Consider the following 68694-nt stretch of genomic DNA (forward strand, 5'->3'; position numbering starts at 1 on the left):
AGGGTGGAGAACTCCCTCAATACAGAAAGGGCTTCGGATGCTGTGTGGCCAAGAGGAATGTCAGATGTCCACACAAGGGGTTATTAGGGGCCCTGGGGGCTGGGCTGTGTGTGACGTGGCTAGATCCTGTCTCTCCTTTGCTCACAACCCTCCAGGACTCCCATCAGAGCCCTAGGACCCTACAGATCTGCTCCTGGCCCCCCTCCACCTCACATTCTTCCTCCCACTCTCCTCTCCATCTGCTCCAGCCTCCTCCCTGTCTCTCTGACATGCCAAGCCACGCCCACCTCAGGGCCTTTGCACCTGCTGTCCCCCTTCCAGATACTCACATGGCTGGCTCCCTCTGGTCTCTGCATGGATGTCACCTCCCCAGAGAGGTCTGAGCTGATCTCCTCCTCTGTGTCCTGTCACTTGCATCTTTTACCCTCTGTCTCTTTCCTTCAAAGCCCCATTGTCCCCAACATTAAAATGTATAACAACTTGTTCACCCTCACTAAAATATTAACTCCATGAGGACAGGGGTTTGGGTTATCTTCTGCTGGGTGCCAGTAAGTGCTTAATAAATAATTGTTGACATGATACGTGCATAACGATTCTAGACCAGTTCCTTTTAGTTCTCTGGGCCTCAGTTTCCGTAACTATGAAGGAGTGCTTTGACACACTGACCTTGCTGGGACAGGACAGTGAGGGGAGCGATCAGGGACTAGGCCCCAGGAGAAAAGTTTTCTAAATAGCCCCCCTCCCACCAGAAACATCGGGAGAGGCAGAAAGGGCCCCCCTTTCCCTAGATCAGTGCTCCCTGCCTAGGAAGAAGCGGGGGGAGACCCAGGAGGAGGGGGGAACTCCGGAGGGAAAGGAACATTCTCTTCTTTGTTTCAATGCTGGGTGCTCCCTGGTTTCCTGCTCCCTGGACTTGCCCAATCCTTGTATCCTGCAGTCTTGGTGTCTTCTAGGCCGAGGACGCTGTTCCCTCTGTGACGTCCCATTTCTGCAGGATCTCCTCCTCAGCCCTTGCGGTCCCCGATCGAACCTGGATCTGAGCATGTCCCTGACCTGAGCCGCCGCCCAGCCCCCTTCTACCGTGGCTGGGGGTGGCCTCCCCGAGCTCTCAGCTGCCCTTGTAAGGAGGCGAGGCCAAGGGACACCCGAGACGCTGGGTTATAATTAACCCGGACACGTGGCGACCTCACCCCACCAACACCTGCCCCCGCGTCCCCCCAGCCCCAGCACCTCAGGTCTCCCAGAGGAGATCGCGAGCAATGAGCTCTAAAAATAAACTCCCTTCCCGGCAGGCTGTCCCTCTCTGTCCCCTCCACAGCAGAAATCTCCCTGGGTCACTGGGCTGGTGGACTGGAGTGGAAAGGGTGACCATCACCTTCAACCTGGCCTTGAGTGAGAACTGCCCTAGCTCGGCCCAGCCTCAGTTTCCCTCCTTTGCACTCCCGAGGAGGAAAGTGCATCCTAGCACAGGCTTCTGGGATCAGGCTGTCTCCTGTTCCCGCCTTGGCCTTGGTCACACACTGCCTGTAGCTGGGTGACAGCAGGCAAGTCACACAGCCTCTCTGGGCCCTTTCCTCTGCAGGAAAACCGAAGACCTGACCTCCAGGAGCCATTGCAAGGTTTCCCCAGGGACAGAGCTCAGGACCTGCTGTGTGCTGGGGTCAAGGCCACTGGGGGCTCACGGGAGGCCAGTGGCCTAGCGGAGGGCCAGGGGAGGGTGACTTCTACGTGCCTGGGACGTTTCCTGACACTATCCCGTGGCCCCGGCGGGGCTCCAGCTGTCCCCGCCAGCCCGACTCAGCACTTGGTCGGGGGACCGCCTTGGTGGCGGGGGGGATATGGGCCCAGACCCTGGCGTGGCCCATACAAGGCCATAGGCTGGGCGCGAGGCATGCCTGGGTTCGGGGTGGGCACGATGCCTGGGCAGTGAGGTGAAGAGCTCAGCTGCCCTCCAGCCCGCTCCCAAGGGGCAGCCCTTCCCAGCCAATCACACAGCCCAGGCCCCCCCTATATAAGGCCAGGGCTGCAGGCCCTTCCTTTGGGTCAGTGTCGCCTCCGGGATACAGACAGCCCCTTCCAGCACCGCCCAGCCAGGTATTGCCCGGGGTAGGGTCCAGAGTGGGGTGTCTTCCATAGGGGCCAGAGGTCGAGCTGTCTCTGGAAGGGACCTTGCATGTTGTCCCCCACATGCCCCCGCACACAGGCGGGTCAGTGTGTGGCAAGGTGGTCCTTGTGTCAGAGAGTCCCCTCCACCTGGGAGCCCCTGACTCCTGGCCATGCCTTGTGATCGCTGGGGCAAGCGTCCTGGGGGGAGACCCCAGGATGGAAAGGAGCCTTGACAGCCACCAGCTGTCGCCCCCCTGCAAGGGGCTGTGGGCTAGGCCTTGTTCATGATGGTCTGTCGCCAGAACTGGGCGCCGTGAGCCGTGGGAGGTGTCTGTGTATCACCTGTCAGGGGCTTTGTCTTGGTGACCTTGCCTTCTGCAAAGCGTGACCTTGTGTCTGTCTGACTTTCCGTGGCTCCTGCATGAGTCCCTGTATGCCGGTGTCCCTGAGCTGGGAGGTGTGCATGTGTGGGCCCGTTTACCCGTGCGACCTGGGGGTGCATACGGGGGTGTGCATGAGGGGCTCTGGGTTATGTCTGTTGCTGTCTCTTGGGCTCCCCCACCTTGATTCCCTGCCCTCTCCCGGCCTGCCCCCAGAAGGGATGGAGGTGGGGACATGCTCTGAAGGGGGCTTTCTCGGCTGAAAGCCCTTGAGCCCCAAAGCCTGAATGCATGTGCTCCCGGCCACCCTGGCCCACCTGTCTCTGGCCTGCTGACGTGGTGCAAGCCGAGCCTCTGGAATGTGGGGGTGGGGTGGCAGCTGGGGGTGGGGAGAGGAGCCTGCCAGATTCTAAAAATAAATCCCCACGCTGGACATGAACTCCAAAGGCTTTCGTGGGTTCCATCCCCCCTTGGCCTGATGCCTCGGCCTTCAGCTCACCCTCGTGCCCATCTCCTTCCCACCGTCCTGCCCACTTCCCATTCCTGGAGCTGGGAATGAGCATCTCGTCCCTACCACCACCGCCAAAGGGTCCTCCCTCCTCCTGGGTCTTGGGAATAAAAGTAAGAACAGCACAGCAGCCACCCCTCTAGGTGTGCGTGCTAGTTTCAGACTCTTTGTGGCGCTATGGACTGTTAGCCCACCAGGCTCTTCTGTCCAAGGGATTCTCCAGGCAAGAATACTGGAAGGGGTTGTCATTTCCTCCTCTAGGAGATCTTCCTGATCCAAGGATTGAGCTCTCATCTCTTACATCTCCTGCATTGGCAGGCAGGTTCTTTACAAGGCCCCAGCTCCATGCCAGGCCTGTGCTCCACTGGCTTCGTGCTGAAGCTCAAAGAATCCTCCTGGTAACCCCATGGGAAAAGTTCAGTTCACAGAAGACAGAGGCTCAGAAAGACTGAGCAGTTGACCTAGGGTCACACAGCCCAGAGATGGCACGGATGAGATTTGAACCCAGCTCTGTTGACCTCAGAGGCTGAGCTGTTCTTAACTGTTCCTTGCAGGACAGGTGTCAGCACACAGAGGTGGGGGCGGGCACTCAGCCCTCCCTCCCACCCTGCCCCTCCTCCCTCGACTGAGCACCCAGGAATCTTCATAGAGAGAATGTCCCTTCTCTGCTCACACACTCATTCCCAGCAACATCCTCCACCCTCACCAGCTCCTCATAATTCCAAACAATAATAACAATAGCAGTGTTCTTGCCTGGAGAATCCCAGGGACGGGGGAGCCTGGTGGGCTGCCGTCTATGGGGTCGCAGAGTTGGACACGACTGAAGCAACTTAGCAGCAGCAGCAGCAAATTAATGATGAGTGTGTGCCGGCCCTATTTTAAGTGCTTCACATAATGAACTCATCGCATCCTTCCAACACCTCCATGAGATAAATGCTCTTCTACCCGCATTTTACAGGTGATTACTTTGAGGCACAGAGAGGTTAAGTAACTTGCCCAAGGTCACACAGCAGAGCTGGGATTCAAAGCCAGGCTGCCTGATTCTAGAACCTACACTCTTATATATCAGTTATCATGTCTTATCACAGGCTTGAGGGGTTCTCCCCTCCATTTTTCTAGCTGGAGAAACTGAGTCTCTAGCAATGTTATTAGCCTGGGGTCACCAGCAGGAAAAGGCAGAGCTAAGATCCCAACACCGGACTGATGATACATCCTGTTGAGATGCAGGGGCTCAAAGAGGGGATCCCTCTGGCTCCAAGTCACACAGCCCAGGACTCAGGACTGGTCCTCAGGCCTGCCTGACCCCAGAGCCTGGCTCTGCTCTCTTGCTGGTCCCCGTGGATGTGACCTAACTTCCCCCTCCACGCCTCCCCACCAGGCCCCCCGCACCACCGCCACCATGCCGTTCGGTAACACCCACAACAAGCACAAGCTGAACTTCAAGGCTGAGGAGGAATACCCAGACCTCAGCAAGCACAACAACCACATGGCCAAGGCGCTGACCCTCGAGATTTACAAGAAGCTGCGGGACAAGGAGACGCCCTCTGGCTTCACTCTGGATGACGTCATCCAGACCGGTGTGGACAACCCAGGTAAGCCTCCTGGGGAGCGTCCCAGGGACTGTGGGGCTGGTGTGTGTTGGGGGGTGGCCTGGAGGCTGCCTGCCAGGCCACAGCCCCACCTCCCTGAGCCTCAGTTTTCCCATCTCTAAAGTGGGGACCATACTCATGGGGCTGCTGTGAGAAATAGATGAGTTGAATGTTTGAGGGCCTGGGACAGGGTCTGCCAGATGGCAAACCACTCGCTAAATGTGTGTGAGTATCATGTGAGACTCCCCTGAGGGAAGCTATTGCATCTTCCAGGCCTCAGTTTCCTCACCTGAAAAATGGGCACCCAGGTTGGGAAAACATAGGCACGTGGAGTGGCTCCTGGCACCGAGTGGGCGCTCTGACTCTGACAGGGGCTTCCTTCTCCAGGAACACCCCACCAGGGCGGGTGGAACTGGGCAGGAGACCAGCTTCCAACCTCAGCCTCCAACTCATGACTGAGGGAAAAGGCCCTTTCTCTTCAGGCCTCTGTTTCCCCACTTGAGAAATAAGAAGGTGTTTTGTTTTGTTTTGTTTTGTTTTTTGGCCACAAGGCATGCAGGATCTTAGTTCTCCAACCAGGGATTGAACCCTGGCCCTCTGCATTGGGAGTATTGAGTCTTAACCACTGGACCACCAGGGAAGCCCAAGAGGGTCTTTCAAGTCTCTTCTTATAAGTAGGGGTTGAGAGTCTCTAAGGTTCTGAACTTTTTTAAGGGACGATCCCTTGATTTGGGGATTCTCACGTGGTAATATTTTTAGCAACTCACCCCCCAGACTCTCCTTTCTCCTTTGCCCTGCACTCAACGTTCTTCTCACCACCCACCCCCAGATACTGCCTCGATCTCCCCCAGTCTTCTCTCCCAATTCCTACCCACCCTCAGCCTCCTCAGTTCTGACCCGCAGTGCTCAGTGAAATCCCTTGCATGTACGCACGCATGCACACACACACCCATGTGTGCACACAAAGTCTACACTGGACCCAGGAGCCCAGGTCTTCCCCGTGGGTGAAAGCACCTCTGACCTCCCTCTGACCCCCCAGGTCACCCCTTCATCATGACCGTGGGCTGTGTGGCTGGTGATGAGGAGTCCTATACAGTTTTCAAGGACCTCTTTGACCCCATCATCCAGGACCGGCACGGGGGCTTCAAACCCACCGACAAGCACAAGACTGACCTCAACCATGAGAACCTCAAGGTCAGCTGCCCCAGGGGAAGGGCGGGGCGGGGGGAGGGGGAGGAGGCGTGAGGAGACACCCAGAGAGACAGGGAGACAGAGATGGAGAGAAACACAGAGGGAGATGGGAAGAGAGATGGACAGGCAGACACAGAAAACAGTCAAGGTGGAGAGAGAGAGAGAAAGAGAGACAGAGTCAGGGAGGGAGGGGGAGAGAGGCCAGCGGGGAGGGAAGAACCAAAGGAAGCAGCTGAGAGCCCAAGAGAGCTGGGAGGGCCTGCGGGGGAGATTTGATTTTGGTGGGGAGGGGGCAGGACACACAGGATGGTCCGCCAAGCCCTGATCCCACCTGTTCCCTAGGGTGGAGACGATCTGGACCCCAACTACGTGCTCAGCAGCCGTGTCCGCACGGGCCGCAGCATCAAGGGCTATGCACTGCCCCCCCACTGCTCCCGCGGCGAGCGCCGGGCCGTGGAGAAACTCTCCGTGGAAGGTGAGAGCCCCCATCCCAGCTCTGGACCCCCTTGTGCCCCCATTTGCCAAAACACTGCAAGAACTTGATAATCACGGGTGCCTGGTGAGTGACAGCTGGCAGTATTACCCCTGGGGGAGGTCTAAGGGATGCTGTAAAGATTTGACACCCAACTGCGCCAGGGTCCTGACCTTCATCCATCTATTCATCCATCCATCTATCCACCAAGCAAACATTTACGGTTGTTCTGGCCCTGTGTGGGGAACTGGGGTTCCCATGATGAATAAGATGGACCAAGGTTACTGCTCTCACAGAGCTGTCAGCCTGGTGGGGAGATAAGAGGAATCACTGAAACCAACAGAAGAATAAGATCATCCCCAAATGCCCTGAAGCCAAGAAACAAGGGTTGTGGCACAGAATGACTGTGAGTAGCTATGTTGGAAAGGAGTTGAGACATGACTGACAAGAAGGAGCGGACCTGGGGAAGAAATCTAGGCAGGTGAACAGCAAGTGCAAAGGTCGTGGGGTGGGAAGGTGTGTTGGAGGAAGAGCAAGGAGACCAATGTTGCTGGAGCTGAGTGGGTGATGGGGAGAGGGGAGGAAGTGAGGTCAGCGGGTGTTGGGGTGGCCAGGTTGTACAGAGCTTTGTGGGCTGCTGGGAGGACTCTGGCTTTGACCCTGTGGGAAGAGGACGCCGTGGGAGAGTGGTGAGTAGAGAAGGGACAGGTTCAGACTTGCATGGATTCCCCTGGTGGGGAACAGTCGGTGTGCAGAGGAGGAGAGGCTGAGAAGGGCAGCTGCAGGGGTCCAGGCGGGGCCGGGGAGTGAGGGGAGCACTGGGATGGGGAGAAAGAATGGGTGTGTTTGGAGGTAGAAGCATTAGGGCTGGCAGGCAGTGTCATTCTGCTAAATGTTTAACAACTGGCTCTAAAAAAAAAAAAGCAGCAGCCTTGATTTGCTGCCAGCAACTGCCAATTGCTCTGGTGTAAATTCTCCTACAGAGGCCCATGTTGAGCCAACCACGTGACATCATACAGGGATGGGTAATGGGAAGAGATGTGCAGTAGCATGTCATTATGTGGAATTTCCAGCATACAGATACAACAGGTGACTTCAAGAACATAGAAAATAGTAAGTGTAGTAAAGTAATTAGCAAGTGATAGTTCTGAGTACTTACCACCTTCACTTTAAATACTGGGTTGGCCAAAAAGTTCATTCTGAAAGATGTTATAGGAAAACTCAAATTTTTTGGCCAATGCAATATAGTTTGTTTTTGTCATTTATTTTTAACAATATAACATAGTATGTAGTATATGATATAGAACATATTATATAGTATATTATACAAATATGTATAACATATTTTACAATATGTGTATTATAGAAATACATTATACACATAATACATATTTGTCATGTCTTATGAAGATATGAATATATACAAATGCATATACGTATTATATATTTATTACATACATAATATACATGTGTGTGTATGCTCAACTGCTCAGTCATGTCTGACTCTTTGCAAACTCATGGACTGTAGCCCGCCAGGCTCCTCTGTCCATGAGATTTTACCAGCAAGAATACTGGAATGGGTTGCCATTTCCTTCTCCAACACTTAATACATACTATGTATTATGAATACCTATGAATATACACAAATACTATATATACTACAATATAATATCGTTTACTGCTGGCTCCCAGATTGCTGAGACTGACTCTGTCCTACCAGCCAGCAGGAGTGAGCACCAGCACTCTACTGCCCGCAGGTAGACTGACTGGACGTGAGAATTGGTGGCAGGCAAGGGAGAATCCACGCTTTTGGTCTTGAGCACATGGTGTGGGTGTTCCCAGGCCTGGGAAGACAGTGGAGGAGCGTGTTTTTTGGCGGGGGTTGCTTAGACACCTTTAGAACCTCCTCAGGGTCAAGGCCTAGGCCCCTGAAGGACAGCAGTGTGGGGTCCCCAGGGCCTCTGCACCCCACTTGTAGGGCAGGCTGTTGACCCCTCCTTCCTGTGGCCCCTCACCAGCCCTCAACAGCCTGACGGGTGAGTTCAAGGGGAAATACTACCCTCTGAAGAGCATGACAGAGCAGGAGCAGCAGCAGCTCATCGATGACCACTTCCTGTTCGACAAGCCCGTGTCCCCGCTGCTGCTGGCTTCAGGCATGGCCCGAGACTGGCCCGATGCCCGTGGCATCTGGTGAGGCCCCTTGCCCAATGCCCTCCTTTTGCCCCGCCTCCTCTAGTCGTCCCATGACCCTCCACGAGTCAAGACCATAACAGCAATTCTCCAGGGTGATCTTGCCCTCCACTCCTGCCTTCCCTGTGGTCTGAATGTCATATTTTAAGAAGCTTGTAACTCAGATTTGAACCAGACTCCCTAGGTTCAAATCCCAGGGCTGCCATTTACTAGCTGTGTGATCTTGGGCACGTAATTTAATGTTTCTCTGCCCCAAATCTCCATCTATAAAATGGGATCATAATAATTCATAGCTCTTGGGTTTCTTATGAGGATTAATGAATTAATTTATGCAAAGTATTGGTAAAAGTGTCTGGTATATAGTAAGTATCCATACTGGCCATTGGCATGATATTATTGCTAATTATTGTTGTTAGCTGGGCTTTCTATTAACTTTTTAATCCCCGATTCTGATGAAAGTGAAAGTTGCTCAGTCGTGCCCAACTCTTTGTGACCCTATGGACTGGAATTCTCCAGGCCAGAATACTAGAGTGGGTAGCTTTTCCCTTCTCCAAGGGATCTTCCCAACCCAGGGACAGAACCCCAGGTCTCCCACATTGTAGGCGGATTCTTTACCAGCTGAGCCACAAGGGAAGCCCAGGAATACTGGAATGGGTAGCCTATCCCTTCTCCAGTGGATCCTCCCGACCCAGGAACCTAACCGGGGTCTCCTGCATTGCAGGTGTATTCTTTACCAACTGACCTATCAGGGAAACTGTCCCCACCTCAATTCTGATAGTCAAAGGTTTTAAAAGGTTTTGAGAACCTCGGTTTCAAACAATTTGGAGAGTATAGATTGTAAGATTTTCAGTGTTTTCAGGTTCCACTAATGTCAGATTTTGTGATTCAATGGTTTCAAACATTTCCAGATCCTAAAGTTTTCCAGTCTAAGACTCCTTCTGCGATGTCACAATGTCATGGAAGGTTTATCAATTTTGCTTCTCGGTTTCCGTTTTTCAGCGATTCTGAGATTCTAATATTCTATAATATTGTGCAAAGAATTAAGACCCTAAAAGCCACTGATCCCACGATTCGAGATTTCACGGGTCCTGTGACATTTAAAGGTGTAAGCTGAGACTGTGAGATGCTCAGGCCACGTGCCCTTTAGGCCCGCTGCCCCCTAGCGGTGGACGTGTGTTTGCAAGAGGGAGGGGAACAGGGGGTCCCGCGGAGCCGGTTCCCTGACCTTTTGCTGCTCCCGATGCTAGGCACAATGACAACAAGAGCTTCCTGGTGTGGGTGAACGAGGAGGATCACCTCCGAGTCATCTCCATGGAGAAGGGGGGCAACATGAAGGAGGTTTTCCGCCGCTTCTGCGTGGGGCTGCAGAAGGTAGGTGCCTACCCTCGCGTGACTCCAAGTGACCGCCCCCCAGCGGCTTTCCGGGGCCCCGCCCCTCGGAACCCGGCTCCTCCCAGCACCGAAGCCACTCCCCTCAGCGGTGCTCCCCGCTCGCTTTCCAAAGCCCCGCCCTCTGGAAAGCCGGCCCCACCCCTATCCTCAACCCCTCGGACGAGAACCGGCCTTCAAGGCGTCCTCAAGCCCAGCCCCCTCAGAATCCAGCCATCGCTTGTGCGGTTGGGCCCCTGCCCCAAGAATTTCGTGCCTCCAGGTTTTCCAGACCCGCCCTCTCGGACTCCTACCCCCACCGACATTCTCACCCCCTGTCCCTCGGATCCCTGCCCGGGTTGTGGGCGCATTTGGGGGCACCCGCAGCGCTGATCGCGGGTCCTCTCCCCCTACCTCAGATTGAGGAGATATTCAAGAAAGCCGGCCACCCGTTCATGTGGAACGAGCACCTGGGCTACGTGCTCACCTGCCCATCTAACCTGGGCACCGGGCTGCGTGGAGGCGTGCATGTCAAGTTGGCGCACTTGAGCAAGCATCCCAAGTTCGAGGAGATCCTCACTCGCCTGCGCCTGCAGAAGCGAGGCACAGGTACGGCCCAAGTTCCCTCCTGCGGCTTCCAGGGCTGGCCCTTAGCGGCGGCTGAAGGGGAGCGGCGGCATCCCCACGGCTTCTGGGGGTCGGCAAGGGCTGCTCCTCTGTGAGTTTCAGTTCTTCCTCTGACAATAGGCTTCAGCACGCCTTATCTCAGAGAAGTCCATATACCACCATGGTTATATGGTTGATATACACTGTGTATGTCCCTGGGCGCCTAGGGGCCTCACTTTCCCATCTGTAAAGGGGAGGATGGTCAGGATTCGATCCCAGGCAGCCCGGCTCCTGAGCTCAACTCCGTTACCCAGTGTTGGATGGTTGAGGGGTGAGGTACCTAAAGCCAGCCCGAGAATAGACAGACGCTCAGGAAACTACATGCATTTAACACAGTAGGCATTCACCCAGTACGTCCGCCTGCGCGGTTGGCACGGCGGCCCGCGTTCCAGGCTCCGCTCCAGCATTTCTGCTGGCTCCTTAGCCCCTGCCTCCTACTCCCGCAGGTGGTGTGGACACGGCTGCCGTGGGCTCAGTGTTCGACGTGTCCAACGCCGATCGGCTGGGCTCGTCGGAGGTAGAACAGGTGCAGCTGGTGGTGGATGGTGTGAAGCTCATGGTGGAGATGGAGAAGAAGCTGGAGAAGGGCCAGTCCATCGACGACATGATCCCCGCCCAGAAGTAGGCGCACAGCCAGCTCGCCGCCGACTGCCGGAGCCCCAGCCCAAGGGAGGACCCAGCCCACCGGAGGCCCGCCCCTTCATCCTTTGCCCCGCCCCTTCCTCCTGGAGCCCAGCCTATAAACGTTTGGTCCACCTGGGGCTCTCTCCATCCTTCTAGTTCCAGTTCCAACCAGAGTTCCAACCAATGGGCTCCAGACTCTGGGTTCTGGCCAATGAAAAACCTCCCTTACAGTCTCCTCTTCTTTTTCCCCAAGCTCCGCCCACCATCGGGAGCTCTGGCTAATGGAGCTCACCTGGAGCTGTTGCTTTTTCTCTACTCAAAGCAACAAATAAAAGCAATGGTGGCCTTAGCGTTGTGTTTGATGGTTATTAGTACTGAAGGGAGAGAAGCAGGAAAAAGCTCCGGCAGTTGGCCACTGTGTGACCTCAAGGTGGCTTGTCGTCTCTAGGCAAGTCCTAGGGCTACACGTTTTATCCCACCTCTAAAGTGAAAGGGTTAGTCGCTCAGCCGTGTCTGACTCTGTGCGACCCCATGAACTGTATAGCCCGCCAGGCTCCTCTGTCCGTGGAATTCTCCAGGCAAGAATATTGGAGTGGGTAGCCATTCCCTTCTCATCTTTTCCCATCTCTAAAATGAGGCAAGTTCAGGGTACAGCATCTATCTGCGATCCAGAGAGGTGTGGTCCAGTGTCACACACTGAGCTTGGGCCCTTCCCAGCCTCTGCTGCCAATCACTCATGCTCAGATCTCAAACACAGGATCCATTCTAGGGAGAAACGGAGGTCAAACGAAATATCTGAATTTGCCCTCCGGGCCTCTGGTTTGAAACCTTGCATGCATCTCATCATTATCTACTCCATGATGCTTTTTCCTGACCCTCTTTCTGTGCAATCTGACTTCAGATCTGAATGTATATATATATGCTGCTGCTGCTAAGTCGCGTCAGTCGTGTCCAACTCTGTGTGACCCCATAGACGGCAGCCCACCAGGCTCCCCCGTCCCTGGGATTCTCCAGGCAAGAACACTGGAGTGGGTTGCCATTTCCTTCTCCAAAGCATGAAAGTGAAAAGTGAAAGTGAAGTCGCTCAGTTGTGTCCAACTCTTAGCGACCCCATGGACTGCAGCCCACCAAGCTCCTCCGTCCATGGGATTCTCCAGGCAAGAGTACTGGAGTGGGGTGCCATTGCCTTCTCCGTATATATATATACATTCATATATATATATATACACAGCCCTCTATAGCTGCTACCAGTCTTTTCAATTTCCCTTGCTTTGCTCAAGCACCTGCCATGGTTTCCCACATCTCCTAGAATGCTCTATTACCTGTGCTTCTTCAAGGTCAAACAAATACACACCATCTGCCGAAGGCTCTTCTTCCTGGTTCTTTTCTCCTGATTCCTCTATACACTTTTCCATTCCTTACACTGTGCAATTCCCACCCTAATGTCTGCCCAAGCTGTTTCCTCCTCCAGGCTGGAGCTTGGGTCACAGCATCCCTGTGAAGTCTTTGAGGACGGGCCTTTTGGACAGCTTGGTTCTGTGAAAGAACAGGAAGTGGTCATGGGGTTGGGAATGGGAGAAGCGGGTAATGGAAGGTAAGAAACATCTGAACACGTATTGGGCGTCAGCCACGTCAACCACTTCTACTTGACCCAACAGGATGAGGCTTTCATTATCAAGTGGGTAGCAAGTGGGCTCCCAAAGAGACAAAGGTTTTAGAAGAAAATGTGAGGCAAAGTTAGGAAGACAGAGCCCGCCAGGGACCTGGAGGAGGCACTTTTTCCATCCTTAAGTCACACAGGTAAAGGGCCCTTAGAGATCAAGCAATCTCTCCATTTTCCAGAAGGGAAACTGAGGTCTAGGGATGGCCCCAAGAGTTCCCAGAGAGATTATGGAAACCGAAGAGACCCCAAAGGTCAGGGTATTCAAGGTCTGGTAGACACTGGGATATCCTTTAGAATACTGCCTCCAACTGAAGATCTCATCACTAATCCGAGCTCCACCCGCAGTGCCACATAGAGCACAGACCATGGTCCCAGCCAGCCAAGTCCGCCATCCAGGCACCTGTCAGCTACCATGTCTGTCCCTCCCATTTTGCCTCCTAAGCCTGAAGTCCACCCCTTTCCTCCCCACCTTCTGTCACCCTGCCCTTCTGACCTGATTCCCTTCCTCCTTTCACAGTACAAACCTACCTGCCCGACTCTCTCTTACTCAACAACCTTGCTGTAGCTCCCCAGTACCCTCAGTACAAAGCCCAGGTAACTCTCCATGACCTTCAAGGCCAACCAGCCCTCCAGCCTCATCCCTCACAGTGACTCCACACTCAGTCAAGTCATATGCCATTTGCTGAAGGACTTGTAGTGTTGCTTCTCTCTGCTTAGAACTCATGCCTGCCCCCAACCCAGGCCCCCCAATTCTGCCATGCCTGGTTAGCTGGTCACCATTCTCCCTGTCCCAGGGGAGCTGTGCCTCCTCCTCCAGGAAGTCCTCCCTGGCGAGGGCAGTTTCCCTTTCTGCACTCCCCCAACCCGCCTCACTGACTCCAGAATCATCACCAAGGACACGGCTGCCTCCTCCCCTGGACTGTGAACCCTAAGAGGGCAGAGGTGGGGTTGTCTTGGCCACCACTGTGTCCCCAGCCTAGGGCTGGGAACCAGGGAAGAACTCAGGAATTGAGGTTTTTGTGACAGGGTTGGTTCCCCTGCCTCACCTTTTTTTCTACCCTTCCAACTACAAGCACCTTTTGGCAGTCCTGTTACGGCCTAACTCATGATAGGATTATGATTCTGCCTCAGACCCTGAATTTTTCAACACTGACCACCTTTTTTTTTTTTTTTCTTGAGCCAGCCACTCTTAATTTTTAGCCCCCTTCAGTTCTCGTTTGACTTTCCTGTCCGATGAAGAATACAACAGTTGACCCTACCATGACAACTGCCTCACAGGCAAGTGAGACAGTTTAACTAAGCTTCTTTCCTGCAAGCAACCCTCCGTGGCTCCCAGTGCCCTTGGATAAAAGCCCAGACTGCACGCTTAGGCCCACAAGGCTCTGGTGAAGTGCCTGCCCTCCTGCGCTGGACAGCCCTTTTCTGCTTACATCTATCATGCTTCTACTTCCCTTATCGTGACACCTTTTCTTTGAGGAACCCCTCTAAGTCCAGCTCTAGGTACAGGCCACTCCAGAGTCACAGTGACTGGTTTGGGGTGATCACATGACTTATCCGGGCCAATGAGAGCCTGTCTTGGGACTTTTGCTTGAAGTTGGCAATGAGGAACTCTGCTATAGCCCCTAAACGGGAAGGATAAAAGCTTGGACTGCTGGTGTCACCGTTGACACCAGGCACCTATTGGATGAAACTACTAGAATGAAACTTACACTGAAAAAAGCAGAGATGAGCCAGCCTGTGGCCTGAATCCAGCTGTACCTAGTCAGGCACCCCTGGCCTATGAAATGAGCAAATACCTTTTTGCTTAAATGTAGATGGATTGTTAGTCCTAATACAGCATTCCTCTTGCTAATTTTCCACCCAGCCCCCAACACAGCAGCCATACTGAAATTACCCACAGTTCTCTGAGCTATACCATGCATTCCCACTTCCAGGCTTCTGCCCAGGGGATGCCCAATACCTGGCCAACTCCTACTCATCCTTCAGAGCCCAACTCCAGCAGCAGTTCTTCTGGAGTGCCTTCCCCAAACCCTCTCACTTTCTCTTCTAGCCCAACCCCCTCCAAAAGCAATGGTTTCTCTAGTGTCTATCAGAACCCATGTCCCCCCATAGACAGGGGCTCCCTGCATCTCCGTTTCCAGCACTGGGCCTGGATGGAGTAGGCACCGGTCAATGACTGTTTATTGAATAAATGTACTACTGGAGTAAGAAGTGGCTTAGAGTCCAGTATATCATGTGGGTGGGTATGTGAGTGGATGAACAGGGGTCCGATATAGGAACTGGGGCCTTGTGGATGAGGCCGAGTCCCTTCCTGCCCTCTTCCACAATCACCCTTGACCCCACACCCCCACTGCTCCCATTCTGCAGATGAGAAAATCGAGGCTCAGAAAGGAGAAACCACTGGCCCAAAGTCACACACCTCTTCATCTCACTTGCAGGTGAGGGCAGGGAAGGAAAACCCCAGGGTCAGCGTGGGGGAGGGGGGACTCTCCTAAGTTTATTGGGCATCAGGCTGCAGGTGAGGGGGCCGACAGGAGGAGGGTGGGGGGTGTAATAACTTAAAAACCAGAGGTGAGAGTGGCAGCTCCTCCAGAGATCTCTGCAGAAGGGAGGGTGTGAGGGTATTTACAAGGATTTGTACAAAGTGCCCCGCGCCAGCCTGGGGCAGGAAGGGGGGATTCGAGCAGGAGGGGTGAGGGAGGGGAAGGAATTTGCCTCTCTGACCCCCACTCCCGGCCCCCCCACACCCCAAATTCTTCAGTCTTTAGGCTCAGCAACTCTTCTTGTCCCTGCCCAAGGCCTAATTCTTGAGCTGTCGGGGAATGGAAGTTTCCTCAGTTTCCTTTTCTGCCCCGCTCTGCCCCCAAAGTCTCCTCAGGTGTCCCATGGCAGGGTGAGGGCGGACCGGGTGGGCTAGGGGCTCCAGGAAGGTGCCAGCTCCCCCCTGCGAAGCCCCTTCACTCTTCTCTCCTGCTCAGCGGCCCCGGAGAACACAGAGGGGACAACCTCTGCCCCCAAATCCATTTCAGGGAAACTGAGGTGATGACAAAGGGAGAATCCCCTCCTTGACCCCCTTTCTCTGTCGAAGTGAAGGGGGCGAGGAAAAGGAGAGGACTCGGGGCCGTGGCGGCTCAGAGCTCGAGGTCGTTGGAGATGCGGGTGACGAGGGTGCGGAAGGCCAGGGCAGTGCCCGCCACGCGGCGGAAGAGAACTCCCCGCAGGCCCGGCCGGGGCAGCTGGCAGACCTCCACTTCGAAGTGGGACAGGGGCTCGGGCCCGCCCGCACCCCCGTGCAGGCAGGCCAGCAGGAACGGCTGTGGCTGGCGGCAGCGGCAGCGGGCGGCCGCGGTGGCCTGGCGCAGAGCTGCCATCAGGGCCTCGGGCGGGCGCGAGCTGGTCAGTTTCACACTCCAGGGGAATCGGAGCAACCGGGGGGCGGTTTCCGTTTGATCCCAAGGTAGATGGCAACTGAGGTGGGAAGATATGACGGGTTAGAGATGGGAGAGAAGATGAAGGTAACCCGCAGTTCCCACATTGGGACAGGCTTTCCTATACGTCTTCTCAAAACCTCTTTTACTCCAGGGGACGGTCTTTCCGCTGTACAAACAGCTGTCTACCTGGAAACGATATTTCCCAGCTTCCCCTGCAGCCAGGTGTGGTCTTGTCTCCAAATGCCTGGACGTGCGTGGAAGTGACCGTCTAACTCCGTATCACCTCTTGCAAAGGAAACTGTGTGCCCTGGACTCTCTTGCCCCACCTCCTGTGAGGCTGCAGCACGAGCTAGCGTGGACTGTGAAGATGACAGGGCTCTAGGGGTGAGGATGTAGGGGCCCTGGGTACCCGAAGGACCTCACATAACAGAGTGACCCTGCCAGCCTGGCCTGGACACACGGTTTGTGTGAGGCAGAAACTTATTCCTGTTTGTATTTTGGGGTCTCTTCCCTATAGCAGCTCAATTTGTTTCCTAACATGTCCTTCTTCTGGTAATAATCATTTTTCCGTTGGAGAACCAATTCTCACTCTAGACTAGGGATTTCTCATACCTAGGAGCAGTACTGCCTTCCAACGGATATTAGTAAATTTCTGAGGGCTTTTTGATTGTCAAAACGTCTTGGGAAGGGAGCGCTGCCTCCATTTATCATGGTGGAGGGATGGTTCAAGAATGATACACATTCTGAAGTGTGTGAAAGGGCCCTGCCTAACAAAGAAATGTGTCTCCTAAAACACCAAGAGTGTTCTCCTTGAGAAGCATTGCAGATCTAGTCTTTCTGGTTTAGGTGGGGCAGACTCACCTCTCAGCTCCAAGGGTGAACACGTGACTCACTTCCAGGCAAAGAGAGCATTCTACATCTCTCCCCACACTCTGATTGGTTCAAAGATGAGCATGTGACTAAGTCTGACCAATCAGAGTACTCCACCCTTCTGGTCACAAGCATTGGTTTAGGGATGGACATGTGACCCAACTCCAGCCAATGAGATTAGGTCCTGGGACTGTTGGCCCTGCTGGGGAGGCTCCCTATTTTCACTGAGGTTTCTATACTGGCCCAGGGTTCTCGGCAACCATTGTGCCTCACTGGATGACAGGGGAAAGGTGGTGTGGTGTCAACAGGGGGAGGAGTGGGTTATAGATGGGAGAGGCTGAAGTTAAAGATGGTCAAGGGATGATGCTCAGGGATGGAGTTGGACATGAGAGGAAATCAATGCGGGGGTGCACAAGAGTAAGTGGCAGAGAAGAGGGGGTCATAGAAGCATTTCAGGAAACTGGCCTTGGAGGATGAGGCTCGGGCCCCGACCAGGGGTCTGGCAGGGGTGGTAAGGAGAGGTACTTACACAAGAGGGGTCTGAGGCAAAAGGGGGGGCACAGACACTCACCTTGTGACCTCAGGTCCCCCGATTCTCTCAGGTTCGTCTGTGACCCTACAGGAAGAGTGGGGGGATGAGTGTCTAATTTGGACATAAAGGGGCCCCCCCTCCCTCAATCCACTGCCTCCAGGACTCGGGTAGTCCTTGCCTCAGCCCTGGTTCCTCCCTGAGGGCTGGAGCTGGGCTGGGAGTCAGGATTTGATCTCCCTCTCCATACCCAGAAAGGGAGCCCATTCGGAAATGGTTAGTGCAGGTTGGAGGAAAGATACTGAAGAATTTGGAGGACAAAAGAGAGGCAGGGTGGGTAGAGACACACCTACATATAGGAGACAGACAGACACACAAACCCCTCCTTCAGCCTGTGCTCAAGTGACACCTCTGTAGCGAGGCCCGCTCCATTTAAACTGTGCCCTTCCTTCCCATATCCTGACAGGCACATCACCTCCACCCCCCTACCCCCATTCGTGGCTCTGTTTTTTTCCTTAGTACTTGCCACCACCTGATAGTCTATATACTTTATTTATTGTTTACTGTCTGGGTCCCCTAGTAGAATGCCCTGGGCAGGGATTTTATCCCTCTCGTTCACTTTACTCTGGGCTCACGATGGTGTGAAGCACACAGTAGACACTCAAAGAATAAAAATGATAGAAAACATGAAGTATTTTCCGGGGCAACATTCAAAGCCCAGTCCATGTATCACCTCACTTAGTCTGCACAACAACCCTGTGAGGAAGATACTGTTATTACTATCCCCATTTTAGGGGAAAGGAAAGTGCGGCCAAGAGAGGTTGAATCATTTGCTTAAAGTCTCTCAGAAGAGCTCAGGGTCTGAACCCTGAGTCTGGCTCCAGACTGAGGGTTTATTATTATCTGAGTAAATGAACGACCAGAGCCCACATACAGACCCCCTACCCAACTCACAGCGCCCCCTCCCGCCAGGCCCGCAAACGGGTCAGACATGCAGACAGGGAGGCAGAACCAGTGAGAGCAGAGGTGGAGGGGACTTACTGATTTTGGATCCCTGGGGCAGAGAGGCGCCTGAAACGCAGCGGTTAGAGTTCTGCCGTTTAGAGGGATCGAGGGTAACCCTGTAGTGTGAGGAGGGAGGTGAAGAGTGATGGAGGAAGAGGAGGAGAAGGAGACGGAGATATCGGGGTACAGGAGGCAGAGTAGAGCAGAAGACAGGTTAGGGCCCATCAGCCCCCCATCCCTCTCCCTGTCCCACATGTCCCGTGGGGCTCACCTTCGGGTCAGTTTGGAGGTCAGCTTGGTGAAGAGGTTGGTGGTGGGGCGGGGCCGCCCAGTGGGCAGGGGCGTGGCTTCGTGGGCTAGTGTGGGGGAGGCGGGGGGCCCATTCTGCACGCCCCCACCTCCCCCGCCCCCTGCCCGCCTGTCTCGGACCTGGCCACCGTGGAAGGTGCTGCGGATGGTGGAGCCGCGTGCCAGGCGGCTCCGCTCCCCTGATGGGGGAGCCAGGCTGTGACTGGAGGGAGAGGCGGGGGGCACCCGTGGGGTACCCGAGCTGTGAGCAGAGAGGTACAAGTTAGGGTGGAGCTTTGAGGCAGGCCAGAGTCCTCAGTCCCTCTGATTCCTCACTGGTCTGTCCTGAGATCAGAAACCTTTGCCAAGCTGGAACTCAGAGACAGGGCTGCGGTGCAGAGCTGTGTGGGTTGTGCCCTGTACACCCTTAGCATTATTTGACTGACTCTTCTCACCTCCTAAATCATTCTTCCTTCAAACCATCCTTTCTTCAAGGTCTGTCCCCTCCAAACCATCCCCTGTCCCAACTCTCCTCTCTCCAAACTTGGCAATTGAATAGATTCATATATACTTTTAAATGAATCCCCTGCTATTTGCCATCCAAACCTCAGGAACCCCATCAATTGTGCAAACACTTTGCTATCTGAACTTTCATTATTCAAACGTGGGAGAGGAATAGATGTGAACATCAAGGAAACTTACATTCATTATGAAAATTTTCAACAGGTAATAATAAAAAGGAAGGAACCCTCTCTCTAATTCTCAAGATTCTGTGTAGGCAGGGGTGGCTCTATTATCCTAGGACCTTCTTCAGGCCCTCTGACCCTCCCAGTCCTCACAGCAGAAGCCAGACCTCCAATTAATATCCTTCTAGGGACCCCAAATCTCAAAGAGGGAGTCCTAATTGGCAGATACCATTACCTCTCACCCAGAATCCATACACAACGTTTTACTCTTAGTAACCAAACCCCTAAGAGTATAAACATTGCACATGGCCACCCAGCCAAAGACTACATGTCCCAGCTTCCTTTGCAGCTAGGTATGGTCATATGACCATGTTCTGGCCAATAGGATGTAAGCAGAAGTGATTTGGCCCATTTCTGGGTCATGTCTTTGAATAGAAAAGCAGTTTGCACTCCACTGTCTTTCCACCCTTTTTGCTGGTTGGGAAATGGTGGCAACTGGTGCAGTGGCCTCAGATCTAGAGCTGCAGTCTCATGTTAAGAGTGGTCCTGAATCCTTGGAGGACCCTGCCTCCTACTTCTGGATCACAGAGGACTAAACCTCCACCTCATCTCCTGTGCCTTATGATCTCTTCACTCCTGAATCTATAACCTAACTATATGCTATCGCTTGGCCAGGACTTGGAGGCCATATATTATAGTGATTAACAGTACAGATTCTGGAGTCAGTCTGGAATCCTTGCTCCTTGACTTACCAGCTGTGTGGCTTTGGACAAGTTACTTAACCTATCTGTGCCTCATTCCCTCAGCTGTAAAATGGAGACACCAGGATGGATCTCATAGAATTGTTAGGGGCATTCAACCAGCTAACATGCACAGGCCCAGCCTACAGCTACTGCTTGATAAATGTTGGCTATTATTATTTTTATTTAATAACCCCCAAATAAGTTCTGACTCATCGAATGCCTACTATGACTCAGACCTTGTGTGAGGTAACAGGACACACCTGATCTCCACCAGATCCCTCTAATGGGATTGGAGGCAGAGAACATCAGCTCCATCTCAAACAGGAGGAAACGGAGGCTCAGACACCTGCTGATGGTCATCTTGCTCGTGGAGTGCAAAGGCGAGATTTGGAACTCAGAGCTGAATCACCGCTTCCAAACACTACCCCCTGCCCTCACCAGAGTGATACCTACATCCCTGTATTGGGTGTTTCCCAGAGTGCACCTGGGAGTCACGCCCTCTAATCCTGATGGGTGGGAGTGTCATGATCCTGAAGCCCACCCCACTCTGGGACTTGAACTGTGATGTGAACCAATTCATTCCTTTTGTATGCTCCAGCCAGCCTGCACTAGTTTACCTCACTTGCCAGCTGAAGGAGCCTGAACCAACTCAGGCAAGTAAGTTTGAAATCCCGCCAACTAGAGGATGTTGAAGCTGTGACATTCTAGGGCTTCTCTCCAACTCTAAAAATGGATCATTCAAAAAAAATGAACTCAGGTTCCCCAGGCTCGTGGGCAGAGAGTGGGGCAGACTGCTTTGCTGGTGCTGATGACTAATTAAGGGGGGAGGATTTTTCAGGGGGGTCTGGGACCGGGAGGACATGGGAAGATTCTGCCAAAGGAACGGCAGACATGCAGACTCCCCCGTCCCCACACCATCCCTCCCCACAACGTCTAACATCTTAGATCAGGGGGCACTGCTCACTACACCCCATCTCTCCTTCCCCGTTGCTGCCCTCCCTTCATACCTGTTTTCTTTGCCATTTGGCAACAAGGATGGGCGCTCAGCCCCCGGGCGTTCTGTGCAAACGTAGGTGTTTCTGCGGGTCATCATGCTGGGAGGGAGGTTGTTCTGTAGGAGACAAAGCCAGGAGGAGAGTGAGGGGGCAAAGGGACCCTCCTTAATCCCTTTTACCCTCTCTGGCCTACCTCATTAGGAACGAGGCAGGGGCCTGTGTGTGAACCAAGAGTGAGTAGGTGATGGTATACTTTGGCTAAAGACATGAAAGGTCAATGGGTCATGCCAGCAATGCAGGCTGAGAGTCATGGGGGGCCTTGGAGCTGGGAGGAGAGAAGGTCACGGAAAGTTCCCAGGGGGCAGCCTTGCCCACCTCCAGCCATGTCAAGCTTTTAAAAACATACTTATTCAGGCCACATTGAGAGGCATATGGCATCTCAGTTCCCGGACCAGGGATTGAACCCAGGCCCCCTGTGTGGGAAGGCGGAGTGATGACTGCTGGACTGCCAGGGAAGTCGCATCTCTCCTCCTAAAGGCCTTCGCACAGGCTGTTTCTTCTGCTTGGGTCTTCCTCCTACCTTTCCCTCTGACTCACTCCTAGGGATCTCTCAGGTGTCAGGTCAACATATCCCCACCCTGGGCCCTGGCTGAGTCAGCTACCTTCTTTGCGCTCCCAGCTACAGCCTTGTATTGTATTGGCCACATTGCTTTGTACTGACCACCTCTGTTCATACATACATCTCCACCCTGCACTGCACTGAGCTGAGGACAGGAATAGCGTATCAGGATTTTGTTGCCTCATAAAATGTGCTGGAAAGTGATCCCTTTTTCCTCTGGAAGTCTGCCTAAGATAGGTATTATTTCTTCTTTCGATGTTTGGAAGACTTCCACCAGTTTAGAGCCATCTGGGTCTGGAGTTTTCTTTATGGGAAAGTGTTGAGACTGCTCCGGTTTTCTATTTCTTCTCGGGTCAGTTTTGGTGTGTTTCTAAAAGACATTTGTCCATTTTGTCTAAACTGTCAAATTTACTGGCATAAAGTAGTTCCTAATATTATCTTTCTTTCTATGTCACAATGAAGCTCTCCTTTTCACTTCTGATACTGGTGACTTTTGCTTGCTATCTTCTTTCTTTTTAAAAATTGAAGTACAGTTGATTTACAATGTTGTGTTTTTTTCTTAATTAGTCTTGCTAGGGGTCCACTGACTTTATTATTCCAAAGAATCAGCTTTTGGCTTGTTGACTTTCTCTCGTGTACATCTGTTTTCTCCTGTATTGATTTCTTCCCTTTATTATTTCCTTTCTTCTATTTTTTGGGGGGAGGGGGTAATTTGCTGCCCTTTTTTAGTGTCTTAAAAGTGTGGATGTATTTCAACAATAACAAGAGCTTTCATTCATTGAGTGCTTCCTGAGCCAGGCACTGTGTGAGGATGGCACAAGATCCTCCTGACAACCCAAGCTCTTTGGTAAGCTCATTTCACAGGGTGGCACAGTGAAGCTCAGAGAGGGGAAGTCACCTGCTCGAGGGGACACAGCTCATCAATGTAATTCAAACGCTGGTCTGTGCAGCTTCTGCATCTGGACCACCTTCCTATAACTTGCTTCCACCTCTGTCTCCTGATGTTGAGGATGTTTTGGTTCCCTCAGCTTGTATTATAGCATTCTAGGGAGCTGCAGAAGCCAGAAAGCCAAATGCTGCGTTCCCCAGAAACTCTTCAGCAGCCCAGGTTCTGGGTATGAATGGGATCTGGCAACCTCTGCTCTTGTGGAGATCTGGAAGGTGGAAATGGGGTGGCAGCCACCTTCCTGCCCCCTCTGACATTTGCTCACACAGGCAAGACTGGAATGAGGGTCTCTGCTTCAGCAGGGCACCAGTGCCGCTTCTCCAGACCTCTGGGCAGCAAGAGGCTCTTCTGGTGGAGGATGACGTTTCTGAGACTTGCATCGTAGCCCTGACTGTATGTTCTTGAACTGAGCAGAGCTCGAGGGGGCCTCAAAGGCGGGAGCTCCCTTGGTGGGTCAGTTCTGCCGTGGTAATATGCCTTTCCTGTAGGTCTGGTCCAATGCCTGCTCCTCCAGCCCTTCCTACAATTGTGTAAGCACCACAGCTAATTCTCCATATTAAATCCTTCAAGTTGAAAGCACAGGGAATTTCTTTTTGACACTGAATCCTAACTTATACACTAGAATTGAGTACGAGCTCAGGCAGAGAGCGCACTCATGTGTGTTGAATGAATGACTAAATGGATACAACAGAACCCTGTGCGGTGGTCTGCGGAACAGGAGAGATGGGAAATGACGGAGTGTGGGAAATGTCACCCAGGTGACACTGACAGGCTGGGCCACAGGCGGGGCAGCCAGGGTGCCATCCCCCCCAGCACCCCCCAACTCACAGGGGTGCTCGTGCTGTCCTTCCGCCGCTCTGGGATCTCTGCCTTGTTGGGGTTGTGGGCGCTGCTGACCATGGGGCTGGAGGGGGGCAGCCCTCGGCTCCCGCTCCCCGCAGCGCTGCAGCTCGCCTTCCGGCCGGGCAGGCGCTCCTCCTTCAGCTCCGCCTCCCCCGTGCTGGTTGGGCTGCGCTTGGGGTGCAGGGGTGCGGGGGATGGGCCACCTAGGAGAGGGAGGGGACAGTTTTGTGCTGGCGTCAGCAGAAAAAGCAAAAATCTGCTCTGGGTGATCCTGAGAACCTCAGAATTCCTCGCACAGGCTACTCTGACATCTAAGTGACACGGGTTCACGGACTCAGACGCTCCACATAAATGACACAATGCTTGTGCAGGTTATTCACTGAATCCTACTCCTTGTTCTTTTTTTCAGGCCAAAAGATTGGGAACAGCCTCAACACCCCTGAATAACTGAATAAGTCAAGATATCGCCACCCAATGGAATACAGTGCAACTATAAACAATGTTCCCATACAGAAAGATCTTTAAGACAGACTGTGAGGTAGAAAGGGCAAGGCTAGGTATGAGGTCTACAGTGGGCTCCCATGTGTAAAAATGAGGAGGAAGTACGCACCTATCTATATCTATTTATCTGGACTTGTTTATAATGCATGTTGCCCAAAGACTATCACTTCTATTAAAAGGGAGAATATCTTTATGGTATATTAATATATTAATATTGCATTTATACATCTTTATGCATTTTCATATCTTTCTCATTCTTTTCATGTCTCTATCTTTATATATTTATATATGAATAAAACTTCTCCAAAAGAGCTCATATGAAACTGGTAACCGTGGCTGTTTCCAAATGGGACTGGGGGCTGGGAGAGACGTGTAGGACAAAGATGTTTTTACTGTCTACGCTTTCTGCACTATCGAGTTTTGAAGGATGTGACTATTAATTTCAAAAACAAAACAAATTTGGGTGCTCGCTTCAGCAGCACATATACTAAAATTGGAATGATACAGAGAAGATTAGCATGGCCCCTGCGCAAGGATGATACGCAAATTCGTGAAGCGTTCTATATTTAAAAAAAAAAAAAAAACAAATCTGGTCCCTTAGAACCTCTTCGAAATTTACGGTTTTAGAACCCAGGGGTTAAGGGTGTTCTAGAACTTCAGAGAGTCGGAACTTCTGTGTGTTAAAATTCAGAAAACTTAATGCTCGAAAGCCCCGGAAGCATCGCAAGCTCTACAGTGACACACACGGGCTCCCATCGACACCTTTCATCCCGTGAACCCCGGAACCCAGAAGCTCTCCATGTGGAGTATTTTTAAAGGTTAACATGTTCTAATCATAGATTGATGGAATCACAAGCTTCTCAGGGTCTTTCTGGGCCAATCTCACTATTGTACAGGTGGGGAAAAGGAAACCCAGGGAAGGGGAATGGCTTGACCATCCAGGATACTTCCTGCTCAAGACTAAGCTTCCCTGACTTCCCTCTTCCTGTACTAGTGCCTGTCCCAGGGTAAGGAACTTCACCCCCAGGAGAAGCAGGGATGCAAAAACTATAGAAAGTTGGAAATCACCTTGGCAGTTATTTAACTATTAAACACAGAGTTACCATATGACCCAGCGATTCCACCCTTAGGCACACACCCAAGAGAAATGAAAACAAAGACCCACACAGAGAATTACTCACAATAGCCAAAGGTGAACACTCAAATGACCCCCCACTGGTGATGCATAAACAAAATATGGTATATCCATGTGATGGAATATTATTTGGCAATAAAAAAGTGGAGTATTGGTACATGCTATGATATGGATGAATCTTGAAAACATGCTTAGTGAAAGAAGGCAGTCACAAAAGGCCATGGATTGTATGATTCTAATTATAAGAAAGGTCCAGAATAGGGCAATCTATAGAGACAGTAGATTAGTAGTTGTCAGGGTTGGGGGGCTGGGGTGGATGGGAGGTTCAAAGTAGATGGCTAAGGATTGTAGAGTCTCTTTTAGAACACTGACCATGTTCTAAAGCTGACTGTGGTGAAAGATGCACAAATCTGTGAACGTACTAATGCCACTTAATTGTGTATTTTAAATTGGTGAACTGCATAGTATGTGAATTATTTCTCAATAAAGCTGTTAAAAAATATTGTGAAGATGATTAAGATGAGGGTAGAGGTAGAGACCTCTTGCCAAGTTCCCATGTCTCATTTATGGTGGCAGTGGTCGTGGATCTATTTTCTGCAGGAAATGAGATATCTGTTAGTTGAAGAATGTAGGATGCAAGCAGGTGTCTCCCCAGCCCCTTCCCAGTAGTAAGTCTGGAAGAGAGGCAAGAGGGCAGGCTTTCAGCAGCCTTTTTGTACAATGTGTCCTCCTGTGTCCCAGTCAAGTGGATTAATCCTGACTGGACCCTGATTATCAAGTGGATCAAAGAGATTTCAGCTACTATTGAGCTGGCCTCTAAAACTGAGTTGTAAGAAGTTAAGAGACTGGGGAAAAGGTAAGGCAGGATATGAAAAAAAGAAAGGAAGAACCAGATGAACAAAGAAGAAGCAAGGCAGAGTGTCTGTTCTAGGGCTGGCTGCTTTTCCAGTTTCTAATCCCTTCCCGAGCCTGGCTGCCTCCACATTCCATACAATGTCCCTGCACCTTTATATGATGTTTCTCCCTTTGTTGCAGTTGGTTCGAGCCGGTTTCTGCTGCTTGCCAGCCAGAGAACCCTGACATAATGCAGGTCTGGGGCCCTGGGGCCAGGGATGGCATGTGCAAGTGTTGGGGCAATACTCACAGAAGTCGCTATGCCTGCGCTGGCGGTGGTAGGTGGAGGAGGAACTCCGTTGCCCTTTGCTGTGGCTGGTGCCTTTGCTGGAGCTTGTTCCGTTGGTGGTGTCGCTGGGCGCCCGCACCCGTGCCAGGGCCAGCCCCGGGGCACCCCGGTCCCCACCCTCCTGCAGGAAGATGACAGATGAGGAACCTCAGCCCCTTCCCCTCTGTCCCAGAGGTCTCCCTCCACCCCGGGTATCGCGCATCCCGAATGTCCCTGATGCCTTCTGACCTCAGTCTTCCTGCCCAGCAGGAGGTAGGTGGCGGTCACTTCGTTGTACTTCTGGCTGGTCAAGGCCTCTTTGATTTCTTCCCGCGTGTAGCCCATACCCACCATCACCTCTGGGAGAGGGGGATGGAGAGGAGATTCAGTCTCCCCAGATCCTTCCCTTCCACTCTTTTCTGCATCACACAGTAATGCCTGCACTTTGGCCTGTCCAGTAATCATTCCCCCTTCTGCCAGCAGCACCCTCATTTTCCTTGGAAGAATACTTCTTCTCTGCTCAGATGCCCCAGCTGACTCCTGCCTGCTCCAAAGCCCAGGGGCAGGCATATTACTCAGGTCTGACCAATCAGAGTGTTCCATCCCCAAGGCCACACTGACTGCTTCAGGGGTAGCCAATGGGTCCCACCCTACAGCTTCCATTGGAAATGAAGAAAGTGGCTTCTCTTCCTGCTGAGGTGTCCAGGCCATGGACACCTGGACCACATGCTGTGGTCACTTTGCTCCTGCAGGGAGAGCTGCCTGGGAAAGAAGTCACCACTGAGAAGATTCCTAACAACTGTCTCTGAGCACCTGGATCCAGCTGTGCCTGAAAGCTGACATATCATGGCCTTTCCAGTTATGTGAATGAAATAACATCACTATTAGGTTAAACTACATGAAATTGCTCATGTTAATTTCTGAGCTATGAAAATGGTGATTTCATATGGATCAACCAATTGTTATTTTCTGGCTGAAGCCAGAATGGCTTGGGTTTTCTGTTACTTGCAACTGTGAAGTCCTGATTAATACAGCCAGATCTGATGGTGGCTTCAGTTTCATCAGCTTCAGAGTGAGGGTTTACTAGATGGTTCCTAAGGGGCTCTTCCAGGGCTAATGCTTTAGGGCCAAATGTTCGAGGGCTCTGGGCTGAAGGGATTGGGACTGAAGGGGTAGTGAGTGAGGCATGTGCCAAGGTGGGAGTTTTTCTCAAGCATGCAGATTATTGATGGCTTTGTCCAAACTCTTCTGGAAGTCACCTGTGAGTTCTTGTGTGTTAATAGTCAAAGCTTAGACAACAGCACTTATCACATGTCTATTATGACACAAAAGCACTTGTTTCATGCCCAATGTAAATGCTTTATATAAACTCATTCATTTATAACAAACCTATAGGACAGGTTCTATGATTATCTCATTTTATAAACAAGGAAACAGAAGCACAGAGAGGGGAAGCCACTGGCCCAGGGTCACACAGCTACAAAGTAGCAGGGCAGGGACCAGAGCCCAGACTTCTCTGCTCTCCCCAGGTGCCTTGCAAACTTCTCTGACGCACTAACCAAAGAGGTAGGTGCTGGGAAGTTCCCACTCCCGGGTCTGTGGCCCACAGCCCTGCTTTCCCCGACCCTCACCTATTCGCTTGGTGTCCCCGAAGTCCTCCTCGGGCTCTGTGTATGGCTTCAACTCCTCACCCTCATAGCCGATGTTGATCCATTTGTCTTTCATGATTTGCTGCAGGAATTGGGAACAGGACATGGAAGGGGAAAGAGAGAGATGTCAGAAGACACTGGGATAAAGACATAGCTCCCAAATGGGGCTCCTGCTCTGCCTTGCCCCCCACCTCCAAGGCCCAACACCCCAGAATCAAGGCCATCCTGAGAGCTAGCACCTCCTCTCCCAACCCCCAGCCCCCATCTGGAGCCTGCCGAAGCCACCCTTCCTCCTCCGTATCATCTGGGCCCCCAGCACCCTGTAATCATCCTAGGAGCTCATTAGCTAATTACTGGCATGTCGGGGAGTAGGCGAGGCTGTTGGGGGGCAGGGGCGGTGGCGTCAGGATGAGTCTAGGATACTTTCCCTGGGCTGCCCATCTCCCCTCAACTTTCAGTGGTGGATTGGACAGGGAGAGGAACCGTGTCAGGCAAGAGGGCTTCAGTGGAAGGGGTGTGGGGCTGGGGACTGAGCTCACCTCGAGAGTACAGCGTTTAGCTGGGTTCAGCACCAAAAATCTCCGCAGGATGCTCTCACAGTCTGTTGACATGTAGAAAGGGACCCGGTACTTCCCTCTGAGGACTCGCTCCCGCAGCTCCTGGGGGGACGGGGGTTACTGGGGGAGAGGTCCACCCCACCTCCCCAACCATCTCTCTCTCACACACACACACACACTTTCTCTTCTTCTTTCTCAATCCCCCGACAGAAGTGACAGGGCCTCTAAGTCCTAGCCCTGACGTGATGGGAAAAACCCCACCACTTTCTCTCAACCTCGGTTCCCATCTGTAAAATGGGAACACTGTTACAGATGCAGAAGTTTTCAAACAGGTTTTTTTTTTTTTTTTTTTTTAAAGCAATATAACTTTTCACTTTGAGGAAATCTTAGAGTGTGTGAGTTCTGTGAGCCAGATAAGAGGGGAGGTGGGCCAGTGAGTTGGCCTCGGGGGCCTTAGTTTTCATATTTGTAAACAGGGACCATAGCACCCACTTTCCAGGGCAGGAGTGAGTTTAGAGAAGTGAATGCCTAGTACAAGTCAGGCCCAGAGCAGGTGCTTTTTAAATACTAGGTTTGGGGAACTTCTCCCGTTAAGAAGCTGCTTTCCAATGCAAGAGATACAGGTTTAATCCCTGGTCTGGGAAACTAAGATCCCACGTGTCACGGGCCAACTAATCCCACTTGTCGTGACTAGAAAGCCTGTGCGCTGGAACAACTGAGCCGCATTGTCCAGAGTCTGCTCTGCAATAAGAGAAGCCCGTGTGCCACAAGGAAGACCCGGCACGGGCAAAACTGAAAACAAAAGGAGAGACCAAGTTTACAAAAGGGGACGAGAGAGGGGCATCCTGCCCGCGCCCCCCACCTGTCTTTCCAAAAAGCTATGAGGCCCTGGCAGTCTCCAAGAATGAACACTGATTTACATGCTGATTTTTTTTTTAGGGCTTTTTAGGAAGGCCCTGCCAAGGCTACAAAAGAAAAAAATAAATTCCATGCTCCATGGCATGGCAGACCAGTGGAGGCCCCTACCATCCTGAACAAAGAACTGAGAGAGAGAGAAAATGGAGTGGGAGGTGAAGGGAGAAAGGGGTGTCTCTGGCTGGAGCCCTGTGCCAGGGCCTGGGCTGGGAGTTCCCTCCGGGTGCCTTCTCCTAACAGGGCGCGATGAGGCCTAGGCCTGGGGAGCCTCCTACACTGCACATTATCACAGCCCAGAGGGTTGTGAATATTTCATAGTGATAAGTGTTGCTTTCAGAGCCCTCATCATGAGCCAGCTGCGTTCTAAGCACTTCACACATATGACATCTATGCTCACAAGAATGCTGTGGAGCAGGGTCATGACGCCCATTTTCCAGATGAGGAAACTGAGGCCCAGAGAGGTTAAGTCACTTGCTCTGGGTTTGTGCAGCCAGAAAGTGGCAGGGCCAGGGTTCAAAGCCAGGCAATCAGGCCCTGGAACCTGTGCTGTGCAACCACTGCTCCACACTGCCTCTGTCGTGTGATGCTGCGAAGTAATCAAAGGGACATTGACCCCTCCACCAGGGCAGCTCCCAGGGGTGACACTCTGGCCTGATGCCAAGTCCTGGTGAAGGGCCTCACACACCCAGCCTGGCTGTAAGTGTCCCCACAAGGAGAGGTTCAGAAAGACTTGTTCAAGGTCACTCAGCAAGGAAATGACAGAGCAGAGATGGCTCCCAGCCACACAGCCAGCAAGGCCTGGGGTGCCTGGTGGGGAAAACAGGGCAGCATCAAGTGACAAGAACCTGGGACGGGTGAGACCCCGGCCTGGCCCTTTGGGAAGATCTCCTGATTTCACGCTTGGGGCTCAGGAAGATTGTTATCTGATCTCATCAAGTCCTCACATCGCTGCTATGAGGCTGGTACTTTAGGGTCCTCACTGAACAGAGGGGGAGACTGAGGCTCAAAGGGGCTGGCTGACTGGCTGACGCCATGGTGACAAGGGGCCCCTCCAACTTATCACTCAGGGCTTTGCTGTCCTGTCCTTGGCAATGACGTCCCCGATCCCCTGACTGCTCCTCTCGGCCACTTTGAGCAGGCCTGAGCACTCCTGCCAGAATTTTGGAATTCCCACCCGAAATGCACCACCTGGATCCAATCAGGAGGAAACATTGGGCAACCCAGGCCGAGGGAGGCTCTTTCTCCAAGATGACTGGCCTGAACTCATCACTGCCGGCCGCGGAAGACAAAGAACCGCCCAGGAGCTGTTCCAGATGAAAGGAGACTAAAGAGACAGGACAACCGAATGCAATGAGGGTGCCCGAGGGGACGCTGGGACAGGAGAAGAAAATAGCTGCCAAGGATATTCTTGGGATGACTGATGAAACCCAAGCACGGGCCGTGGGTTAGAGCTGGGGACTGCATCAGCGCTGGATTTCCTGAGCGTGATCGTGGACGGAAAATGCCCCACCTCAGGGGATCCCGGCTATACACAACCTTCAGAGGGGGAAGGGATGTGGTGTCTACAACTGACTCCCGTATGTTCCATCAGGAACCGCGATGGCAGTGAGAACACGGGCATATGCAGACACATACATGCAGCACACGTGGCCACGGGCTGGCAATCAGAGCATCTCCCGAAAAGGACTCTGTCCTCTGTTCTAGTCTGACAACTTCTCTGTTGATCAGCATGTTTCAGAATTAAAAATTCAAAGGGAGAAAAAAAAAGAAACAACCCAACACTACAACTCACCCCACGCTTCCCACCCCCTTCTATAGAACTGGCCAGCATCTAATGTGCTATATATTTTGCTTATTATTTTATTTTCTGCCTGGCTCTGTTGCAAGAATGTCAGCATGAGACAAGGATTTTTTTTTTTTTTAAGTGCACCATTCAATGGTTTTTTAGTATATTCACTGAGCTATTGCAGTTATCACTCAAATCCATTTTAGAACATTTTCATTACCCCCAGGAGAAACCCTGTCATCCAACTCCCCCCGCCTCCCTCGTCTTAGGCAACCACTGATCTGCTCTTGGTCTCTGTGATTGCCTGTTCTGGACACTTCATAGGCATGGAATCTACCACGGGGGGCCTTTAGTGACTGGCTTCTCCCACTTGGCCTGTTTTCAGGGATCACCCGGGGAGCAGCATGTCTCCTTTGTTTACCCCATGTCTGCAAAACTTAAAATAGAGCCCGACTCGTGGACAGTAAACAATAACTATATACGGAGTGGATGGGTGAGTGAGCGGGGTTTGAATCCAAGCTTGCCAGCTGCGAGCCCATGCCCGAACCCCGACGTTGTCCTGCCTGACCCCCATCTTGCCTTGAGAACTCAGCCCCGCCCCTCCGGGCCTCTGTAGGGGAGGGCTCTGGGGGATGGGGACTGTGAAGGCCAGAGACACCCTCCCCAGGGGAGTCAGAGCCCCCGTGCCAGCCTCGCCCAGCACCTTGAGGTTGTGCCCGTCGAAGGGCAGGGAGCCGCTGACGAGCGTGTACAGGATGACGCCGAGGCTCCAGATGTCCACTTCCGGCCCGTCGTACTTCTTGCCCTGGAACAGCTCCGGGGCGGCGTATGGGGGGCTCCCGCAGAATGTGTCCAGCTTCGAGCCCAGCGTGAACTCGTTGCTGAAGCCAAAGTCGGCAATCTTGATGTTGGCCTCGGCGTCCAGCAGGAGGTTCTCGGCCTGCCAGGCAAGGAGAGGGCAGAGGGCGGATGTGTGCGGCGCCAGAGCCAGCCAACCTGGGGCGGTCGCGGCCTCGTCCCTTCTTCCCGTGTGACCTCGGGCAGTGACTTTACTTCTCTGGGTCTAGTTTCCTCATCCATATGACAGCGATAATCAGGGTCCCCACCTCACAGGGACGTGTGAGAATTAAGTGAGTCAAACCGTGCAAAAGGCCTCAGACAATGTTACATGCCCGGTAAGTGCTATGTAATGTGCTTCTCTGGTGGGTCAGCAGTAAAGAACCCGCCTGCCAAGGCAGGAGACGTGGGTTCCATCTCTGGTCCGGGAAGATCCCCTGGAGAAGGAAATGGCACCTTGCTACAGCATTCTTGGCTGGGAAATCCCCTGGACAGAGGAGTCTGGCGGGTTACAGTCCATGGGGTCTCAAAGAGTCAGACCCGACTGAGCGACTAAATAACAAGCACTATATAATTAATATTAGCTCTTATTCTTCCACGTAGCCTGCAGGGCTGAAGGTCCTCAGGCACTCCCCTGCCCATCTCTGAGTCTCAGTTCACCCAGCAGAAAAAAAATGAGGATGGACTGCTCAACACTTATAAAAATGAAAATCATTTCATATAAAACTTACTATGCACCTACTATGCACCGGGCTTTTAGACTATCCTTTCTAAAAGTAGCTACATAATGCGGGGCTAAAGTACAGATTCTGGAAGCACCCTAGCTTTGAATCCCAGCTCTACCACCCACTCGCTGTGTGAGTTCAGGTGGATTACCAGCCCTCTCTGTCCCTCAGTTTCTGGTGTGTAAACTGAAGGTCATTATAGCACCAGCCTCACAGGCGGTTTTGGGGTTCACTGAAAAGTGCTCATCGCAGCACATGGGACAGAGTCAGCACTCAATAAATACTCTACATGCTATGTATAGGCTTTTGTCTATTTTTGGTGCCAGGGGTTTGTGTATTTGCCATTTCATAGGCGAGAAAACAAGAGGCTCAGGGAGGCCACGTCACGCCTCCCTGAGAGCATGAAAGTAGCAGAGCTGGAACCCAGAAGAGGCCTGCCGTCTCCACAGCCCGAGTGTGGAAGAAGCCTCCTGCACCCCTCTTCCTCTCGTGTGTTGACTACACCTGACGCACAAAAAACCTACCCTTCAGAATGCTGCTGGCGCCCGACCCCTGCCAACCTCCGCCTTTCCCCAACTCAGCGTGCAGGGCTTCCTCCTGGTCTCCCTCCCTCCTGGTGGTACATTTCGGTACCACCCTTCCGCACCTCTGACCTGAGAAAGGGACAGAACCCGTACAGATATACACCAAACCTCCATCTAGGGGCACCTCCATCTTGCTCAGGGGTGACACTCCCCGTTGTGGCATCGGAGGCTCCAGAGTTCAGCCCCACCCTCCCATCTGGGTTGCTCCTCCTCGGCGGTCCCCTGGGTGCACTAACCGGATCCCCAAGTCCCCTTTTAGCCACTTCCAGGACCCTCCACCAGGGGGCGCGCCTCCCCTAGGCTGTTGGCAATGGCTCGCTCACACCCCTGCAGGGCACTCTCACGCCTCTGAGGAGCTTCCTCAGCGGGCTGTGTGGGGATTAGGGCAGCACAGAGACAGTGTTTCGAACTTCTACAGCAGTTTGACAGAATTTTCTGTTTGTTTTTTTTTTTTACTCTTATAATAATCATCTTAAAATCAGGCTTGCATTTTATTTTTTCTTCTATTTTTTTGGTCTCACTGGGATCTTAGTTCCCTGACCAAGGATCGAACCTGTGCCCCCTGCGGTGGAAGCGTGGAGTTCTAACCACTGGACCACCACAGACGTTCCTTGGGCTTGTACTTTATACATCTCTTTTTCCTTTAATTTTTATTACACTTTACCCCAAGCCCCTGTCCACAACGGCTTGGGAGCTGAAACCACTCAAACAAACCCAGTATTCTGTGCTGGAAACCTTGAGAAGCAGTTCCTTAAGTACTTAGCCCAGGGCCTAGGACACAGTGGGTGCTCAAGAAATCACCATCAGGACAACGGACGACCTGATTCGGACCAGACACACATTTCCTGAGAAAGGAGGTTCTCTTGGGTGGGAGGTGTGCAGCAGGGGCCCTGGGACACAGAGCCCAGCCCAGTGGTGCGGCGGAGCAGGGCAGGCCCTGCTGAGTCTCCCGTCCCCACCAGGTGCTCGCTGTCCCTCTCGAGTTCAAAGATGCCTGTGACTCTGATACCCTGGAGGCTGTGGGACTCTGGGGCTCTAGGATCTCAATTCTCGAAGCTTCCTGAATGTTCTAAAGTCTCTGAAGACTGAGAGTGATGTTCCGTACCATGTGCGTCCCAGCAACCTTGCCCGGGACGCGGGTGACTGCCCGAGGCTGTTCGGGGACACTGTTTCTTTCCCCTGTGTTCACGCCTCCTGCCCCCGCCCCCACCTGCTCCCCGCTTTGGCTGGCCTTGTTTTTGCCACAGAAGCCTGGGGACAAGTCAAGGGGTTCTGGATGCAGCGGGAGAGCATGAGTAGGCAAGGGAGATGCGGTGGAGGGTGCGGGGTGTCGGGGGACTGCAGCGGGCGTCTGCGGGCTGAGCCGGGGGCTCACCTTCAGGTCCCTGTGGACAATGTTTTTCTGGTGACAGTAGTGCACAGCCGATACGATCTGCAGGGGACGGGAGAAGAGGGGAGCTTGGTTACTTGTGGCCCCCTAAGCTCTCAGGCTCCTTCAGAGACCCCATGAACCTACCCACAACTGAGCTCTGGCCTCCAGGCCTCCACAAGCACAGGCCGTGATGCTGGGTCCCCACCGAGTCCTAACTCTGCCCGCTCCCTACCCAGTCACAGCAGGAAATGAAGACGGCGCTGCCCCAACACACGCCTCCACGCAGAGGAGGAGCCGCCCTCCTGGCAGGGGCATGTTGAGAAACACACACGAGAGCATCATACACCCAAACACAGACAGGCAGCCCCAGCACACCGGGGCTTAAGCCCTGCGCACCCAGCATAGCTGTGTTCAGCAGCTGGACAGTGCCGGATCAACATTCTTGCTCAGGTCTCTTCACCCTCCAAACCCTCTTACATACCCGGGCATCCTCACTGCCACGCACCTGTACATCCACACACACCTTATCCACCTGGACATCCTGACGCCATACACACTCTGGCCCATCAACCTATATGCCCACCCTTGGGCTCCCTCGCACCTGCTTATATACCCGAGCATCCTCACTGCCACAGAGCTGAAACTACACGCCCTCTTACCCACACGCCTGGGCACCCATATATATTGTGCCCTCTTACCCACAAACTTAAACCCACACTTGGGGTTCCCTCACCCACACACCCCAGCTACCATTTCCACTTTTACCCAAAGAGCTACACACCTATATCCCTGGACACCCACACTCCTTTACTTACGCATCTCAGCACCCTGGTACCTGTGTGCCCTCTTAGGCACACTCCTATATACTGGGCGCACCTTCACACTCACACACCGGACACTGGCCTACCTGGGCACCTTCAGGCTTGGTCCTCTCACCGAGCCAGCTAGGTAGCTGCACCCCTGCATCTGAATAGCCTCACATCTGGCCCTCTGCATGCCCATGGCCACCCAACTGTCCACCCTCACCCCCACCCTGACTTAAGCCACGCCCCAGGCCCTGCAACAGCCCAGACTCACAATCAGACCCTCATTCCTGGAGACTGGCCGCCCCTCCCAGCCCCGCCCCAGCCATGACCCTGACCTGTCGGAACTTGGCTCGAGCCTCCTTCTCCTTCATGCGGCCGTGCGACACGAGGTAGTCAAACACTTCTCCTGCAGGGCAGAGGCCAGTGGGTCAGGCGGGGCATGGTGGGGGGTGGCGGCGCAGAGAGCAGGGCAGGGAGGGGAGGGGCGGGGCATGGTGGCGGGGCAGCAGGAGAGCAGGGCGGGGAGGGGAGGGGCCTCACCAGCACTTGCATATTCCATCACCAGGTACAGTGTCTTCTCTGTCTCAATCACCTCGAAGAGCTTCACTGCAGTGGCCAGGGGGTGGTGGTAGAGGGGTTAGGCGAGAAGAGACCCCTCAGCCTCCACCTGCACTCAGTAACTGCACATGTGCTGACCACGACACCCCTTACTCAAGAACAGTCAATGGCTCCCTACTGATGGCAAGATTTTTCCAAACTCCCTGACCCCACTTGACCACCGTCTCCACTTCCTCACAAGAATGTCAGCTCTGTGAGGCTGGGGATGTGTGCCTGTTTTCTTCACTGCTGGGCCCCAGAGTCTGGCACATGAGCAGCCACTCAGGGAATACTTACTGAGTACATGAACAAACGGATAAATAAATGCTGCGGCCACATTCAGGCCAGGCCATATCCTGCTTCTCTGGTAAAGACCTCACTCTCTCGGCTCTGACTAATGATAATGACAATGACAATGGATGCTGCTGATGACAATAATCAGAGCGGCTCCCACAGCTTAGCTCCGAACTAAGTGTTCTGCACGCATGATCTTATCCGGTCCTCACAATGACCTTGAAGTAATAAGCCCTCTTATCACCCCCCACTCCAGAGGAGGACATTGAGGCTCAGAGAGGTTGAGTGACTCACCCAAGGTCACACAGCCAGGAAGCAGGGATATTGCTATGAGAAAACATTTCTTTCTAACTGCTATAATAGCCAGTTCTCTCTTCCCCCGATTCTCTTTTCCCAAGTGCCCTGGTTGGTATCCACCAAGCCCACTCCCTTCCCCTTCTCACCGATGTTGGGGTGGTTTAGGCCCTTCATGATACGGACTTCTCGGAACAGCTGGAAGAAAGGAAAAAAGAGAAAGATGAGGGTGGGGGGTTTCAAGGACCCTCTCCCCAACCTTTCCCCCGCCTTGCTCCCTCTCCCTGGGTCTCACCTTTTGCAGGCTGCTGGGGTTCAGCTGGGTTTTGTCAATGATCTTGATGGCGACCTGGAGATGGAAGAAAGGGGGAAAGGTCAAGGTACCACAGGTCCTCAAGCTGGGAAAGGGCCCCTCATCCAGACACCCTGGTATGTCCTTCCTTTGTCCCCTTTCAGAAACAGCGCTCTACCCGGGCCATTCTTAGTGGATGGGGATTGGAACCGCAGGGCCTTTGCACATGCTATTATCACCATCTCCAGTGCTACCCTTACTTCTGCAGGGAAATATCCCCTATGCCATCATGGGGTCTGGTTGGGGCTGCTCCAGGGGCCTGTCCAGAGTGAGGGTGACCGAGACCCTGAGGGGGCCCCTGTGTGAGGGCATCTCAGATCATTCACACTGTGGAACAAGAAATAATAGCTCACATTTATCAAGTAGTCACATGAGCCAGGCCCTGGTCTATGTGCTTTACAAATGAGAACTCTTTTTTTTTTTGGCCACCTGGCATGTGGGATCTTAGTCCCTCAAGCAGGGATTCAACCTGCACCCTTTGTACTGGAAGCACAGAGTCAAGCACTGGACCACCAGGATAAGTCCCTAAATGAGAACTCTTTGAATTCTCCCAACAACCCCAGGAGATTATCCTCATTTTCACAAATGGCATAGAGCTGTTCCAAAATGTGGCCAAGGTTATACGGCTGGGAAGTTTGTGGGCTGGGGGTTGAACTTATGCAGCTTGACAGAGTCAACCTTTTACACACTTAAAATCTATAGCTAGTTTTGAAAGAGTTTTGGGATAGTCATCATTGGGGAAAAATCAAAATGTTATTGAAGCCTCTTTATACTTATCTTGCAGTTTAGCTAAGTTTTTATTTTAAATTACACATTAGGGTACAGCACTTCAAAAGTCTTAATCCAGCTTAGGTCTTTGGTTTTCTCAAAGAGTTTTGGGGTTACCCTCAGTCACCCCAGATCCACTGGATTACAGAACTCTTCCCCTGGGAGGCTCTGTTCTCTAAGAAACCCCTGGAGTCACGTTCAAAACCCATGTGAGGGGAATAATGCACTTTTTGCAGGGGAAGAGGGTCCCTAAGCTTCCTTTATATTTTCACAAATGGGTTTTTAATCTCGACAAGCACTTTGTATGCCAGTATTGAGATGATCATATGGCTTCTGTCCTTGAATCTGTGAATGTGGCAAAGTACATGAATAAATTGTCAATTTGAAAAGAACTGTGCATTCCTCAAATAAACCCAGCTTTGTCACCATGCAGCTTTCTTTAATTGACACGTCAGAGTCTATTTGCTAATATTTTGTTGAAGCTTTCTGTATCTATATTCACACGTAAGACTAGCCTCCAATTTTATGTCTTACCTGGTTTCACTGTCACTGTTGAACAAGCACATAAAATCTGGCAGCGGAACTTCTTTCTCTAGTCTCTGGAAGTACTGGCATAAAACTGGAATGTTTGGTACAATTTGCCCATAAAACCACTGGGGCCTGGTATCTTTTGTGTGTATGGCATAGACAATGTGAGAGCAGGAGAAACTGCTCCTGTCGCTTCTCTAAAATTGAAAGAGGTGTAGAGGGGTCATAAACACACCCAATCTCTTTTTATCCCCCACAATGGCACCCCACTCCAGTACTTTTGTCTGGCAAATCCCATGGATGGAGAAGCCTGGTAGGCTGCAGTCCATGGGGTCGCTAGGAGTCGGACACGACTGAGCGACTTCACTTTCACTTTTCACTTTCATGCATTGAAGAAGGAAATGGCAACCCACTCCAGTGTTTTCGCCTGGAGAATCCCAGGGATGGGGGAGCCTGGTGGACTGCCGTCTATGGGGTCGCACAGAGTCGGACACGACTGAAGCGACTTAGCAGCAGCAGCAAGTGTGAGTTACAGACTCCTCTCCATTTCTGCAACATTGTTGCCACACTCAGTGTATATATGCCCACCTTAGAAGGCTAGGTGGGGAGGGTGCCTAAACATGAATAAACCTCTTGCATTCTCAATAAAGATCACTGGAAGACTCCATTGTGGACTCCAATGGTGGACTCCAAAGTCCACCATTAAAACAGGGAGGTGGCCTAGGTGTAGGGGCTTCCCAGGTGACACCAGGGGTAGAGAACCCGCCTGCCAATGTGGGAGACGTAAGAGACATGGGTTTGATCTCTGGGTGGGGAAGATCCCCTGGAGGTGGACATGGCAACCCACTCCAATATTCTTGACTGCAGAATCCCATGGACAGAGGAGCCTGGTGGGCTACAGTCCATGGGGTCGCAAAGAGTCGGACACGACTGAAGCGACTGAGCATGCGCGCACGGCCTAAGTTTAGGCACAAAAGCCATGTGACTTCAAAGAAACTGTGCATATGGCTTGCCTGTGACCTGACTGAGATGCCCCACAATTCCAGGGACGCCTGAAACTAGCTCTCTTCTCCTACTTGGGTTGTTCTGGAACAAAAATCGAAGATGTTCTGAGAATCAGAGATTTACCTGCGGTCACAAAGCCAAGTGAGGGCCAAGCCTGACCTCCTCCCACCAAGCACCAGGGCTGCAGGATTCTGCCCCCAGCCCTGCTCCCCGCCCCACCCTCTACTCACCTCCCGGCCAGTAAGGATGTGGCGGGCCAGCTTGACTTTGGCAAAGTTGCCTTTCCCAATGGTCCTCAGCAGGCGGTAGTTGCCTACGTGGGGCTGCTCCTCAGGACAGGAGGCGATGGAGTTCCGGCAGCGGGCGCCCAGGGAGCGGCTGGACCAGGACGGGCCCTTGTCCGAGGAGCGGCCACTGCCCAGGGTGCCATGCTGAGTGGGGGAGACGGAGCGTGAGTGGCGGGCAGCGCCCGTCCAACCCGCCAGCATGCTCGGGCGGCTAACTCCAGCCATGGCCACTGCCCCCCTCAAGGCCCTTTGCAAACCCATGCGGGACAGAGACCTTTGGTTCCCCTACCCTTCTCTCCAAAAAGACGTCTCCAAGAACAAAGATGCTGGGGGCCCCCCAACTCTTAGGCACTTGGGACCCCAGATATCAGCTGTCTTCTTCTTTCCCCTTCCCTTTGATCAGGCTACCCCTACCTCAATGTCCTCTCCTAATTACTGGGACCTCCATCAGCTCCAAGATACTTGATTCTAATGCTGCAGCCCTCAACCCCCATGTCTGAACTCAACCCTCTACCCCAACTCTCACTGCTCCTAACTTTCCATATTCTCTCTGTCCCCACCCAGCCCCTCAATTCCATGGCAAACCCATGTATCAACATTTCACTCCCAGTTTCCTGCTCCTACTGTTTTCTTCTGATCCTTACTGCCCCCAGTTCTACTCCAAACACTGTAACCAAGCGTCTTTCATTCCACCCTGACACTGTAGGCCACACTGTCAACCTTCCTCTGGTAGGAGACTTTGTTGCCTCCTCTATCCCCCCACCCCCACCACTGCCCTGTGAAACACCGCAGCTCCATCGGCGCCCCGACCCGCGGTCTCCCACGCCACACCACAATCTGTCCCTGACGTTCTGTTCCTGCCATCCTGTCCCTTCCGGGCCTCTCCCCCCGCAGGTCACCTGCCTGCTCCTGGCTGCCCTGCCCTCATTGTGAGCCTCAGGGACTGTGCCTCCCTTTCAGAGCTGGGGCCCAGGGTGCGGGAGACAGAGGCCCCAAGCCAAGATGGCTCAGCTCAGACCCTGTGCTGTCCCTGAGCCCTTCCCAGGGCTGGGGGATGGGACTCAGGAGGACAGGGAACTGAGGAAGAGAGAAGGCTAAATACGCAACAAAGAGAAGGGCCCAGGGCAGCTCCTTGCAGGGACTCTGCCAGGCCACTTAACAGTGATGAGGACCAATATCTAATGAGCACTGGTCATTAAAGCAGCATCATCCCCATTTTACAGGTAGGAAAACTGAGGCTCAGGGCTTCCCGGGTGACTCAGATGGTAAAGAATCCGTCTGCAATGCAGAAGACCTGAGCTCAATCCCTTGGTTGGAAAGATCCCTTGGAGAAGGGAATGGCTACCCATTCCAGTATTCTTGTCTGGAGACTTCTGGGACAGAAGAGCCTGAAGGGCTACTTATAGTCCATGGGGTCACAAAGAGTCGGACACGACTGAGTGACTAACACTTTCACTTTCAACTGAGGTTCATCGCTGGGACCTGAACCCAGATGGTGTACCCCAGAGTTATGTCTTCCCCTTCGCCACACCATGCTGCCTCACGCTCCTGTCATTTTTATTAAGTAGCCTTTACTACGGGCCAAATCCTGGGCTTTAATGTACCTCATCTGCATTTAATCCCCACAGCAGCCCATTGAGGGTGGCACCAGCACCCCCATATTCCAGAGGAGAAACTGAGGCTTGTGGTGAGATGCTGCCTTGTCAAGGTCACACGGTTCATTCATAAGAAACAGGGAGGTAATGTTCCCCATGAGGGGCAGAAAGACAGCCGCAGTGCTGGAGCCCTAGCCGCATGCCTGCGGCCCACTGTGCCATTACCCTGGCCTCCAAGGGGGATCCGATTATGATCCGCACTCCTTACACAGGGACCCCAGGGCTGAGGCACGGTCAGTACCTTGCCCAAGGTCACAGGGCAGAAGGAACAGAGTGCCTAGGATTTGAACCCGGCTCTGCAGACTCCTGAGCCCCCAGCTCTTTCCCACATTCCCCGCTGGGCTGCTCACAACCCCGGGCCTCCTCCCAGGGGAAGGTGGGAAAAGAGTTGGAGATCCTGGCAGATAACAGCTCTGATTCTCACCCAGATAAGGGCTTGGAGAAGAATCCCCATTAGGTGGCACCAGGGGAGCCAACTGGGGCTGGGCTGGCATCCCACTGAAGGCAGCGTGGCTGAGGAACCCCTGCAAGGGGCCGCTGGGGCAGTGGGTGATAAAGCCCCTAGGGGCTGGGGGCGGGAGCTAAAATTGGCGAGCACCACCAGCTGGCCCAGCTTCCTCCTGACCGGCTGGCGCCCCAACACTGAGCCTGTTGCTAGGGAACCTCCAGAGGCTGGGTGGTAGGGGGCCTGGAACTTGGGCATGACCCCACATGGCTGTTGTCATGGTAGGTGGCGTCATGTCCAGGTGGCAAAGGAGGGGGGTATGATGACCTCAGATTCCAGAAGAGGTGACCCTCTGCCAGGACTGACAAGCAGATCTTACAGACTAGAGTTGGGAGGAGAGGGGAGAATTAACCATCCCCGAATTTCCCCACACATCTGAACATGAGGAGGAGGAAGTGCTTGTATGAGCCCTGTTTGCTGGATGAGGAAACTGAGGTTCAGAGAGGTGAGGTCACTTGCCTGAGGTCACACAGCTAGGGAGGGACAGAAACTCGATGTGAACTTGTGCTTCTCCGGATAACCAAAGTCATTAACAACAACAATAATAATAGCAGCTACAATAGGCCTGGTCCTATGCATCTTATTCACATAATCTCATTGGCTCCTTTTACAACATCCCTAACAGGGAGGTGCTACCATCCATCCCATTTAGAGGTGAAGAAACTGAGGCTCCAAGCAGGGAATGGGCCTGCAGGCCCGCACAGCAACCAGTGACAGCCCTGTACTGAGGATGCACTGCCGTCTGACTCGCACCCGCGGTCACAGCAGCTGCGAACACGTGTGGGGCGCGTCCTGTGTGTCAGGCTTGCCCCATCATCTCGACTAATCCTCTGAGGAATTCAAATGATCACCCCCATTTTGCAGGGCAGGAAACTGAGGCTCAGAAGGAGAGAACCAGCTATCTGAGGTCACAGGGCAAAGTGGCTGGCATAGCCAGGCCTGTGGGCTCCCTGTCACAGCCTGGGGTGACTGGGGGAGTGGTGGTTCTCATTGGAAACTCCAAATCAGAGTCTGGCCCGGAGCATGATGGCCGGTGGCGGCAGTGGTGACGGTGATGAGGGACAGAGCTTTCTGAGGCAGGGTCCTGCGAGACGAAGGGACAGAGACAAAACTCTCTGGTGGGCATCTAGGGTGAGGCTGGCTGGGGATTGGCAGGGAGCTGGCAGAACGCCCGGGGGGGAAAGGGATGAAGAACCCAGCTGGGGAAAAGTCTGGCATTGTTTGGTGGGAGAGTCTTCAGAAGTGCTGAGAGTGAACAGAAATTAGGGAAATGAGGATTAGGGGGATCGATCTCCTTGGGGTTGTTCCGGGATGTGGTGTAGGGGCAGGGGGACCTGGGAACAGTGGGAAGGGTCCAAGCCATGGGGCAGTGGAAGTCAGTGGCCAAGGATACCTGAGCCAGGGGCCTGGGTCTTGAGGAAACTCCTAGAAGTTAAAGAAGAGGGTTTCCAGGAGCAGTCCCTGGAACCAGAGAGAGGTCCAGGGGCCTGAAATCCTGGGGAAGGGGCTTCCCGGGCAAGCGGTGGATCCAAGGGACAAAGCCTGAGCCTGGTGGGAGGTCAGGGGCCTAGGAACCTGGGGAGAAAGCTCCCAGCAGACAGACACCAAGAGAAGAGGGCTTAGACCAGGGCAAAACCAGAAGCTTCAAGCCCAGGAGTCTTCTGGAAGAAAGATCTGGGGCCAGGCCTTGTGGGCTGGGAAGGGTTCTGACACTGAGGAGGGGGCTTCCCTGGGAGGCCAGACCCCCTGGCAAGGAAGAGGGAGGCCCTGGGGGCAGCAGAAGGGATGGGGGCCTGGAGCTCTAAGGGGTGAGGTAGTATCCTGTCAGAAGCGGGGGTCACAGGGTTGAGGGCTTGAGGAGGGGGCTTGCCTGAAGCAGAGGAGTTGATACAGGAAGGATGAGGCCTGGAGTCAGATTGGTTCAGGGCCTAGAAATCTGAGACTGAGCTGGGGGTGCCTGGAAGTTGGAAGCCAAGGCTTCCTGGGAGAGGAAGAGACTAGAGAGGGTCCGGGGTGGGGGGGGATCTGTGGGGATGGGAGGTGCTGAGGATCCAGAGACAGGGCTGCTTGGAAGATGGGGACCAGGCCTTGGAAGTGGAGAGACCTTGAACAAGCTAGAAAGGAACCTCGGCCCAGGAAAGGTGGAACTGGCTTCCTGTGAGGGGGTGCCCACAGGAGCCAGGAGCATTCTGGAGGGCCGGAAAGCTGTGGATGAGAAGAGGGGATCATGGGGAACCCGGCACCCAGATCCAGTCGCCGAAGGCCAGAGGGCAGAGGAAGCACCGGGCCAGGCCTCCCTGGGTGGGGGAGCGGGGGCCGGGGCTGGGCCTTGGGGTCAGGAGCCCGGCAAATCCGGGAAGGGGCCAGCAGTTGGAGGCAGGCGGCCTGGAGGGGAAGGGGCTTAAGAACACTCCGGAGAAGGGAGGGGCTCCTGCAAGGCAGGGGAGGGGGCTTCCTGGAGAGAAGAGACCCAAGCGGAAGCGGTCTGCAGAGGGACAAGAGAGGGGTCCCGCGAGAGAGGCGCCCCCAGGGGTCGGGCTGGGCTGAGGAGTGAGTGGGGGAGGGTCGAGAGGCCTGGAAGTCCGGGCGGGGGGTCGGGGGGTGGCGGGCCGGGCTGGAAAACGAAGGTAGGGGCTTGTGTGGCCAGGGGCACAGCAGGGCGAGGGGTTCGGCGGCCAGACCCGGCCGGGGCTCCCCAAGGGGCCGGGCCCCACTCACCGTGTCCGAGTTCCGATCGTTGCCCGGGGCTAGCGCCGTCCGCGAAGACATCTTCTCCGAGTCCCGGGGGACTGGGCGGCCGGGTCGGGGGGGGCGGGGGTCCCGGGGTCCCCTGTCTTCCCCTCCCCCCCCCGCCGGCCTGGGGACGCGAGCTCAAAAGCTGGGCGCTGCGGACACCCGGGTTCGCACCGTGGGAGAGGGGGCAGGGCGGGGGAGGGAAAGGGATGCCGAGGGTCCTAGTGGCCCCGAACGGCGGGGGCCCGGGGCGCCATGGGGGCGGCGGGCAGGCGGGAGGGCGGGGGCCGGGGAGGGGGCGCGGAGCCGGCCCGGGCGGCGGCGGAGGGAGGTGGCGGAGGGGCCGGGGAGGAAGGGACGTCAGGGGGCGGGGCGCTCGGGGGCGGGGCCGCCGAGACCCCGCCCCCCGCCGCCGGCACTTAAAGGCGCAGGCCGGGGCCAGCCGGGGGCTCTCGGGGCGGAGGCAGGTCTGGGCGCGTCGGCTCGGAGCAGGTTCTCACCCGAGAGCAGAGACTCACCGGAAGAGAAGGAGTGAGAAACGCCGAGGCACGGCGCCAGAGACGCAGAGAAAGATACTGAGAGGCGCAGAGACGGGGAGGCTCAGGAAGAGAGAGACAAAGAGACACAAAGAGATAGAGAGACAGGGGTAGGGAGAAACAGAGACACAAAGAGATGAACAGGCAGCCAGACAACGGAGCGGCCAAAAGACAGAAGGGCAGAACGAGAGAGAAACGCTGGGAGAGACACAGACAGATAGGCAGGGTGAAAGACGCAGAGACACAGAAAGCGACAGAGACTGATCGATCCACGCACAGAGACGGAGGGACGGAGATGCACAGACCTGAGAAGAGAACGGAGACAAAGAGACAGGACTGACAGAGAAGCCCCCAAAGGCAACAACCAGGCCGACGGCGCTTCCCTGTTCTCCCTCCCAGCCCCGCCTCCTCCCCCGTCCAGGAAGCTCTGGGGACCGCGGGCTAAGGATGCTTGGGGGACGGTGTCTGGGCGGAGCCACTGAGGAAGGGTGACCAACCTCTCTAGCAATGCTGCCTCCCACCTCCCAGAAAACTCCAGACCCCGAGGTTGTGGGTTGCAGTCTCCTTTCCTTTGCAACCCAGTTGGGGTCTCAAGACTCTCTGTGTCTAGCTCTGGCACTCAGGACAGGCACTGGCTCTTTCTGGGCCTCAGTTTCACACTTGTATAAAGGGAGGGGGAGGATCTGCATGTTGCCTTCCTAGCGGGGCTGAAGTAGGTGCAAAAGAGCCTGGTGCAAGCATTCTCCTGCTTGGCAAACTGAGACCAGAGAGGTCAAGGGCTTTGCTGAGATCACACAGTGCCGTGGGGACCACGCGTCCCCTCTAGACCAGGGTGTAATGAACGGAAGAGGGACACTGCCCTGGCCTTGGATTCAGCCCTTGCATGGGATCGATGTCTGAACGTCTTCCTGAACCTGTTTCCCTTCCTACAAAACTGGTTTGACAATAATAGCAGCCTGCTGGAGCCAACTCAGCAAGCTGGTCGTTGAAGTCTCAGGGATTTTGGAGCTGGTTGTTAAACGGTCATTATTAAAAATTAAATTATGCAAACATACAATTAAATAAATTATATTTAAAGCAAAGATAATAGTCACCACGTCCTAATTATTTCACGTTTGGTTCTTATGTGTGATCCTGAGGTTATTTACATCTATTGTATTCTGTTACACTGAAACTGCTATGTAAGGGGTGACTGCACATCTCTTTTCCCCCAAACGCTTTCAGTGACATCACCCTGGTAGCCTGGAATTAGCCATGGTGGGAATATTTACACCATGGAAATTGGCACATGCTACAAAGAAAGGCTTTCCGCCCTCACTCAGCTGGTTGTAATGTCTTGACCTGTATGTCAATGCTTGATACTATCAGCTACATCTACTCACAGAGGCTTCCTCTGTGCCAGACTCTGAGCGCTTCATCCTTTCTGCTACAGCATGAGATTGGATCATCATTGTCTCCCCCGCTTACAGAGGAAAAACCACATGCTGAAGTCCACACAGCTGGTAAGCAGCAGGGCTGAGATTTGAACACAAGCGTCACCAAACTCCACAAGGTAGGCCCTTGTCCACTATGGCTTCCTGTCTCTGGACAGTAAAAGTAGCAGCCTAGCTCTGTGACAAATTAATGAGACTATGTAAGGAAAGCAGTTCTTGCGCGAACAGATTAGAATTTCTTAAACGGGTGATATTATTATTATTCAACAAATGGAGGCTGAGGAGTCTCAGGGATGGTGGGAGGCAGAGAGGGAGGAGCTCAGAATGTTGTTCTGGAAGCTTTGAGATCCCAAGGGTTCTGCGGGATGAGGGGTGGGGTCTTGGGAATGGGATAGAGGCTGAATCCGCCCAATCCCTTCCCAGCCCTAGCGCTGACAGCTGCAGTTCTCCGAAACACCACACGAGGGCAGAAGATCACCTCCCTACACAGGTTGCCCACCACTCCAGGGCTCACCCTGGCTCCGTAGTTCCCAGTATAGTCCCCACCTCATTTCCCAGCTGGGGAAACTGAGGCTTAAAGAGGGGAGGGAGGCTGTGGCATGGATAACGTTAAAAAATTATGCTCATCAAAAGAAGCATACAAAAGACCATTTACTGTATAATTCCATTTATAAGAAATAGGCTTTCCAGGTGGCTCAGTTGTATAGGAATCTGTCTGCCAATCCAGGAGATGAGGGTTTGATCCCTGGGTTGAGAAGATTTCCTGGAGAAGGAAATGGCAACCCACTCTGGTATTCTTGCCTGGGAAATTCCATGGATAGAGGAGTCTGGAGGGCTACAGTCCATGAGGTTGTAAAGAGTTGGATACAACTTCACAACTAAACAACAATAAATTTATATGAAATATCCTGAACAGGTAAATCTTTAGTGACAGAAAGTAGAATCAGGGTTGCCAAAGGCTGGGGGGAGAGCGCAGTAAGGAACGACTGCTAACAGGTTTTAGGATTTAAGGATTTCTTTTTGGGGTGGTGAATTGGAATTAGATAGTGGGGATGGTTGCCACAACCTTGTGAATATACCAAAAACCATTGACATATGCTTTAAAAGGGTGAATTTTATGGCTTAAGAATTACAGCTCAATAAAAAATTAAGTTAAAATAGAGGGAGAGATCCAACAGTGTCCATGGCCCATAACAGATGCTTGGTTCCAGCCGGCCTGCCTTCTCATTATCATGGGTCCACACTGACTTGGGGAGGACAAAGCCTGTTTCTCCCCTTGCCCTCTTGGCCACCAAATCAGCCCTTCCCCGGGGCCCTCTGCTGACAAATCCAATCCTTGAATGGAGGCCTTCAGACCTTGGAATCTTAACCCCTGATGCACTTATCCCAACCTAATGAGCCCTCATTGGGGCTAGGGGAGAAGGAGTGATCCCTGAGCCCAGCTCCTGTCCCTAATGTCAACCCTACCTCATCCCAGCCCCAATCAAGCTGAGGCAAGTGATCATTCTCTCAGGCCAAACACCTGAGATACTAAACACCTGAGATACTATGCCTGGGAACCCAAAGGGCCACCTAAGCCTAAAACCCAGCCTTGAAAGTAACCCTAATCCTGCATCTGACTCCATTCAACCCCCAGCCCATTTCTAGCCCCAACCCATCTGCCGTCTTCATCCACAACTTCCTCCTTAGCACTGCTCTATCCCCACTGGTGCCTTCCGTTAACAGATCTTTCCTGAGCACCGACTATGCGCCAGGCGTGTATTTAGGGTTATCATGATGAACACGGTAAGCAAAATCTGCATAGAATTTACGTTTGATTGGGACAGTCAGAAAATCCACCAGGGAGACAGAGGGATTTGATCATTTCAGATTGTAGAAAGTGCTCTAAAGTGAAGTCGCTCAGTCATGCCCGACTCTTTGCGACCCCATGGACAGTAGCCTGCACCAAGCTTCTCCGTCCATGGGATTTTCAAGGCAAGAGTACTGGAGTGGGTTGCCATTTCCTTCTTCAGGGAATCTTTCCAACCCAGGGATCGAACCCAGGGATCGAACCCAGGTCTCTCACATTGTAGACAGACAATTTACCGTCTGAGCCACCAGGGAAGTCCAGAGCAATGTCTCCGAGGAGGGAGGAGAGTACAGGATGGGCAGAAGGGCTTTTGCTGGTCGGGAACCTCTCCTTGGAGGAAAGGACGCTGGAGCTGAGACCTGGGTAATAACGAGAAGGCAGGCATACGGAGACCTGGAGACATGGGCTTTTAGGCAGAGAGAACCACGGGAGCAAAGCCCTGCCCAGGGCCACCCCCTGAGGCCTCCAACCAGCCCCTGGTCCCAGCAGAACCTTCCTCCATGTCTTCACCCCAGAGCAGGAAACCCAGGAGAGAACTTCGGGGCCCACAGCCAGCATGGGGTGTCTCTGGGGGGTACCCAGGAGGGTGTTGTCACCTTGGGAGGTGTGAAGAGCAGACTGGGGGGGTTGCCAATTCCGGTCGGGGTGGATGAAGGTGGGGCCTGACCGCAGCCTTGTCCCTCTTCCCAGCCCAACACAGCCTGGCCTAAAAGGGCAGACAGATAACAAGTCCTTCCCGCCCCTGGCCCCAGAGAGGGAGGGGTTTCCTGACAGGAAATTGACCTCCTCTAACCCCCCCTCCTCAGATCCAAGCTCTTGGCAGTCCTGGCTGAAGGAGCCTTAACACAGGACAGCAGCCGGGACAGAGGGACGGTGACGAGGAGGTGAGTGTGCAAGAGGAGGGGAGTCACACGCCCCGCGCCTCTGAACTGGGTGCTGGACCAGAATTGGGGAGAGTGTGTGCCCTGAAGCCAGGAGAGGCTGGGGGCAAAGAGAAACTCTAGGGCCTGACCTGGTGGGGGGGGGCGTCAGCCAGCAAGAGGCTGGGGGGAGGGGGGGTCAGGAGGAGGAGGGTGCAGGGCACGCCATGGGGACTCTGCCGATCCAGGCTGCCAGGGAGTCAAGGAGAGCTTGGAAGCACCAAGGGAGCAGAGAGGCATGGTGTCATTGGGTCGGAAGCGCTCTGAGTTAGGTGGGAAGGCTGAGGCCAGAGAGGGATGGGCGGTCTGCTCCGCCCCCAAGAGATGGGGTCCCAGAGATGGGAGCGGTGACCAGGGTTGGGATGGAGATAGAGCAGGAGGCGGGATAAGGCTGGGATTGAAGATGTAGGTGAACCTGGAACAGGCCGGTCTGGTGACGGAGTTGTTTGCGGGCAGGGTCTGAACTGGGGTTGTGTAGGACACAGCTGGTCAGGGCAGCTCCCTGATCACAGGCATGGGACTGGAGGCAACAACTTCTGCAAACAGGCTGGCCGGCCTGCAAAACGTTCGGGGCATTGGGGAAAGGCTGGTAGCAAGGAAGAGGAGGAGGAGCCCAAAGAGGGAAGCTCTGGTGGCCAAGACATCCTGCGAGGGGCACAGAGGCTGGGGGGCTTGAGGGATCCCTCGGAAGTGAGTCAGGGGCCAGCACCCGGAGGCTGAAGAGGGGGCTGGAGGGGGCAGGATGTTGGAGTCAGGTTGCAGAGGTAGGTGCTGGAGCCAGGAAAGGGAAAGACGTCGGGGTCAGTTTTGGGAAAATGTTGCAGACAGGTCTGAGGATGTTGGAAATGATTTGGGGGGGAGGGGTCCCAGTTTAGGGGTGGATGTGGGAGCTGGCGTAGGAATGTCAAATCTCGTTTGGGTGAAAAAAGATCTAGTTTGAGTGGTGTTGACTTCTGCTGGAGGGAAAGCAAAGGCCCCTGTTTTGAGGGGGAGGTGGAGTTTTTTGCGGGGGAGGAATGATGGAGCCAGTTCTAGGAATGACAGAGCCATTTTGAAGATGAGGCCTGTGGAGCCCAGCTTGGAAGATGAAAGAGCATCAGTATGTGGGGTGTGTGCATGCGTGTGTGTGTGTGTGTGTGTGTGTGGAGGGGCTGGCACCAATTGCCCACAGCCACAGGGGTTCCAGGCAAGAGTTGCCATGGTGACTGCCTCCCGGGGGAATCGGGGACCATGGAGACTACAGAGAGGCTAGGATGGTGTTTTGAGGAACAGGAGGCTTGAGAGTCAATGGCTAAGGTCTAGAGGCTGAATTCAGGGAGTAAAGAAGTGGGGTCACCACCAGCAAAGGAGAGGCTTGTGCCCACAGCCCAGCCAACTCAGGGCCCCTTCAGCATCGGCTTCCTCCCAGTGCCCCCATGCAGCCCCACACCCAGTGCCCCCATGCAGCCCCACACCCAGTGCCCCATCTCGACTCTGGCCCTAGCCTGCTCCGACCCTGTCCCGGTTGAAAGCAGCCCATGTGTCTGTGGGAACCTCCAATGCCTCACACATTTTGTCATAGTTGCACAGTGGAATACAGCGTGTAGCGCTAATTAGAGCCACAGCGACAGGCACGGACAAATTTCACGTGGAAAATGTGGGGAAAGAAAAAAGCAAGTTGTAGGGGACGCATGTAGTAAGATAGTGTTTATAGAGAGTTTGAAACCACGCAAAACAATATGGTATTTCTGGGTACTAGTCTGGGTAGGCAAAGGGATGGCTTTCCTTGGGAGAGGGATCAGGGAGGGGTGTGGGCGGCTTCAGTGCATTTGCAACGCTTGAGTCTTAGTTCCCTGACCTGTGTCTAAGCTGTGCCCTTGGCGGTGAACGCGCAGAGTCCTAACCACTGGTGTGTGCTAAAGCACTTCAGTCGTGTCCAGCCCTTTGCGACCCCATGGACTGTAGCCTGTTAGGCTCCTCTGTCCATGGGATTCTCCAGGCATAATACTGGAGTGGATTGCCATGCCCTCCTCAGGGGGATCTTCCCAACCCAGGGGGATCTTCCCTGGGTATCCCAACTCGTTGTCAAGCGAGTTCTTTACCACTAGCACCACCTGGGCAGCCCCCTAACTACTGGATCACCAGGGAATGCTCTGCAATGTTTATTTCTTTAGAAAACAAAAACTGAACCCAAGAGACCATATATTTGCATTAGATGCAGCTAGGATCATAAGCACAAGGGTGTTTAGTAAATTTGTTTTCTATACTTTTCTGAATGTTTGGACTATTTCATTGTTTTCAAAAGTGCCCTTCCGGAACTTCCCCAGCGGTTCAGCGGTTAAGACTCTGCCTTCCAATGCAGGGGGTGTGGGTTCAATCCCTGGTTGGGGAATTGAGGTCCCACACATGGCCAAAAGTTAAAACAAAGGAAAAAGAGCCCTTCACAGCTCCCCAGTGCCCTCGGGAAAAAGCTCAGTCCCTTCTTTCTGACTTCTGAGGCCCTGCCTAGCCTGCTTCTTGCTGACCTGTCTGGTTTGACTTATCATTCTTCCTCCCCCACGAGAAATGAAGTCCTTGCCCCCTTCCTTCGTTTCCTGTTTGGCTCTCATGCATTCCCAGAGTGCCTGCCCTGGGAGCTGAGGACACAGTGGTGACCCAGACAGTCCTGACTCAGCCCTCTCGGGGCTCACAAATCCATCCCCAGACAGCGATGACCCAGAGTGGGAATATCAGGGAGGGGAGCACCTGATTCAGCCTGGGTATCCTGGAGAGCTTCCTGGAGGCGGCACCATCTGAGCTGGGTCCCAAAGCCTGAATGGACCATGGAGAACAGAGTTCCATGTAGAAGCAGATGTTGAAGCCCAGAGGAGCCTGGAGGAAAATGTGGGATAGTGCTGATGAAGGATACAGCTGGCCAGCCTGAATTTTGTCCTGAGGGCACTGGGGAGCCATGGAGGGGCTGCTGAGAGAAGGGGAGGGGCGGGTTTGAGCCCTAACAAGCCTCAAAGGTGCACTGGAGGACTAGGCTGGAGATCAGGGAGGAGGCTGAAGTAGAGAAGCAAGAGGGGGCTTGGACTAGGGTAGGAGCCATGAAGAGGGAGGAGACAGGGATGTAGGAGATGGAATGGGCCAGACTCTGGAAGCTTCCAGCCCCACGGGGCAGAGACTGGATCTGCCTTGGCCACTGCTGTGCCCTCAGTGCCTGTACAGGGCTGGACTGATACAAATACCTAATAAGTGTGTGTGTGTGTGTGTACATGTGTGCATGTACGTGTGTGTGTGGTAAAATCTATACAACATTAAATTTACCATATTAGCCATTTTAAAGTGTACAGTTCAGTGGCATCTCGTGTATTCAAAGGGGTGGTCAAACATCACCACAGATTCCAGAACATCTCCATCCCTCTAAGAGGAAACCCTGTACCCATTAAGTGGTCAGGCCCCAGTCCCTTTCTCCCAGTCACTGGCAACCACTAATCTTTCTGTCTCTATGGATTTGCTTGTTCTGGATCTTTCCCAGTAAAAGTTTGCTGGCGGAATGAGTTGGGTAGAGGTGACAGGAGTACTGACTGGATGGGGAGGAGACGAAGGTGCCCGAGAGTGTGAACAGGATGCCTGGGTGGATGGTGGGGTGCGGTCTGGGTCCCCATGTAGGAGGGGACCTTCCCCTCTCAGCCTGTTTGCTTCTGGAACAGGAGGGTCCCAGGGCAGGAGTGAGGCAGGGGAAGGATCTGAACACCAGTGCTCCAGGGAAAGAGCCCAGGATCTAGAATCAGACAGGCCTGGGTCTGGATCCCAGCTTTGTCCCTGAATCGCTATGGGATGTTAGGCTCTTATGAGCCTCAGTTTCCTCATCTGCAAAATGGGCATAGTGACAGTGCTCACCACAGGAGGTTGTGCAGATTCTGGGGGTATGTAAGTGCTCAGCCCAGTGCTTGGCACACATGCTTCAAAGTGCTGGGGACACAAAGGCTCTGTCATCAATGCCACCCATCACCAACAATACTGACCGATGGTCCATTTCCCCGCCTTCCGCCCCCAGGTCCTCTCCTGCCAAAATGCCCATCCTCAAGAGTCTAGGGGTGGCAGACTCTAAGGTGCCCCGGGCAGGGACACTGCCTCTGAGGTCCTCTCGGAACCCCTTTGAGGAAGTCTCAGGACTGGAAGAAGAGGAGGCTGCAGAGCTGGGGGCTCTGCCCAATGGAACATCATGTCGTCGTCGAGCCACCCTGGAGAAGCTGGCAGGCCTGTCCCCCTTCCGGCTGGGCAAAACCCCCGGCCGGCGAGCGGGCAGCCCCAGGGATGGGCAGCCTCGCTCTTTCCTGGGCCGGGTGCTGTCGCCAGGGATTCGCAGGAGCTCAGCAGACTTCGGCCTCCTGGCCAGGCTTCAGGGGAGCCGAGCCCAGGGCGACGAGGAGGCGGCTGGAGAGGCTGCACGGAGACTGGCCTTCCTGAGACTGGGGCGTGGGCCCAAGCCCCGGCGGGCATCACTGGCTGAGAGGGTGGTGCCCGCAGGTGAGGCGGCTCCCGAGCCCCCGCCCAAGGTCCCAGAGCCCCCAAAGGTGAAAGAGCCCTTGTCAGGTGAGTTGGGAGCCCTGGCTCAGACCTGAGAGAATCACAGTGTCTCTACCTGTGACATCATTGCCATTCACATCTCCAATTTCCATCTGCCCATCTCCATGGATAGGGCCAGCCTGTCCCTCCTGTGGTCCTGATCTCCATCGTCAAGCTCCAGCTTCAGCCTCATCTCCACCCCCAGCCCCAGTCTGTCCCTTTCTCCACCTGCCACCTTCAAACTTGCCCCGTGGTCCCATGACAATCAAATCAGCAACTCTGGTCTCATCTCCAATGCCCTCCCTGTCTCCAGTTTCAAACCTCTTTCCCTTACTCCCCTCAAATTCGGCCTCAATCCCATCTCCTTTCAAAGTATCTACATTTGACCTTGACCTTAAACCCCTCCCTAACCTCCACAGTCCATCCCATTCCCATCCTTAGCCCTGATTCTGGCCCCAAACTCCAACCCCCACCTCAACCTCCTCCTTCATCATCAATCTCTTCTTCCATCCCACTCTGAACCCCAGCCCTAACTCCACCCCAGTCCTAAACCCCCAGCCCCAGCCTCCACCTTCAACTTCATCCCTACTTCCACTTATACCCAAGTTTCATCTTCAAGCTCACCCCCATGCCTGATGTCTCCCTCCATCTCCCGGCTACATCCCCCCAAACCCATCACCACCTGGGTTAGTTTCCTGTTAGTACACAAACTGGCTGGCTTAAGACCACAGATGTTTATTCTCTTGCAGTTGAAAAGGTCTGAAATCAAGGTGTTGGCAGGGCCACGCCCACTCTGAGGCCTGCCTGGCCTCTGCCACCTGCTGGCACTCTGGCACTCCTGGGCGTTTCTGGCTTTGTCGCTGCATCCCTCCCGCCTTCCATCCTCCTGTGGCCTTCTCTATTTTCACCTCATCTCCTCTGTACCTGTCGGTCTTGGTGTCCGAATTTCCCTTCTTACAAAGATGACAGTCACACAGGATCAGGGCCCACCCTGTTATCCCATTTTAACTTGATGACCTCTGCAAATGACTTATTTCCAAATAAGATCCCATTCTGAGGTATTAAGGGTTAGGGCTTCACATATCTTTGTTTTTTTGTTTTTTTTTTGAGGTTGGGGGGACAAACACAATTCAAATCACAATGCCACTCTAGCTGTATCCTCAACCCCAGCTGTACCCCAAACCCCAATGTTTTCCTTGGTGCCTTTCTGGTTTCCAGTCACACTTATTCCAACTCTATCATCTGTCTCCACCCTGAGACACATCCACATGCTTATTCTCAACCCATCCCTTTTTCCAAATGCCATCTTTAACCTGAGAGCTATGTCCAACACCATGACAACTGCCAAGCGGTCCAGTCCCATGCCATGGCCCGTCCCTTTCCTCTCATCCCACCCTCAATCCCATCCCTGTGTGCAACTCTTTCCCCTCTTCCATCTCACTCCCACCCCCCAACCCCAGGTCTATCTCAGTGTCCCCCTTCAACCCCACTCCCTTCCCCAACTTCCTGGTTCGAGTGGCATTCCCAGCCCCCATTTTCAACCTTAACCCAAACTCATCCTCTCAGTCCCAATCCTAACCACCCACTTCCAGCCTCCAACTTCACTCTCTGCATTCCTAACCCCAGCTCACCTCCAGGCTTCTTCAAACTCACCTCCTTCTTTCCATCCTCACCATCGCCTCAAGTCATCCCCAGCCTCATCCCTACCCCGAAGCCCAGACGCCATCCTCAGCTCCTTCCCCACGCTCTTCAGATTGCAGCATCACCCTGGCTCTCATCCTGAACTCCCGCATCCCAACCCCCACCTTCACCCCATCCTCATCTCCAGCCCCAACCCCGACACTCCATCCCAACCCCAACCCTGTCCCAATCCCCACCTTCATCCAACCCCACCCCCGGCCCTGTCTCTATTCCCCGACCCCCACCCCTGGCCTCCCCCCATGGACAGCCCCTGCTGCCCCAGCACCGGAGTCCCCTTTCTTCATCCTCTGATGCCTTCCACATCCTGCATCAGAGGCTATTTCAGCCTGGCGCCCTAGGGACTGGGAGGGCACTGCAGGGAGGTGCAAAGCGGGTGAGTGGAGCCCCCGCCTTCTGGAAACGGATGGGCAGAAATAGCACTGGCCAGGAAATAGTTTCTCTGCCAGGGAGGAAGGGGAGTGGGGGGAGGTGTTGGGGGTAACCCTGGGCCACTGGGACCCTGCTTCTGCCTTCACTCAGAGGCCTCTCAGCCCCTCAGAGGACTCCCCTCTCCTGGGGGCGTGTGAAATCACCAGAGAGCCAGATCACCCCCACAGTTGTCTGCACCCCAAAAGCCCCACTTCCGGTCCTCACATCCTCCTCCCACCTCCAGGCCCCCATCTCTCCCCTCACCTGGACCTGACTGCCCTCCCTCAGCCTCTCCACTTTCTCTGATGCCTTTTTTAAAATCTTGACGCGCTTTTTCTATCCTATCCGGCCTCAGCTCCCCGACCCCTCCCCATATCCTAACCCACCCCCTGATACTCTCTTCCCAGCGCTGACCCCTTACCCCAAGCCCTAATCCTTTCCTTCTTCCTCAACCCCTACCCCCATCTTACTCTGACTCCCCCATCTTATCCTCTTCCTAGACACCCTCTAGTCTTTTGACCTCCTTCCCATATCCAGACCCCCTCTCCCATCACCAAACCCCCTCTTCCCTCCTCAACCCTCTCCTGTCTCCTTTTCCTGACTCTCTCATTCTCTCACCTTCATCCCCTCTCCCCCATCCTCCCCTCCCCAAGTCCTGACCCCTCTCCTCATTCTCTCCATTCTCCTCACCTTCCTCCCTTGACCTCCTCCTCCACCTCTGCCCCCACCCCCGCACCACCCCGAACCTTCTCCCCTTCGAGTCCCACCTTTTCCCATTCTTCGCCCCCTTCCGCCCCGTTTTCCAGCCCCTGATCGCCCGCTTTGCGCCCACAGTGTTGGAGATCCTGAGCTTGATCCAGCAGCGTGAGCTCGCGCGGGCCGACGAGCACATCTTGGAGCTAGAGGCCGAAGAGCTGGCGTCGTCGGGGGGCGGCGCGCCCGGGCCACCCAAGGCCGAGGGCGCGGGCGGCGGCCGCCGGGCGCGGGACGTGGCTCTGCTCTACGAGGCCCTGCAGCGCGAGATGTGGGCTCTGGTGCGCGAGACGCTGGCGGGCCCCGGGCTGGGCGCGGGCTCTGGTGCGGGCGCCGTGGCGCAGCTGGGCCAGGTGTTGGTGCAGGAGGAGGCGGCCGACGGGCGCCGGGGACCCGAGGCTGCCCGCAAGCTGCGCGCCCGCTGGGCCGAGGCGGTGGCTCGCGCGGCCCGGGAGCGCTTAGAGGCGGCGGCGCCCGGGGCGCCCGGGGGCCTGGCCGGGCAGCTGGAAGCGCTGCGGGGACGGCTGCTGGAGGACATGGGCGTCGTGCGGGGCCGCCTGGCGCCTTCCTACCCAGCCGGTCTGGGCGCCTTTGGCGTCTACCTGCGCGGCTACCACGGCGCGCTGGCCGAGTGGATGGGGGCCGCCGCCCGCCGGAGGCTGCCGCTGGCCGACCGCTACGCGCTGCTGCACTGGCACAACCAGGTGTACCCCAGGTGAGCTGGGGACCAGCGATCAGCTGCCCCGAAGTCGCGTAGAACGCCCCTCCCTCCACCCCGTCCAGTCCCGGCCTTTTCAGATCCTAAGGACCCTGGACTTTCGATCTTAGAACTTGAACATCTTTGACCCTTCCAGACTCAGCGCTGGTGACATTTACAGTCGGAGAATCTTATGGCTCAGCTCCATGCTAGAACTCAGCAACAGCAAGCCTCTGATCTTAGAACCTTAGCACCGGACACGAACCTTAGAATCCTCAACACTTGCACTCTTAGAATTTTAGCACTGCCCACCCTTCTAATCCGAGAATCTTAGCACCAGTGACCCTTGTCCTGCTGAAATCTGGGCACTGTTGACCCTTAGAATTCTAGAACCCATACAGCGCTCTAGCCTTCAACCCTAGGGCACTAGCACCGATGACTCTTCCAATCTTAGAACTTTAGAATTGATGACATTTTCAATTCTAGAACCTTGGTGCTGATGAGCCTTTTCAGTCCTATACCTTAGCTTTTTTTTTCTGGTCTGCCATGTAAAGCTTGTGGGATCTTAATTCCCTGACTAGGGACTGAACCCGCCCTCAGCAGTGAAAGCTGAGTCCTAACCACTAGACCACTAGGAAATTCACTATCCCCCTCTTTGGATCCTAGAACTTTGACACTGTTGATCCTTCACAGTTTTAGCCTCTTGAATTCTATAATCTTAGCACCTAGAACCCGAGTACCATTGACACCTCCAGTCCTAGAATTTTATAACCATCGAGGCTTTGGACCTTAAAACATTCCATCCTTGTGGCCAGAGGATGGAATACCATGATTAGCGATAACTGGGTCACTACGGACTCCAGGGAAAAGGGATCAGCCACACGCAAACCACGCACTGGAAGGAGAGGGAGTGGGTGGTTCCTCATCAAAATCAGGGTGCTGACACCAGAAGAATAGTAAGGCAACAGTTACCCCAACCCACATCCCATTTGGGAATATCTGTTCATGGCACTCACGTGCCGACTGTCAGAGGGGGAGGCAGAATAGGGAGCCTAGGATGTGAGATGTTAAGTCTGACTTTCAGGGAAATGGGGCTTCTGGCTGAGGGGATGCCATGAGCCAAAGGCTGGTGTGTGTGGGGGTAGTGGGTGTGGTGAGAGTGATGGCATGGCACAGGCCGGAGCACGCAGAAGGGCAGAAGCCAGTGGTGAGGGCTGATGGGGGAGGCCTACCAGGCGAGGCGAGGCCGCAGGGACTAGGGGCGGAGGTGGAAGGGAGCTGTCCTGTGAACCTCTGGTGGGTGAGACCTTGCGTGCCAGATCATCACGTCTGGACTTGATCCCTCCAAGTCTTGTCCGGACACCATCCATCAGGGAGCTGACTCAGAGAGCTGGAGCCAAGGGAGCAACAATTCCAGAGACTTCCTTTGAGGGATGAGCAAAGCTGGCCCCAAGGGAGGAAGGGAGTGGCTCAGGTCACAAACACAGAGAGCATGAAGGGGTGAGTGTGGGGAGGGGTTCAGTTGTCCAGCCCCAGCTCTCACAGACCCCCTGCCTCTTTCCCCCACCCCTAGAGAGGTCCTGGGTCTGGTGGACATGGTTGCTCTGGAGAACGGGGAGCTGGGGCCCCTTCTGTCACCCGGCACCCTTCGTGGCTTGGAGGATGAATGTGTCACAGACGTGAAGGTACCCAGAACTTGGCATTGGTGATCAGGAAGCGGGAGGCACTCTGCAGAGGTGGGTGGGGGTTACACTGGGCTTGGGGGGCCTCTCCCCTCCCCCTTTCCCTATTTCCATCTCCCTTTTCCCTTTATGGACTTCTGAGTTTTGTCCAAAAGAGAGAAATGTAAGCCCATACTGATGAATTCTGTCTCATGTTCAGTGTATCTCAAGCACCCAGCGGGGCATAGGGACACTCGGTAAAGGTTCAATATATTCGGACACTTCAAATCTTACAGCAAGACAGAGTCGGTCACAGGACCTCAGCTCACAGACCCAAGGACTCACAGAAAGAGGGCATCGAAACATCTTTGCAGGATTCATGTTGATGTATGACAAAACCAATACAATATTGTAAAGTAATTAGCCTCCAATTAAAATAAGTAAATTTATATTAAAAAAAATCTTTGCTTATAAGCAGGGCTGATAGTAAATAAACATGCTTAATGATTGGCCGGGCATAGTTACCACTAAGCAGAATGGCCCTGCTGTAAACACCCATCCCAGCCACAGCTGTGTTTCTGGTCTAAAAGCCAGTCCTGCCTCAGCCACAGAAATCAGAATCTTTGCAATTCTAATTCTAGTTGCAATTCTGATTCTAATCAGTTCGATTCTAAACTTGAAGCTTTGAAGTTTAGACTCGAACAAGTCTAGATTCTCAGACTCACTGAACTGAAGACAGGGCAGGACTAGAGAATCAGAGATGTGTAAACCTGAGAACCTCAGATTCTTGGAATTCTTGACTCTCAGAATTTGGAAACCCTGAGCGAACTGTTTTGTAGAACCTGAGAGCAGGGCCTTAGAATCATCAGATAATGAGAGAATAAACCCTCAAGCCCTCTGGCCATTAGATGGAGGTGCCTTAAAACCACAGACTCTTAATATCAGGCGCCAAATTGTAGGCTTAGGAATGGAAAGGGCTGGGGCAGTTTTCTGGGCCAGTCCCTCTCTCCGGTGTTGCCTTGATGAGCTCACAGGTAGACTCCAGACCTGCTGGGGCCTAAGGTATGGGGATTGTGGTGGGAGAGGCTCCCGGGGTTCTGACCCCTGCCTCTGCCCTCCTCCAGGCTCAGACGCGGGCAGCCCTGCTTCGAGTGCTGCAGGAGGACGGGGAGCACTGGGGGAGCACGGAGGACTGGTCCAGCAACCTGGCCCAGGACGTGTGTGAGGTACAGGGCAGGGAAGAGGAGGGAGAATCAGCCGGGGTGGGCAACTGGGACCTGGCTCCCTCCTCACCCCCTCCTCACCCCCCTGGACCATGCAGCTGCTGGAAGAACATACAGAGCGAGCGCCCCGCATCAGCCAGGAGTTCGGGGAGCGCATGGCCCACTGCTGCCTAGGAGGGCTGGCAGAGTTCCTGCAGAGGTACGGAGGACTGGGGATGGGGGGTGGGCATCTGGACCCGGGATCCAACAGAGAGAGGACAGATGAAAGTGAATCAAGTCAAGATGGGCAGGGGCACCTCTGTAGGCCTCACAGGTTTTGCAGGCTGACTGCCCAGCCAGGGACCCTTATCCTGCGGTGCTTCCATCTGTCTGCCATTTCCGCTTTCTCCTCCCACCAGCTTCCAGCAGCGCGTTGAGCGATTCCATGAGAACCCAGGAGTCCGCGAGCTGCCACCCGACACCTACATCAGCAGGACCATCTCCCTGGTCAACTGTGGGCCCCCTCTGAGGTGAGAGCATCCACCGGGTATGGGGGAGATGCCAGTCCAGGGTGACAAGCTCAACTGGGGTGCCTGGATCCTGGGTGGGGACTGCACACCTGGCCCCGAGAGGCATACACAGGGGACCTGAGAATCCTAAAACCTGGGAGTCCTAGAAAGAACCACAGCATCACTAGATTATAGAGTAATGAAAACCTGGGGGTGTTGGAATTATAGGAACCTAGAAGCCAGACTCTAGGAATTATATTTTTTTTTAATGCTTTTATCTTACTTGATAGTTGATTTACAATGTTGTGTTAATTTCTGCTGTACAGCAAAGTGATTCAATTATATTACTTCCTTTTTTATTGACTTATTTTTAACTGAGTTTTTTAAATCGGGAATGCATTCAAGATACAATAGGGCATACAATGAAAAGCTTCCCTCCGTTGCTCCTCTGGTCCAGTTATTACTAACGTCTCCCATATCTTTGCAGGGTTATTTGATACATTTTCCAGGAAATATGTGTAAATAAGTGTACATATGCAGAGGCACGCTTCATGCATATGCAGAGATGTGCATGCATATGCATATTTCATACATACACAAGTAAATATATTACTATGTACATACATATTATTTCTTCCCTTAAAAAAACAGAAATACAGGGACTTCCCTGGCAGTTAAGACTCTGTGCTTCCAATGCAGGGGGTGAAATGTCTATCCCTGGTGGGGAACTAAGATCCCACATGCACATGCCTTGCATCATAGCCAAAAAAAAGGGGGGATGACTCCCCCCAGAACACAGATGGTAGAATATTGAACACACTCTGTCCTTCTCCCTTTTACACCTTGGCGGTCTTTCTGTGAGCACCTGAGGAGTTCCCACATTCCTCTTTCGTATCTGAACTGTTGTCCACTGTCTGGACCTGCCATCATTCATTTAATCTGTCCGCAGTGGGTGGACAGTGGCCTCCACTCTTTTGTAGAGAAACACCTGGCACAAGTGTGGGGACTCAGGGATATGTTCTCAGAAGGGGGTCTGCTGGAATTTGAGCAGAAAGTGCCAAGTGCCCTCCAAACCAGGTTATTCTCCTTTCAGTGATGGAGATGGTCATCAGTTGTTACAATGACAGAAAATGAGAAAGGTAGAATTTTAGAATTATAGTCCTTTAGAATCACAGACTTTTAGGATGGAGGTATCCCCACTCTCACCCAGAAAGCACCAAGAGAAACAGACCCAGAGAGACCGCTTCTCTCCACTACATCCCCCTAGACTCCCAGACAGTCCACAGAGCCCCCGCAAATCCCCAACCCTCCAGACATCGCCTGATATTTCTCACCCCAGGCCCTCCCCAGAGCCCCTGACTTCCGCCAGCTCCCCCCTCTGACCTGTCACCCCTGCGACGCACAAAATAGGGTCCATCTAAGGGGAGACAGGTCCAGACAGTTGGGCTGAGATGTTTGGGTCCATGACTTTTGGTTCCATGGATCCCTGCAGGGCTCTGGCGGAGCGCCTGGCCCGAGTGGGGCCCCCTGAGAGTGAGCCAGCCCGGGAAGCGGCCGCCAGCGCTCTGGACCGTGTGATCCGACTCTGCCACCGCATCCTGACCGACCTGCTGTTCCAGGAGCTGCAGGTGAGAGGCGGTGGGCTCGGGTGGGGCCAGGGTTAGGGGGCGCCCCCACCTCATCCTGCAGCTCCTTCAGCCCATGACTCAGTGTTCGGGAAGCAGAGGGGTGGGGTGGGGTAACGGCTGTATCTGGGTGGTTTAGGGGGGTAGGGGGTGCAGGAAGGAAGAGGTAGGAGGACATGGTCGGGGGAGGATAGCCATCAGCAGGAAGGGGCCTTGGGGACTGGGTGGAGCTCCTCCTCACTGAGGTCCCCCAAATCCCTGCCCAGCCTCTCCTAGTCCCAAGAGCCCCATTTACTCATCTCTGGGCTCCTGCACATGCGCAGAGGGGACAAGGTTCAGAAGGAGTCGGGGGCTGGTGGGAACACGGGGGAACAGAACTGAGCGTTGTGCGTGTGTCTGGTTGCAATCTGCGCTCAGTCCACGCTGTGTATCAGGTTGTGTCCCACCTCTGCTCAGAACCCCCCATGGCTCCCAGCTCACTCTGGGCAAAACCCAAGGTCCTCGCTGTGGCCCCCCAAGGGCCTGGATGGTCTGCCCTTTTCCTCTCCGACCTCATCTTCTCCCGCTTCCCTCCTTGCTTCTTCCACTCCAGCCACACTCCCCGCCAGCTGCTCCTTAACGTGTCAGACACATTCCGACTTCAGTATCTTTGCACCTGCTGGAACCTCTGCCTGGACTTCTCTTCCCTCAGTAGCCCCAGAGCTCCCTCTCTCACCTCTTGCAAGTTTTGGCTCAAATGTCACCTTCTCAGAAGGACCTCCTCTGACTGTCCTATTTAAAATAGAAGCCCCCTGAGACTCCCCCTCCACCCCCCAGGCTCTGTTTGTCTCCAAAGCACTTATCACTACCTGCCATGCTATATCCTTTCCTTTTTTTTTTTCCAATCTGTCTCCTCCCATTGGAATGTTAGCTTCTCAAGGGCAAGGATTTGTTGGAATGCTTCTAAAATAACTTTGTTGTAATGGAAAATTTCAAACATACACAAAAGTCAGCAGAATGACCTCCCATGGACCAGCTCCAGCAAGTATCAGCTCCACCTCTCCCCCACCTCTCCTGCCCACTGGTTTCTTTTAAAGCTACATCCTTGACATCCTGTCATCATCCATCAGTACTTTAACCTGTATCTCCAAAAAGATAAGGAACCTGGCCTTTTAAAAAAAACATAATTCACTGCCACTCTCCTACCTAACAAATGGAACAATCAGTCCTTAATATCATCACATATCACATCAGAATTCAGATTCCCCCCAAAGGCTTACAATGATCACACGCTTGGAGTTTTGTTTATCTCATTTTGCGCTGTGTCCCCAGGAGTTCTCTGATGTGTTCCCAGTGATCAACACAGGGCTGGGCCATGCAGGAAAGGTTCAGAGAATGTTTGTTGAATGACTAAATGGACAAGTATGGGAATGAAAGTAAGTGAGTGCGGTGGGGGAATTAGGTACAGTCTTTATTCCAGGCCTGGCAGTACCCCTTCCAGGTATGGGGTCTTGGGCAAATGGCTTTCCCTTTGGGGTCGCTGTTTGCTCATCTGGAAAATGAGCACAGCCTTCTCAGATGGCTGTGAGGAAGCAATGGGCTTGCGGCCATAAAGTGTTTAGCTCTCGGGTACTGATCATTGTGATCTTCGTAAATGTACAGAGTTCATAGCAACAACAACACTTCCTGAGTCGAGTGCTGTACTAAGAGAGACGGCTCGTTTGATTCACACCTGCTTTCTAACAAAAGCCCACATTTTTGGAGGATCAGAAAATGGCTACTGTGGGATGAGAAAGCAGGAAGGGGGTGCAGGGCCGAATGGGATTGGATCCTGCTTCGGGCCCCCATGGACACCAACCTCAAGGGTGTCTGGGGGCCTCCTGCTCCCAGTGTCCACCCAACAGCAGCATCTCCCCTTGCTCCTCCCAGCCTCCATCTCAGGGACAGACCCACTCCCCATCCCACCTCCAGGATCCAGATGCCTCCTGCCCCTCCCCCGACAGGGGACCACCCACTACATCCTATGCATCTGTACCTGTATTCTCCTTGCCTCCTCCTCATCCCTTCCCCCTCCTTCCAGACCCCCCATTTCTGCCTCAGTCTTGCCCCCTCCCAGTCATCTCGGTGAAGCACAGAGCTGATCTGCTCCCTCTCCTGCTCAGAACCTTCCATGGCTCCCCAGTACCCTCAGGAGAAATCTGGAGATCCTCACACAGCCTGGGAGGCTTGTGTGTTCTGCGCCGTTCACCTGACCAGCCCCATCTGTCCACTGGGCAGTCATACATGACCTTCCCCCTCCTTGCTAACCCTAACTCCTTTCCCTGCTTAGATTGGCCCTTAGCTTGGTTTAACACTCTGCTGCCTCTTAAGTAATTATTTTTGAACAAAGGTCTCCCATTTTCACTTTGCATTGGGCCTGTGAATTATCTAGATGGTTTTGCCAGCCACACTGACCTTTCTGGCCCTCTGACCTGCAGGCCCATCTGAAATCTGAATCTTCTTCACACTGGCTTTCCCCTGGATTCAGCCACCCCCTCTCCCACTCCTCACTTGGGTAACAGTGACCATCTTCTGGGCCTTCCTCCAGGAAGCCCTCCTGTAGTCTCTATGCTGACTCAGCCATTCCCCTCTGGACTTCCTAACCCCCTGGGAGTGGGTCCGTCTCCCCTTCTGGACTGTGAGCCCCCAGGGAGGCAGGGCTGGACTGTCTCTGGCACTGCTGTGTCCCCAGCACTGTGCCAGGAGCAGAGTTGGGGGAACAAATATTGAATTGCTAAGTGAAGAAAGAGTGTGGAAAGGAGGCGAGCCTCGAACCTCTGCCCACTCTGTCCCACCCAGCCGCACTTTAGCAAGCTGATGCGCAGGAAGTGGCTGAGCAGCTCGGAGGCCCTGGACGGCATCGTGGGCACGCTGGGCGCTAAGGCCCTGGCGCTGCGCAGAATGCAGGATGAGCCTTACCAGGTGCGTCTGCTTGGGCGGGGGAGGGGTGCGGGGTGGAACCCGGGCGGCCGTGGGGCGAGGGCGGAGGGGAGCCAGAGTGCTCGGCTGGGAGAGACCTCCTCTAGGTGGGGAGCAACTCTATCAGGGAGCGATAGGTGGCGCTCAATCTGGGGTCTGCGCAGAGGGTGCCCACGGGTATCGGGGTGTAGCGGGGGAGGGGGTTGCCGGCAGGGTTGGGGCCTCTGGGAGGTGGAGCTCCGGAGAAAGCCGGAGAGGGCTGGGATGGGGCATCCTTTGGGGGCCGGTCCCTCGGGCTGATTAGGGAGCAGGTCGGGTTCCCCATAAGGAGTCAGGAGGACTGCCTGGGGACTGGGGGCGGGGAGGGGTTCCCGTTGGGTACCCGGAGGGGCGCGGGCGGGTGGGAAACGGGGAGAGAGGGTCATCGACGGCTCACAGCCCCTCGCGGCTTCCCCGGTCCCCAGGCGCTGGTGGCCGAGCTGCACCGGCGGGCGCTCGTCGAGTACGTGCGGCCCCTGTTCCGCGGGCGCCTGCGCTGTGGCTCCGCGCGGACCCGCAGCCGCGTGGCCGGAAGGCTCCGGGAGGACGCCGCGCAGCTGGAGAGGCTGTTCCGACGGCTGGTCAGTGCGGTCAGAGGGCGGGGGGGCTCCAAAACCAGGAAAACCGGGACTCGATAGCCGGGGGCGGGGGCTTAGAATGGGACCCTCACCCAACTTGTACCCAACTGTAACACTCTGATCTCTGCTCTCTAGAGGCGGGTAAAAAGTGGGCTTTCTCCCGGCGGCGAGAGCTCAGTCTGGGCTCAAATGAGAAAAAATGGTTCCTATGCGTTGTTGTGGCGATTCGATCAGTCAAAGGGGCTTAGGACCTGGAATCCTGAACTCTAGCTATTATTACGAGCACAGAGAGTCGCTAAATGCAACAGAAACTCAGAACTTGAGCGCTCCCAAATCCAAGCATTTAAAATCAGCAAATCTTATTTGTACCCAGTTATAATCATCAAGACCGGAAGAGTCTCACTCAGACTATCCCGGGAGTTTCTAACCTAGAGTCCTTGGAATTTTCTTGTTAATTTGTGGGGAGATAACTGTAGATTCACATGTGTTTATAAGAAAGAGCGCGGAGAGAGATCTCTGGCATGCTTTGTCCAGTTTCCCCAGTGGTAACATTTTGTCCCTGAGCCCCAAATTATCTACAAACAGTAGATTATATTACGGATTTTCCTTCAAATTTCCAAAGTTTCCAGATAATCTCTGACTACAGCCCGCCCTCTGCCTGGTTTTACCTACGAGAAAACGGCGGGGCCTCGGGAGAGGGTGGTTTCAAGGGGGTAAGCGTTGACTGGGGGCGAGGGTGTGAGCCCGGGGTCCTCTCTTAACTGCAGGAGTCCCAGGCCTCGTGGCTGGACGCCGTGGTGCCCCGTTTGGCCGAAGTTCTCCGCCTGGAAGATACGCCGAGCATCCAGATGGAGGTGGGGGTGCTGGTGCGGGACTACCCGGACATCAGGTGAGATCCCCACCCCCCACGGCCGCCCGGTCCCTTTCTGCCGCCGGCAGGGCCGAGGTCTCCCGCGAGCCCTGGCATATCCGTCCGTGCGTTTCCTGCCTCCTGGGCGAGGGAGGGAGGCGGCGAGCGTGTCTGACGGCCGTTTCCTGCTGGAAACCAGGGCATTATTAATACGATTTCCCTCCTTCTGCCGCCGCCGTCGCTGCCGCCGCCGCCACCAGGGCTCACAAACAAACAAGCAGTCACAGGAAGCCCGGGGCAGGGCGGGCGCGGGGCCGCCCGGCCGGCAGGAAGGGCCGGCCCATCAGGGGAGCCGCGGGGGACTCGGGGACACGCAGGGGCGCACGGGCGCACACGCACTGGGATAGTGGCAGGGGCCGTTCAGGTCCTGATGGACTCTTTGTGATCCTGTCTGAGCCTCAGTCTCCTCTGATCCATGGGGACAATAGTTCTCTTTTCATGATTAGCGGGGGATGATTTACCATCATCCGTGGTAACAGCAGTAACAACACCAGTTCTTGCTTATTGAGTCCTTAGGTCAGACCTAAAACAGCGGCGCACACACCCACTCTATAAGTAAGAGTTATTTTAGAATGAAAGCTATTTTAGAGACTCTTTGCAGGTAAAAGGCAAGCACTGTTCTGACAGCTTAGCACCATCCAAGGCAGGCAGAGGTTAACTAGCTGACCCCAAATGTCACAGCTAGCCAGCAGCAAAGTCTGGACTTGAACCCAGGCAGTAGGCTCTAAAGCTGGTACTCCTGACCACCACACAACACCGCCACTTGCATAAGGTGGTGTTGGGAGTAGTCCTACAGCATTGGTCGGGCAGACAGACATTCTGTATTCAGAGAGACACACCCCACAGGACCCCGGAGTGCCGCATCAGCTGGGTTTAGGGTCAGGACTTGGGGCTGAAGGTAAGGACTCTGGAACTGATTCAGGATGGATAGTTCTGGTTGTGAGGTGTGGGAAAGCACAACATCTCAGAGTTGCATGGCAGTAGGGGTCCCAGCACTCCTGCTGGGCTGGGGTTTCTGAACTTGAATCTGAACTTGGATATACAGCCCACCAGCTGCATATTAGACTAGTGTTTGGGAGCTATGGGGATTTCGAATTTGGAATGTGATCAGGTGAAGATGCTGAGCTGGATTGAAGGGAGTGGTAAAGACCCCAGAACCTTATTTGAAATGAAAGTTCTGGAAATGAATGTTGGGTGCAGGATATTGAATTGAAATATGGTGACTCTGGAATTGAGTTTTGGATCCGGGATCTGGAGCTGAGATCGGGAAAAGGCAAGGTTCCGATGTGTTGCACTTAGGGGCGAGGGTTGTGGAATAGAGTTAATTTTGAGCAGAGTTTCTGGTGGGAGTAAGGGTCCCCAAGGTGAATTTTGGGTTCTGGGGGAGAATTTTGCTTGATAACAATGCCAGGAATGGGCTAGTGGTGAAGGGAGTGTTCTGAGGTTGAATTTGGACGACAGTCCAAACAGCAGTGGTGGAGAATATTCTAGACTGGGTGTTGGGATGAGGTAAAGGTTAGGATAGGGATGGGGGTGAGCACTTCCAGGCTAGATCTGAGTGATAATGTGGAGCCGTGTGAGATCAAAGTGAAGATGAAGTTAAGGGTTGCTACAGAGTCCAGAGCTGAAACAGGCGTGAGAGTA

At 53.9% G+C, this 68694-nt stretch overlaps 3 protein-coding genes and 1 non-coding gene across 5 annotated transcripts in view; 3 read left to right on the plus strand and 1 right to left on the minus strand.

Annotated features, from left to right (window-relative positions):
* Window positions 1–1937: 1937 nt before the first annotated feature.
* On the plus strand, window positions 1938–11443 carry CKM (creatine kinase, M-type). The gene is made up of 8 exons (XM_005900319.3): window positions 1938–2094; window positions 4373–4586; window positions 5623–5777; window positions 6117–6249; window positions 8265–8436; window positions 9684–9807; window positions 10224–10413; window positions 10917–11443. The coding sequence occupies exons 2-8, from the start codon at window positions 4394–4396 to the stop codon at window positions 11093–11095; spliced, it is 1146 nt and encodes a 381-aa protein (XP_005900381.1). The 5' UTR covers window positions 1938–2094; window positions 4373–4393; the 3' UTR covers window positions 11096–11443.
* A 3786-nt stretch (window positions 11444–15229) lies between these two features.
* On the minus strand, window positions 15230–45698 carry MARK4 (microtubule affinity regulating kinase 4). Of its 2 annotated transcripts, XM_070387533.1 has the most exons (18): window positions 44745–45698; window positions 39810–40010; window positions 37222–37275; window positions 37076–37124; window positions 36282–36347; window positions 36077–36147; window positions 34939–34995; window positions 32121–32357; window positions 28699–28818; window positions 28142–28241; window positions 26760–26869; window positions 26493–26652; window positions 23698–23915; window positions 21317–21420; window positions 18864–19142; window positions 18629–18708; window positions 17630–17674; window positions 16023–16225 (listed from the first exon to the last, which is right to left on the minus strand). In XM_070387533.1, exons 1-18 carry the CDS (start codon window positions 44793–44795, stop codon window positions 16161–16163), a joined length of 2067 nt encoding a protein of 688 aa, XP_070243634.1. In that variant the 5' UTR covers window positions 44796–45698; the 3' UTR covers window positions 16023–16160. The 2 variants fall into 2 exon arrangements, with proteins under 2 accessions (XP_070243633.1, XP_070243634.1); XM_070387532.1 differs by lacking the exon at window positions 18629–18708 and having other exon boundaries at window positions 15230–16225; window positions 44745–45695.
* Window positions 24677–24783, plus strand: LOC138991896 (U6 spliceosomal RNA). Its single transcript, XR_011467791.1, has one exon. It is a non-coding gene; the product is annotated as a U6 spliceosomal RNA (small nuclear RNA).
* A 3614-nt stretch (window positions 45699–49312) lies between the features above and the next one.
* Window positions 49313–68694, plus strand: part of EXOC3L2 (exocyst complex component 3 like 2) — a 22465-nt gene continuing 3083 nt past the window's right edge. The window contains exons 1-11 of the mRNA XM_070387534.1: window positions 49313–49461; window positions 53519–54057; window positions 56974–57607; window positions 59163–59274; window positions 60375–60476; window positions 60572–60672; window positions 60872–60982; window positions 62454–62589; window positions 65404–65526; window positions 65988–66143; window positions 66908–67029. Of these exons, the coding sequence (XP_070243635.1) occupies window positions 53535–54057; window positions 56974–57607; window positions 59163–59274; window positions 60375–60476; window positions 60572–60672; window positions 60872–60982; window positions 62454–62589; window positions 65404–65526; window positions 65988–66143; window positions 66908–67029 (2120 nt within the window). The 5' untranslated portion in view covers window positions 49313–49461; window positions 53519–53534. The remainder of the gene's footprint in view (window positions 49462–53518; window positions 54058–56973; window positions 57608–59162; window positions 59275–60374; window positions 60477–60571; window positions 60673–60871; window positions 60983–62453; window positions 62590–65403; window positions 65527–65987; window positions 66144–66907; window positions 67030–68694) is intronic.

Source organism: Bos mutus, chromosome 18 (assembly GCF_027580195.1).
Source record: "Bos mutus isolate GX-2022 chromosome 18, NWIPB_WYAK_1.1, whole genome shotgun sequence".
Classification (NCBI taxonomy): domain Eukaryota; kingdom Metazoa; phylum Chordata; class Mammalia; order Artiodactyla; family Bovidae; genus Bos; species Bos mutus.

What these genes read in the sequence shown, in the direction of transcription:
- CKM (XM_005900319.3), top strand. Translation starts at nt 4,394, where the DNA reads ATGCCGTTCGGTAACACCCACAACAAGCACAAGCTGAACTTCAAGGCT. An exon ending in CCCGATGCCCGTGGCATCTG is followed by an intron (nt 8,437 to 9,683) that starts GTGAGGCCCCTT and finishes TCCCGATGCTAG; the next exon opens with GCACAATGACAACAAGAGCT. An exon ending in TCTGCGTGGGGCTGCAGAAG is followed by an intron (nt 9,808 to 10,223) that starts GTAGGTGCCTAC and finishes CCCCTACCTCAG; the next exon opens with ATTGAGGAGATATTCAAGAA.
- MARK4 (XM_070387532.1), bottom strand. Translation starts at nt 44,795, where the DNA reads ATGTCTTCGCGGACGGCGCTAGCCCCGGGCAACGATCGGAACTCGGAC. An exon ending in TTGTCCACAGGGACCTGAAG is followed by an intron (nt 32,358 to 34,938) that starts GTGAGCCCCCGG and finishes CTTGCCTGGCAG; the next exon opens with GCCGAGAACCTCCTGCTGGA. An exon ending in GCGCAGGCATAGCGACTTCT is followed by an intron (nt 23,916 to 26,492) that starts GTGAGTATTGCC and finishes TCCCTCTCCTAG; the next exon opens with GTGGCCCATCCCCCGCACCC.